We start from the raw sequence: 72089 nt of genomic DNA, 5'->3' as shown, positions 1-72089 counted from the left end.
TTAATATAATAATCTTTTCTTTGTAAAAGCAATACTTAAAAAGAAAATGCTTAATGATAAAAAAAAACACACATCTCTATTATTTCAGAAAAGTACTTATACATTGAAAATATCTCAATGCACATTGGTATCATGTTTTAATTTTTTTCCTGCAAAAACATATTGACCTCTTCTTGATTTTTAATTGTCTTTAAAGCAAATAAACACTTTTATTCATTGCATACAAACTTGTATTTTAAAATTACATGTCAATTTTCATAAAAACATTTTACATTGGGAAAATTATGAGCCACGTTAAAATTATTCAAATAATTGTAAATGAATTCATCACACCTTGAAAATGCCACAGATTTTGAAGGCAGGTGAACTGTAGGAATCTGTGCCCCTTTCATCCCTGTGGGTCCTTGGACAGACAAACTCTTAGTCTCTCTAAGATTCTAAATCACTGGGTGAATTGTGGTACCTCTCTCATAGGGCTGATGTGAGGGTGAAAATAGAAAAAGCACATAAAATGCTTAGCATAGTGCATAACACCTATAAATGCACAATAAAATTTCTTTTTAGTGTTAAAAATAGATAATTAGTTTCTACTCTGTTTCAGGCATTCCATCAGATCATGACATAAACATAAGAAAAGAGTCCTGTTCTTACTTTCTTACTCCTACTTTATTTAGAAAGGACCAAGGAAGTTGAGAGACTTAAAACTATCTTCTAACTACTGACAGACAGATAATGTGGGCACCAGAAGCAAGTAAATGTCTTAACATTTCTAAAACTCCATCTGAAAAAAACATTCTATTGATTTGGATACTCATAAGGCTAGAGATTCTAATAGCTGTGGGGGAGGAAGAAATTTTTCTCTACTCTCCTTAGGTTCTTTCGGCTGGTGTAATAATTAAATCTACATGAGACACACTAACAAGAGAAAATGCTCAAATTTAATTACACATGTATGTATGAAAATACCATATTCAGGAAAGTCAGAGACTTCACATACATGAGGGGTTCAGCGACACAAAGGAAAAGTGAATATATATGACATTCTGAACTAAAGATGTGGTAAGGCACCTTGAGCCTTCAGAGGGAAGGAAGGTTATTCGCAGGATGCTAAGAAGAGCAGATGTTTAGTAATTAGAAGTTGGTCCTACCCTCTAAATAGGTCATAAAAAGTTATTTCTGGTGATAATTCTTATTATGGGCAAGGCCCCTAATTTAACTTCTTTAAGGAAGAGGTAAAAGTTTCTTGAGAGCCCACAGGGTGTCAATTGCATTCAGTTCAAAATAATCCACATATCAAAGTAGCACGTCTAGCGAAAGCCTCCTCTGAACTCCTTCATTGCCAAAAGAAGTTTGCAGTCTTACCCTAATCACAAAACTTCCAATTTGGAACTCAGGTAGCCTGAAGTTTATCAACAAGGAAAGTAGACACCTTTTTTCTTTTAGTGTGCTATCCTGGGCCAGTGATTTGATCAAGCAGTTCTCTCATCCTCAATTAGCTTTCTTCTTTGTCCTCAAAACAACTCCTATTGATCCCTCAAAAAACAGTCCAAAAGTAACCTTCTCTTTGTTGTTTTTTTCTTTCTACTTGCCCAAGCACTCTTAGCAATATTAAATCCACTGTCTTCAGTGTTTCTGGTGCACTCTACCATATCTCTCTATTATAGTACATAATATAAAATAGATTAATGTTTTTATTACTTTTTCTCTAAATGTAAAAATTGGGCTATCATGCCTAATCATACCGAGATGTGTATCCTTATTAGAAACATTTTCTTGGAGTTCAAAAAGAACTGTCTCTTTAGGTACCAATGACCAGATTTTAGCCTGTCATTGTGTGGCCCTGAAGAAGATACTTAATTTCTAGAGCTTAGTTTCTTTAGGTTCACAATATTAAAATTTGGACCATATAACCACTAAGATCCTTTTTGGTTCCAAATTCTATGAGTTTGTAACATTGAGTAAATTTAAATGTACAGATTTATGCTCCATTTATTTTAAAAATTAGAAAACCAAAGCTTAGAGAGTTTAAGCGATGTTAATGGTATTTAGGAAACAGAAATTATTAGTGTGTTTCAAAGCATGAGCTTTAGAATAAGAATGTCTGGGTTTGAATCTTGTTTCCACTGCTTGCTTGCTCTGTCGCTCTAGGAAAGTTGCTGGAACTTTCTGTGCTTCTTTATTATCTATAAAATGGGAATGACAATAAGATATATGTGATAAGGTTGATATAAACATTTAACTAACAGATGCAAAGTGCAAAGACCAGTGCCTGATTCATAAAGGGTATTTAATGTGAGTTCTCATTCTTACCCAGTATCTCACACCAGTTAATGAGACAGAGGATTCTGGAACCAAGTCTCCCATCCACACAAACAATGCTGTTTAAACTGTACCATGTGCTCTCTAACATAGTAGTTTAATTAATTATCAACATCTACATACACTGAGAGACTGAGTCTACTATGTATTGTGTCATGCTAAGCACTGTACCTCCTTTTCTCTGTAATTCTCACAATGACCCTGTAAGTTGAGTGTTACAAGCCTATGACATCTTACCTGCAATTTCAAAATCAGAGAAGCTGAGAACAGTGAAAGTGTTTCATAATTCATTGGATGACTTGACTTGAACCCTTCTGGAGGCAAAAATAGGACTTGGAATGACATAGGCTATTTATAGGCCTTATTCCATTTAGTGTAAACATTTATATGATTCACTAGACAAATTTTATATTTTTTTATAAGAGAGTACCATCCCAAATCTCCTGAGAATGTTAATATGATGTATAGTGTTTGCACTGAGTTGTCTTTTATCATTCATAACTTCTAATTGCTATCCTTTTAAAATGATGGAAATGTTTTTCTAGCTGGATTGTGGTGATAGTTGTACAACTCTAAAAATTTACTCAAAATAATTGAATTATACACCTAAAACAGATCAATGTTGTAGTAGATAGAGTATACCTATCTTAAAAAACCTATCTTCAAAAGGACACTGAAATATATATAATTATTAGGAGTAATAAAATTAATAAAGTAACACTTATAACCTTTTAAGTTTAACATTACCACTGACTGTGGTGTTTTTGACTGAAGCTGAATTTAGCTGACAAAAATGCTATCCATACAGGGTTTAAATCCATAATGACATATTAGGAAGTACTGTAATATTTTTCACAAAAGAGAAAGAAAACCACAAACAAATAATTTAAAAGAGTATAAAGGGAGTTCACGAAAAATTAATGAAACTTAAAATGTCCAAATACCACACCTCTTTTATATTTTTTAATAACCCCATTCCATCAGAGTTTATTTTCTCCCTCTGAGCTTCCATAGAATTTTAAGACTTTATAATAAAACTTAATAATGTGCTCTCTAGTCATCTGCATCTGTTTTACAGAATAGTAAGCCTGTAGACAGCAACGATAGTTTTATTCAATTATGTATTATGGCACATTAAAAAAACTCTTAAATAGGGGTCTAATGAATATCTGATTATACTGAAACACTTCCTCAATAAAAGTTTACACTTAAAAATTTTTTTTTCTTTTAAATTCCAAAGCAACTTGAACCTGAGTTTTGATTAAGGAGTTATAGGTCATTATTATCACATCAGTTTTACAGAAACCAAAACTAAAGGTTGGAAATGTGAAGCTACTTGCTCAAGAAGACACAACTATTAAATGGTGGAGCTGATATTCTAATCCATGTCTGACAAACTTAGAATTGAAACCTTTAGCTGCTTCTCTTGAAGATATTTACAATTGTGGGTAAGATACTAACAAATAAAATTTTTTGATTATAAAAAACAACCTCTTCTCTGATATATCACTGTTACAGAAATGTAAAAGTGTCTAACAGAATTGAATTTTTTTTAACTTTTTGAGTTAGAACATTAATCAACCTTTTCTTTTTTTTCCAGAACCTACCTACTCTGTCCAAATACTCAAAACTAGTCAGTTTTTATTCCTTTCTTTGTGTACTCTTTTCAAACAGTAGTTATTACCTGAGCTAAACTCAATAGCCAGAATTAGGTAAGCTAGTAAAGAGAACAAAAATGGAAATATTTATCACCAACCATGTTTTCATTTTTTTTTCCATCAAAGTCTTTAACAAAAGAGTTATCTCCCAAAGCTCATCTCCTGATACAATTGGATCCCTTACGATGATGTGAGACCACAGAATGACCCGTCAAATTCGAAAAGCAATAAATACAGTTCAGTCCAGTTTCCTGGGAAAGATCAAATGTTTTGAGTTTGACTTCCTCTCTATCCCTAAAAAACATTTCAGAAGGAAAAGACTGATGGATTCCTCATTGGTCTTTTTCCTTTGTATGTTTTGTTAGATTTTTTTAAAGCAGGCTGTGAAAAGTTGTTTTTCATTAATGAAACTCAGAAAGTAGCCAAATCCCTTTGAAGTTTAAAACAGCATCTGTTTCACTGTCCAAAGAGAGTAGAGAAATTAACATCTCCATCACATGGTTTCAAAGTAATTCAAGTATTACCACCCAGAAGTTGCAGGTGCAAGAATATAGCTAGCTTTGTTTTATGAAGCATGTTCGTGTGTGTGTGTGTGTGTGTGTGTGTGTGTGTGTGTACACAAAATAAAGACCAGGTCTCATAAAAGGTAAGTTACAAACTCATTGATAGTAAGTTAAAACTGCTCTTCAGGTAAATTTTTGTCGGTCACCTGCCAAAGCCGTTTAGCATTCAGTCAATAATGACCTAGGTACCGTTGTGAAAAAAAAAAAAAAAATCTAAAATTTCTAAGGGACAACGTAACTTTTCCAGTTCAGCTCATTGAAAGGAATATGTTTAAAAATGAGAAATCAAACTCAAGGAGCATATAGAGGATGCTCTCTCTCCTAAACTTCTCAATTAAGATTTTAAAAGTCATTAATTTGTCAGTCTTTTGATGTACAGTTATGACATTTTGGGGAGGAGGTAGGCATAAGTGAACTAATCTGTGTCATATATCTTTTATAAGCCTTATTAGTAATACAACTTCTATAATTTTCAGTTTGGGTTTCCTTAGAGTGAGAACTCTAGAAATGCTTGGATCATAATCTCAATGCAGAAACCTTCAATATTTTTAATTGTTTCTCATCTATACATTCATATCTAACTTGATAGCAATTATTTTAAACAATATTAGTTTTTATGTCTCCATTAGTTTACTCCCACACACATTATGATTTATTAATTTATGTATAATTTAGTAAAGTAATCACAATAATAGCTGAAAAAATGGAGTAAGCTTCAACTTCTAAGAATATAGATATACTTTTCCCTATTCCTCCTACTAAATATAACTAAACAAATGAAGACTTTGAAAGGTAAAGAAGGCAGACAGGCTAGAGGACTTGGTATCTAAGTAATGACACAATGGTAAGTTTCGGACAGCCCCTTTAATGTCACATATCTCAGACATAGAGCTGAAGAAGCTGGCCACCTAAAAATTCCACAAACTCAAATAAACAAAAATCCCCATTGAAGCTTTCTCTCTTTAGCCAAAGGGAGTAGAAAAGGGTAGCCTAGTAAGATGGATAACTTTTGGATTAAAAAAAATTGCTCTACTCCAGCCAAATACCACAGAAAAAACTATGATACAACCTCCACTTATGCCATCAAATATCAAAGGGCAGCCTAGACTTCCACCTTTATCAGGTTGTAGCAAAATGCTCTAATCCCAGGCTCCTGCCGGGATGGTGTCAGAGAAGACTAAGCAGGACACGGGTAGTGCCTGCCTGGTGGTAATGAGGCCTCCCATCCTGGAGGTGTCAGTGGAGACGATGTAGGACGCCTGGGCCTCCACCCCACCTGCCAATAACCAGGCAGCCCTGGACTCCATGCTGGGCTGATGTCAATGAAAAGATCCTTCGAGAAGGTGTCGCTCAGTTGGTTGGGCATCGTCCTGGGCATGGAGAAGTCTCCGGTTCTGGCTCAATTCCCAGGAGGGGGCATGCAGGAGGCAGTTGATCGATGTTTCTCCTTCTCCCTTCCTCTGTCTCTTAAATCAATCAAAACACACACACACATACATTAAAAAAAAGAATGAAGGGGAAATCAAGATGTTTTCAAATAAAGGAAAACTAATTTGTCACCAGCAGACTTACCCCAAAAGAATGGCCAAACGATGTTCTCTAGCCAGAAAGAAATAATAAAAGAAGAAATCTTGGAACATCAGGAAGGGAATCTAAATGAAATAAACATAATGAGATACCTATTTTTAAATATTGAGGGGGTGGAGCAAGAGAAAACAGAAACAAGAGTCACGGGGCATCCCAGTAGGTTGGGAATTATCATTACTTATTATTATTTTTTAAATGGGATAAATAAAATGGACATTGATGGTGTTAAAATAAGAGTTATTATAGCACTACCAAAGGCTGAATGGGCCAAAGTAACCACCTGTTGGGCCCCCAAGCAGATCTGCCCTAATTACCCCCGTTCAGAAATTTTTTTTAAGTCAGAAGGCAAAGATTCTATTGAGAAACCTTACCACCAATTGCTTAGGGCAGCATTTGGGCCAGTTAATTAAAATAAAGGTTGACCAAAAAGGGCAGGGTCCCTAGGCTTGAACCCTCACTGGGAACCCAAAACCTTTTCACACAGTGGGTACAATGGGGTGCTGGTGCCCCATTTTGTTCTTTCCCTGGACACATTGAGGTGTTAGAGAATTTTCAACTTGAAACTTGACTTACAGATTTTTATGAAGGTATATTTGTCAAAGTAGAAAGTACTAATTTTATTAAATATTTTGGCAACTTTATTTATGAATATTAAGCAATTAGACTGCTAAAAAACAAAGTTCAACCAAGTAAATGTGAAGTCTAATGGGCTTCATTAAGGGATTCCAATTAACAACTAGAAGGGCACCCTGAAGGGATTTACAAAATGGAAGGTTTTTTATAGGAATACGGGTAGTGTAAGGAAGGCATTAAAAATGAAAATAATTATTTTTGGGTCAGGACGTGTTTGTTTCAAGGAAAAGAACAGGAAGAGTTTTTATCATGCAGATCACCTCTCCTTTCTGTGGGAAATGGAGAGGGCCCATGTAACATTTCCTTACTGGTGCTTGACCAGAAAATTCCAGACAGGCTGGTTAAAATTACATTTCTGGGAGAGGTTGAAACTGCAATTAGATTATGTATTAGAGGTAGGTTTGGTGTCCTGGGCTTTTAGCACAAGTGATATAATTTTGGGCCTGTGGTTTTTTTCTTTAACAAGACATATGACTTGTGAGCCTTTAGTAATGGTCTTGCACTGAGTACGCTAAATGTTAATGGCAAGACTATAGTGGCCCATAGTAGGTGCTCAATACAATTTTGGTGAATAAATACTTGGCAACAATGAACACAATGACTCAATATGAGGACCAATGTCAGAGGGGGGAACAAATGGGACAGAATTTCCAAGAGAAAAACTCCTCTCCTATACTTTAACTCAATGTAGTAAGTTAAACAGCATAAATGCAGTAATTTTGAAGAGAGTTGGGAAGCCATGTACAAGTTATTATATTTAGAAACTTAAATAAAGATTTGAAAAATAGCAAATGTATCCTTCTCTTTGTCCTAAAAGCAGAGGTGTAAAAATTTATTTTTAGTTAACCATTTATTTTTGGACATTCCTACCAAAGAAACTTACCAGAAGTCCTGGCTTAAAAATTCTTGATTCAATCTGGCCTGAATCACTGACTCATTGTGTGTGACCTGGGGCCAGTCACTTGTCCTCTCTGCACCCCAGAGCACTCAGCTAGAAACAAGGGTGCAAAGCAAGGGTGTGCTGAAAACCAGGTGCCCCACCTAAGTTAGTTTTCCTGGGTAAATACATCGAGGAAGAAAAAAACAGAACATTCAACCTTTTGAAAGAAGTATTTTTAAATTGTTTTTAAATTTTTCTTAAACATAGGACTTTCTAAAATTGAGGTAGATTTGGTTAATACTCATACAGCAAATTCCTTCTGAAGTACATATTTACTGCTAGTGCTCAGTTAGTACATTAAAAGGATTTTCCTTGGGAATTACAAAAACACCCCACAAGACTAGCTTTAAAGTCTTCAAGAAGACTTGAACAGGTTTTTGTTTTGTTTTGTTTTTAATTTTTGAACTCTGTCAAACAAACTCAAAAAGTGTCTAGAGGCTTTATTAGAAATAAATGATAAAGAATTCTCCCAGCCGGTGTGGCTCAGTAGTTGAGCATCGACCCCTGCACCAAGAGGTCACCGGTTCCATTCCCAGTCAGGGCACATGCCCAGGTTTTGGGCTTGATCCCTGGTGGGGGGAGTGCAAGAGGCAGCTGATCTATGTTTCTCTTTCATTGATGCTTCTATCTCTCCCTCTCCCTTCCTCTCTCCCTAAAATTAATATAAACATTTAAAAAAAGATTTATTCAAGGGTCTTAGAGTTTGAAAAGTGGAAATACAACTAGGCAATACCCACAGTGTTCTGAAAAAGAAAGAAAAGCTCTGAGTTCTTATAGTAAAAAGTACGTCTTTGAGAAGATTCAGTCCTGCCTCTCAGCCTCTGGATTGGCCTGATCCGGTGATCCTCTGGAAGACAGGTGGCCTGGATCATCGACGTCAGATGGCCCGGACACATGAATGAACATCCTTTCCTCGGTCCTGCAGTGGGTAATCAGAGGATTATCTGGAGGTTTGATGTATATTCAGTCATTGACACAGGACTGGAAAGTTAAAAAGTCTGAGTCCTCAGACTAGTTAAAAATTCTTTCCTTATGCCTCACGTTACTTGATTTCAGTAATTTAGCAGCTTGACTATAGTGAGTCCCTTTTATTTCTTTACTCTCTTCCTCATGAGCATAATCTAGACTTCTAGGAAGCCTACCACACCAGGGGAAACTGAATAGCTCCATTGCAACCAAGAGGCAAGTTCTTAGGCACTTGTTTTCCAACCTAATTGTTTTCAACATCACCCATAATGACATTAACAGATATTGTACACTTAGAGTTTTAGATAAATAATTTTACTTACTCCCCCATGAACTTCTAAGAGAAGGTTTTACTACCATTCCTGTTACTATAGAAACTTTGCTTTTCAAAGACAACGGACAAAACCCTCAAGTCATGCAACAGAAGCATGCACAGAGGAGAGAACTTCGACCTCCAGCTGCACCCAGAACCAAAGTCTCGCTCCCTCCCACTCCATGGAACCAAAGGGCAGAGACTCAACCAGACCTTGGACACCAAAATCTTTTCTGAAACAAAGGGTCTGTTGTCCAGGAAGATCCCCTTTACCATCAATGACTAAGCTTCGAGGTCCTCCAATTAAAATGCGCCCATCTAGTGCTTTCAAATACCTGTTTCCCCTATACCCTTAAAAACCCACCCCAAACCTTGAATTGGGGAGTCTGGGCTTTTGAGCTTTAGCTTCCCATTCTTCTGGGTGGCACCATTCATAATAAAATAGTCAACTTTTCTCTACTGCAATTCTTGTTAAGTGTTTGGCTCTGCTGGCTCCAGGTGGACAAATTCTTTCTGTCCTGTAACATTCCCACTTTAAATAAAGAGAAACTGAAGCTTATTGAGTTTAAGCAGTTGGCCCAAGAGCATAGATATTAAGTGTGGTGGTACCCAAAACAGTAGTTTGAGTCTAGAGCCTTCACTTTTATACTAGATGCTGCATCCTTTGTTGTAGAAATCACGGGATTAATAGGTCATCAGATAACCTATTGATGATGTAAACTTCATGTTTACAACAAACATACTGTCATTAAATAGAGAAATTCTTTGAAATTCACAATTGTATTTTGCAAAAACAAAACAAAAAAGGCATTATTACCCTTTCATGATCCAAGTAGATTTAAGTACAAAAGTCTAATTTTAAAGAGCTGTGGGTAAAAAGCCCAGGGAAGTAATTTCTTCATCTAGGGCATTTCTAAAGCAAAATCTCTTAAGCTTCAAAGTGCATAAGCATTACCCGAGGAAGCTTTCAAAACAGGTATTTCCTCAACACTTACCATTACACATTCTGATAAAAGAGGTGTGGGTTTGGACAGGGAATCTGTTTTTAAAACTGACCAGATGATTGAGATGGAGGCGGCACTCAGTCAGCACTTGGAGAGACACAGCTTTACATTTCTTTTCACCTCTAGTACTTGGAGCCAGCTGACTTTTCCAAACAAACAAAGAGACTACTGTCCAAATTGTCTAATTAGAAGTCCCACAAACTTGTTGTGAACAAACAACAGGTGATGTCTGCAAGGGGTGAGTCAGGAACAAAATCAAAATGTCCTGGTTCTTGGTTTAAGCATAATATTACATACAATGTTCTCAAATCCACTCCAGTCGGAGCTGAACCCTGAAACTTAAAAGTACTCAAAAGAAAATGCTATGGGAGAGAGCATTCCTATAATTCAGAAAAATGCAATTCCTCCAAATTGCATCACGAATGCTTGCTTTGATCCCCAAGTTACCTGGCAGCCCCTGGTAAGCAGGATGTAACTAAAGCGAAGCATGGAGTCACACTTTGGAAGGGCATTTTTAGGGCTGAGATTGGCAGCACCAGCCCTCGGGTGCCATTGAAATGGTAATTCTGCTAATTCTATCTTGAAAATAAAGCCTCTCTTGGATAAAGGTAGGAAGTCTCACTTTTTAAAATTGGTTCAGGTTTTTCCTCCCTAGGATTTCATCCATATGTCTATATTTAAAGGCAGGCTTCTTAACCTGGAATCTTGAAGTTTGGATTTTCTTGTCCTCCTAAAAATATACAATCAATGCCTAAGGAAAGGGAACTGTAACGGGTTTAAAAAAAAAAATCTTATATTCCCAGATTCCTATTTCCCTTGGATAGCTTTCTCCAAAATGCCTAAAATTCCCTTCATCTGAGATTCCTCTTCCGACAAATTGATGAATTAAAAAAAATTTTAGTGTAAATCAAGAAAAAAAAATAGGTTTGCTTAATTTTTCTCCCTTTGTCTTCTTTTTAAAGTTTTAAGTATATGATGTGGTTTCTAATTAATAGGAAGATTTAGGGTTTCATAATATTTCCCAAGACTACACAATGCTTCTCTTGGGAGGAAATTTTTAATCTGTTTAGTAAGTTTTCAGAGAAAACAATCTGTGAATCCCCTGAAATTATATGGAGATTTTTTAGTACATATTCACTTTTCTGGTGAAAAGGTTATTAAAAAATATATGTCAGCAAAGGACCCCTCTACCTAGAAAACTTTGCCAACCACCCCCTCTAATAAGAAATAAACTAGTTTCCAGAAATTAAGAATATTTCTTTTTAAGGGTTTGAGAAGCTGTAAAGTTAGTTAAACTTTTCAGGAAGCACATGAAATGCCACATAACCTCCAAGGAAGTTTATTTAAACTATGTAGTTACTTAATCTATTTCCACAGTTAAGACTATTAGCAATTGCTTGTGTACAAAGACAGACATTTCAAAATCTCCTTAGTTATTGCAACTGAGACTATTAACATATTTAAGGGCAATTAGATTACAGACTCGCACCTTGAGTATCACTTTCTGCTTTTATTGATTTGCCATGTAAACTATAAACCTTGTTGACAAAAGTTGTTGGCATTTAAATCAAGGATAATTAGTTTTGTGTTTTTCTATAATTTGGGTCAGAAAAATGCAAGAGATGAACCTGCCATTTAGGCTATGTAATATAATTTTTTCCCCTCCTTTGGAAACACACACACTGTTCTGGAGATAATTCTTAAAATTTAAACAGTACAATAATATTAAAATAAAGCTTCCACATATTTATTCAATAATTAAAGGTGAATTTCCAAAATATAGGATTTTCTTTTTCTTTTAAAACAAATCATTCCGGTGGTTGTACTTGGGGATTTCGTTGTCAATCAAATCTCAGTTATTAATCTCAATACCCACCTTTTAGGGTTTAGACTAAGTCGTAATATTTTAAAGTTACTTTTCTCACCCATGGAAAGAGATGTTGAAAGACAATTAAAGAGAGAATCTCTGATAATGTTTGAATTTCTCTCCCTTTCCTTTCATTTTGGGTAAACCTTAAACATAGCTTTAATGATATTCAGAGTCTACTTTGAAATGATCAACAATTGACAAATTACTACTCTGTCTTATATAGTAAGATCTTCAAAACCTATGATGAGAAATAAAATTATGCTCTCTACCTAAATTAATGAAATTACAAAAAACAAGTAATTCGATCTCTTCCAATCTGTTCATTCTAATTTCCTGGGTGTCTGATGCTTCAATATTTACCTCTATCCACATCTTCAAATCTAGTAATAAACATAGTAATACCCTTTTCAAAATTTTGTCTGAATTAACTCTGAAGCCTCAAGAGTTCAGCCTTGGAATTAACACTACAAGCCCAGTAATCCAGTCTCTATGGGGCACTGTAAAGCCCTTTGCATCACCCAAACTGAGGCCAGAGAACTAAATTCCAGGTCAATCTTTCCACTTTTGCACAATTCAGCCTCTTACAAAAGCCTACCTTTTTTGAAGCTGGAATATGCTGTGTTTTAATCCCCACAGGTGTATAGTCTTAGGGTCATAGAGAACATATTAAATCTCTCATGTATATGCCCAGCCCCGCGTGGCTCAGCGGTTGAGCACAGACCTAGCATCCAGGAGATCCGGGTTCGATTCCCAGTCAGGGCACGTGCCAGGGTTTCGGACTCGATCCCCAGCGGGGGGCGGGCAGGAGGCAGCCCATCAATGACTCTCTCATCATTGATGTTTCTCTCTCTCTCTCCCTCTCCCTCTCTCTGAAATCAATTAAGATATATTTAAAAAACAAACAAAAAAACCACAAACAGATATGATCATACCATTAAAAAAAAATTTCTCATATATATACAAGCCCTATAAAAGTTTCCCAATACCTGTCAGGTTCTCGGTCTTCTGTGTCTTTCTAAGCATCTTTATTTCCTATAGTCATGTTTCATAGGACAGGTTTACTATTGATATCCTTCTTCTCACTGCTAGGTCTCAATATGCAACACTTTGTCTATTTTCTTCTTAAAGTAAAACACCCAGGTTTGTACACTGCTACATTTGATTTGTTTAATATAAACCAGTATCACCCAAATTGTGGTCTGTGGACCCTTGGGGACTCCAAGACCTTTTCAGGGGATCCACAAGATCAACACTATTTGTATAATACTATTAAAAAATTATTTGCATCTTATACTTTCAGACATTTACGCCGATAGCATTATCAGTAGAAGTGGAGGATGCCTTTTCCCATTGGGTGCTGGGGGTTGGGTTCTTACGATATCTTGAGGAAAAGAATTTTCTAAGATATTGCATGGGCAAATGAGTGATTTTTATTTGTGCGGTGTTATAACCCTTGTTTTCAAAAGTCCCATTTCCCTTAAACCAACCCTGGAAAATATGCAGCTGGAGATTCAGCAGAGCTAAAAGCAAAGCCAGTGTGTCCAAAGCTTCCATTTCATGGTGGAGCTGAGTCTGATGTAACATCAGGCTGAAGTCCATTAGTCCATTGTGTGTGGGGTCCACGCGGCTATAGGCCACGTGGGTGAGTGCGGAGTGTGAGAGCGAGAGCCCCTGAAGCTAGGAGTCAGGCGTCAGGCACAAGCAGCAGGAGAGCAAGCAAGAGAGAGAGCCCCTCTCTTTTGATATTTAAGTTTAGGAGCTTAAATATCACATCTTCCCTTGCTGGCAGTGGCCACGCCTACACACCTACTGTGGCCAGTGCCCTGCTCCCAGGCATGACTGACAGACAAGCACGCTCTTTAGGTCGTTTAGGCTTTACTGGGCATGCCGATAATATCCGGCCTTCCCTCTGTTTCTTTCCAGTTAATTAATAACTGAGTTTATCACAATGGTATCAATAGTGCAAAAATAATGGGGAACAAGCTGCTAGCGCCCTAGCACGAAACCAGGCCGTGGCACCGCACTGGACCGTCATAGCGGCCTTCGTATTCTTTACCCCAGGCACTCACAGGGAAATAAAAAGTAAATTTCATTTAAGAAAGTCCTTGATAAAGCAGTAAAAAATATTAATTTTATTAAATATCAACTTTTGAGTATGTGTCTTTTTAATGTTCTAAGTGAAGAAATGGAACGTGCACAGCTTCTTGTACACCAAGCTGCCTTGGCTGTCTGGAGGAAAAGCTTTCGTGCGATTGAGTTGTGGCTGAGCTGGCCACTTTCGTCATGAAATATATACATATATATGTATACATATGTTTTATATATACAACATATATGTTTTACATAAAAACATATATACATATATATATGTTTTTTATTGATTTCAGAGAGGAAGGGAAAGGGAGAGAGAGATAGAAACATCAATGATGAGAGAGAGTCCTTGATCCACGGCCTCCTGCACACCACCTCCTGGGCATGTGCCCCGACCGGGAATTGAACCACGACCTCCAGGTTCATGGGTGGGTACTCAACCACTGAGGCACACCAGCCTGGCATGAAATATCATTTTTACTTGAAAGAACAACTAATGGACAAACTACAGTTATTCAGATTTAGATATTTGGAAGACACTTCGTTTTCTTGAAAAATGAATGAAGTGAACTTGTCACTACAGTAAAAACTGACAGTACTTGTTGCTAGTGATATTATCTGAGCTTTCTTAACTTTATGTTTATTTAAAATTTTTATTTGTTGATTGATATTTGAGAGAAAGAGAGAGAGAAGGAGAGAGAGAAACATCAATTTTGTTGTTCCACTTATTTATTGATTCTTGTATGTGCCCTGATTGGGGATCGAACCCTGCAACCTTGGAGTATAGGGATGATGCTCTAACCAACTGAAGCTACCCAGCCAGGGCCTATCTGAGCTTTCAAGAGAAAATTAGAAATTTGAAAAGCTTTATTTGCTCCCATGACCATGACAGCTTCCCAGTATTTGAAGACATTTTCGGATGAGATTGGTGGTGATTTTAATGATTGTGATTTTTTAATATGAAGTAATGAAATATATTATTATTTGGAAAATCTGCATTACTCAGTGAACAGATATTTTCCAAATGATCAATATATATTATAAATTTATGAATGATTGTAAAAGATGTGTATTTAAAGTGTAAGATAGGCCAAAAGATTTTAATGCAAGGGTACATAAAGTTCATTCCTATTGGTTTAGATTCAACATTGTAACTTACCTTTAAAAATTACTATCTGTCAAGTTTTGATGTAGTATCTAAGAAGAATATCTAAAAAAACTATTAAAATACTTCATTTCTCAATTACATATGTTTGAGGCCAGACGATTTATATATGTATGTATGTCTGTATATATATCAAAATGATTGGATGCAGCAGATAGAAAGTAAGCTAACTTCTGTTAAGTTAGCTAACAGAGATTTGGAAAAATGAGAAATGTCACATTTCTCAAACATTTATGTTATTAAGTTGACAAATCATTGCATTTATTATTATTTCAAATGGAATTAAGTATTTTAAATTTTTTTCAGTCAGCTTTTATTTTTTAATATGGTAAATATTGACATATCCCTTATAAACAAGTTTTTTGAAGTTCTCAATCATTTTTAAGGGTGTATAGGGGTCCTTTACACCAAAAAATTTGAGAACCACTTATACAGAGAAGTATGAAGGCACTATATCCTTTGTCTATCAGACATATGAACCCTTGTTTTGTGCTGTTAGGAGGAGATTAGCAACAACATACAGTGAGCACACACTGACTCAAGTAGCATTCCTACCTCTGAAGTTCTTTGCTACAGTCTCTTGTATAGTTGAAACATAACAGTTACAGGTTGGATAAGGTATGTGTTAGGATGTCAAAACCAAAAACATGTATCATCTTCTGATCCAAACAGCTCATGTTTGAAACAAGTTACAATTTAAATTGCTTATCAAATGTAATTCAACTTGGTGCCATAGTTTGTTTATGAAACTGAATTTCAAGCCTCCTAATTTGCTGCTGGATGGCAAGTAGTCATAATTCAGGCCTGGGACTCAGAAAAGCATTTTGGTTACATGTGAAGGTTTGGAGTGTATCCATGGGCACGTGGAATAATTAAATCTATATAAATCTACGAGAATGAGTAAGGAGACTGTAGGAAGCTTAAGTAGGTCAAATAAGAGCTCATAGGATGAAACCTTAGCTAATGCTTATCAAGAATAATTTAAGGAACAGGGAGCCAGGAAGAAGTTACTCAAGTTTTTTGAATATCCACAATGGTCATATTAGGAAGACCTACCTAAGTGTAGAGTTTAGGCACTGTGCTAATTTGTTAACATAATTTAATACATTCTGCTATCATAACAACTCTGTAAAGCAGGTATTTTTTCATTTATCAAGGAGGAAATAAAGGTCTAGAGAGATGAAATAAACTTCGGGGGTCACACAAACAGCCCATATCACACAATCCCACATCAAAGGTGGGATTTGAATTTCAGGCCTCCCTAAGAAAATGTGATAGATGCAGTATTTCACCTCCGGCTTTAAATTGTGCTGGCCTCTTCCCTATTGTCTTTTTTTGGCAGGGGGTGAGGGTTGGGACTAAAACTGATAGAAATGCATGGATGTGTAATTAGCTTTTAAATTCACCCAGAGCCAGAAAACATTTTACTTTGACTTTATGGGCCATGAATTACAAGTACAAGGGGGTAAACAACAAATGTGTTTTTGTTTAATAAAGAAACCCAGTTTTACTAAACATTCTCATTGCTTAACTATTAGCACAGAAACAGTTGTATGCAACCAAGTAATAACTTGCAATCCTGCATTGCATATAATATTCACGGAAGTTTAGAGCTGAGGTTAAGTCCTCATGGGGTCCCACAACTGGACTCTCAACATCCACAGCTTCCACCCTACCCCTAAATCAGTGTGATCCACATGATGTGTAAGAGTATATGTTACATAATATATTTTAAAATCATAATTTAGCATTTAAAAACGACTATAAAGCTAAAAATCAAGAAGTGAGAATCTGATTAAGTGGGATGAGCTTGTGTTCTGAAATTTAAGCCAGTTCCTTAAGAGGTGAACCACCTAAGGCAGGGTTCAAAGGCTGAATGAAGCCTTGAAGGTTTGCAGGGGGAAATTGCTAAGTGGGTTTCCCCAGAGCCCTGTGAAGTCAGCAGGCCAAGGTAATGCTTCCCAGGGGTGTAAGAGCCTTCTCGGGGTTGGGCTGGGGTGGGCCGGTGGGGGACGCAGACGGGTAGTGCTGGGGGCTGGGTTGGCTGACCACCTGGTATTGCAATACCATATTGGCCTCTAATCACATCTCCCCAGCACCACATCCTGAGCGACCTGTTTCAAAGCATCGCTCCCTGTTGACTCGACTTTTCTGTTTTGACTTGGTCATTGTTGTCCAAGATAGGTGATCAGGAGCAAGAATCCAGTTTTCAAGGTTCAATCAAGTTCGAAAGCGGGAATCCATACCTCAGAGGGACCTTGGAAAGAAAATAAAAGAAAAAAAACCCACCTCTTATACCCGGTAGTCATTTCAGAGGGATCTCCAAAGGCCACAGGAGTTATTTGTAAACGCACACTCATTTTTTCCTAAACAGTGCCACCTACTGTCCATCTTAAGTCATCAGGAGGGTTGCTGGCGAGGACCAAAGAGAAATAAAGGGGGGGAAAAGTAACCGAGAAAACGAACTCCTTTCAGCCTCGGGACAATGGGAGAGAGGTGAGAGAACGACATCTCGAAGAGAAAATAAGTATTTTACCTCTTCTTCTTAGAAGGCACTCGAGAAGCAAAAGCCACTGAAGCCGTTCTCTTAGAACTGGCTTTGTTAGGAGCGCTATTTTCGAGTCCTCTGGAGGATTATTTTTATTTTATTAAATTTTATTTATAATGCACGCTGTTCGGGTATTTCTCCAGTTAGGGGACCAGGTTAAAAAGACCCCACACAATTATTTTTCCACTTTTCCCGCCCACCCAAGGCGGAGACGACTGTGTAAGGGGGGTTTGGACACTTGATAGCAGCTCAGAGACCCCTGAGCTGGAGCGAAGAAAGAGTTAACTAGTAGCGAATGGACCGGTCGCCGACTTTTTAGAGACTCCCGGGCGCGCGCGCGCAGACACACTCACACACACACACACACACTCACACACACTCACACACACACACTCACACACACACGCACACACACTCACACACACACACGCGCGCGCACACACACACACTCACACACTCACACACACACGCACACACTCACACACACACACACACACACGCACACACACACGCGCACACACACCCTCCAGCTAGCTCTCCCCGGGCGCGGTTCCTTAGCCTAAGGGTACCATTTGGCCTTAAAGCAAATTACTTAAACCCGACGGGGAGCTGATGGCAAAGAGAGGACCCTTGGGACCAGGACCGGAATCGGGGATGCCTACGAAGCGACAGAGCGTGGCCCCCGGCTCGGCCGCTGGAGGAGGGAGGGCCTCAGGTGGTGGCCCGGCGAGCGCCCAGCATCTCTGCACACGTTAGCAATCAAGTTAATTGAATTCATTGGCGTTTAGAACCGGCCTCCAGCTCGGAGAGGGCTTTGAATGGCCAATCTCTCTCTCCCCTCCCCGCCTCCCGCCGGCCCGCCCTCCGGGCTCCCCAGTGCGCACCTCCCTCTCCACTCCCCTCACCCCTCACCCCCTCCTCCGCCCTATTAAAACACCCACCAGCTCACTAGTTAAGACCCCCTTAAGTTGGAGGAGGCAGAAAGGCAACAACTGCGAGGAAGGAGAAGTCAGGACGTCTGGAAAGAATTACCCAGCCCTGGCTTCCAGCAGCCCATTGAACCGGGGACTTGAACCAGCCCCAGCCAAAGACTCTCCTGATTCTGCGCTTCCTGGGTTCTGCTGAGGCTTCACCGGTCTTTTTATATATATATATACGGAAAAGAGAAGAGACTTTCCGATATCAGGGGAGAAAGACTGGAGCAAAAAGAATAATAATAAAAATTTAAAAATTAATTTATTTTCAAAGTACCAATTTTTCTTTTAAGAACCAGGAGACTTAAGCGCAACGGAAATATCAGAGAATAGTGGTGTTTTTACTTTTCTTTTTCTTTTAAAGTGGGGGAGAAGCAAACCTTTAAGACTCCCCCACCTTTCTTTAAATGTTGTTTTTAAATTTTTTATTTTTTTTGGCCGGCCGTCTCAAATTCATCTGATCTCTTATTACCTCAATTTTGGAAACTGCCCGCCACCGGCCCTCCGGGACCACACAGACAGGCTGAGGACAACTTTATGACCAAGAGCTGAACAAGGTACGTTCCCCTGGCGCGGCTGGGTGAAGGCGGAGGGTCCTGGAAAAGGGCAGGGGGAGGGAAGAAATGATCCACATCAGTGTTAAAAAAAAAAAAAAAAAAAAAATCTTTATAGTCAGTATTCGGCAGGAAAGTTTGAGTTCTGAAAATTTCCAACAGACCAAAAGCCGGTGGGTACTGCAGATAACTGTCAGGCTTGTGAGCAACACTGTCTTTTCCCATCCCCGCGGCGCTCCCCAGAAGCCCGCTGCCCCGGGGCACAGGTAGCCTCCGGGCCGGCGAGGACTGCGCGCCCCGGGATGTGCTTTCCATCCGCATCCTCCGGCGCCGAGGGGCTCCCGCGTTAGGAACCAGAATTTCCACTGAGCAGGGGAAGCGTACTCCACGCAGCCGCCCTCCTCTCCTTCCCATCCCGCTTCTTCTTTTTCCCACCCGCCCGATGTGGGGAGAGGGACCCTGGGACTTCACTTCCCAAAGTGGGAAGCCCGCCTCTTACTTGTAATGCAAGGGGTTAAAGCGATCGGGGCTCCTAACTGGGACCCCTGGAAGGAGGGTCCTTCCCCACCTCCTGGCTGCTACCGGCCTCCCTTGGCCACTCCCCCCTCTCCCCAGCCTCCCCTCCTTTGCACACCCCGCACCCCATTAGAGTGTCAGGCGGGGTCTGTCCAGGCTCAGCCCGCTCCGGAGGCCTGACTCAGGCCGGGGTCCGGGGCGCGAGCGGCGGCTGCCCCCGACCTTCCCCTCCGCGCCCGCCCGCCTGCCGGCCGACCGGGGCCGGGCGAGCCCGGGGACGGCGCGTGGCGCGCGGGCAGCGTTCAGGGAGCCAGTTCCGACGTGGCACCGAGCACGCTGGAGCTTCTTTCGGCAGCTGCGCGCGGGGGGCACGGCCGGGTGGGAGGCTTGGGGGGCGCAGCGCCGAGCGCCCAGCGCGGGGGTGCGGGCGGGGGTCAGCGAGCGCCGGGGGCGAAGGCGGGAGGCGAGCCAGAGGCCGGGTCGGGATGGATCATCCGCACCTCGGGCGGAATTCGTCACGCCGGTTCCCGCCCAGCGCGAACCCGGGCTCCGAAAGGGAACCTGTGAACGGGAGGCGGGTCTGAAAGGAGGGTCTGTGCGCGGGTGAGAGCGCCGAGGACGGGAGGCTCCTTCCCCCGGCCGCGGAAACGGCGCTGAAAGCGTCATTAAGGCTGGCTGGAGGGCTGGGAGCCGAGAGGCGGCGCCGGGGAGGAGGCCCGCAGGCCCGGCTCCTGTTACACAGCCGGGGTGCCAGCTCCCCCGGCCGCGCCCTGCATCCCGAGCGCCCGCGCCCCGCGCCTCCCGGCCCCCCTGCGCGCCTCCACCCCTGGGGACCGAGGCCGCGGTGTCTCCCCGGCAGCTGCCCAGAAACGCCGCACTCCTCCAACCCACGTGGCCGGCCTGGGATTGCCTTTGACGTCACGCCCCGGGGGGAGGTGTGACGCAATAGACAGGGGAGCCCTGATTGGCCGCGGAAGGGCTTCCCCGAACTCAAGGCCTAAGTGCATATAGACTCGCGGCTCAGGGCTAAAGCGAGGGAAGTGGGTAGTTTTGTTTTGCTGACGAGTGAGGCGGTTGATAAGAGGCTGAACAACCTCCCTGCCCCCTGCAGACTTGTTTCTTTTTCCCTCCCGCGGATTTCTCGGGGCAGTCAGGGCACATGATAATGTACAGTGAGAGGTATTAAACGGGATTATGACTTTTAAAGTCATTTTAACAAAACTTTAAAAGTCAACACATTCAGACGTGCCAGTGATTAAATGTTAAAAAATAAAATGTTTATTTACATAGCATTGGCTGGAACAAAAATCTACATGCCCATCAAATTATTTGTAGATGCAATTTAAAATTTTGCAAAATAGGGTCGAAAAGAACTCTAAATTCTAAACTTTTCCCTGCCAATGTGTGCAAGTTGAGGCATTCATTATGTTAGTTTTCACTGCATTTTTTAAAAGTCGAAATAAGATTGATTACTTATACAACCCAGGTATTTTAATCCCCATCATAATCCTTTAAAGGTTTTCCTAGTATTTTGGCTATTTGTTTACATTTTCAATAAAAGTTTAACTCTTTAAAGTACCCATTTTAGTAAGTATATTATGTTGTGTATGCAATTTGGAACAAATGATTTTAGAATTTTAAGCAGACATTTCTGGATTATAGGATTGCAATTAGGATATCATCACTCATTCATTTCTTTTTTAATTTCTATATTACCTGAGTGGGGTAAATAGAAAAATGTATTGTAGATATATTGATAAACATTTATTACCTGAGTTGCTTGTATTGCACTTAGAACTAAATCCTTACTTTATTATTATTATTACTTCCTTTCCCTTTTAAATGTTTTTTATTGATTTTAGAAAGAGAGGAAGGGAGAGGGAGAGAGAAAAACATCAATGTGAGAGAAACATCCGTGGGCTGCCGTACCCCCCAACCCCAGCATATGCCCCGACAGGGAATCAGCCGGGGATCCCTCAGTGCGTGGGACCACGCTCAACCAACTGAGCCGCATCGGCCAGGGCTGAACGAAATCTTTACTTTATGAGAGTTACGTGTAGCTTATAGAAATCCAAGGTGAAAATCAGTGACTAGTATCAAATTTGAGTGACACTCCACAAAGCACAGATATGTAGTCAGGTAACTTCCTGGGTAACAGGAATTGTGCAATGAATGAATAGGAAGTCAGATTGTGTAATTGTTTTTGTTAAGTCAGTCTATAGAATACCCCACACTATTGAATTTCATGAACACTTTTTCACACATGGTTTCCTTGCCAACTAAGATTACTTTCAAAATAAATTTTTTCGTGAATTTTTCACTGGTTTATTTTCTATTGACACTGTGGGGAAAGCCCTTATCTATGGATCAATGTGTAGACCCCCTTTGGCAAAAAGTTATATTACACAGTTACATTTTTAATCTAAAATAAATATTGTTACATTATTAGCTTCCTGACTTTTGCATGATATGGAGGGGAATGAGTTAATGAAATTGGAGAATAGAGCATAAACCCCACTGTCCCTTTCTGGGTCCTCTTTTTTTATCCATGCACACCCAGGCTGTGCTTCACTAAGAGGTTGCAAGGACAGAGCCAGTGGCAGCTGATATGACAGCTGAATGGGGGGACAGCTCCCTGTAGAAAAATCACTTCCATCACCCCAGCTTGGTCTTAATCCTTTACTGTCTAGCAGCAGTCTGCATAGAGTACCACCCCATTGCATGCACCTTAAGTTATTCAAGTCTATTTTGAATGTCACCTATGTGGACACTACATATACTGCCTTGCCCACAATCTAGAAGACTGTTACTCATATATGAGTCAAAATAAATATAATGAGGCCATATTATTAAATATTTTATTTAAATTAAAGAAATATTTATGAATGAATGCCTCTTAAATACACACATCTGCACTGCACGTTGATAAGATGCAGCCCACATCTTAATGGAACTCATTGTACAAAAAAATATTTAAATAACCATAGTGTAAGGCAGAATATGAGATGACCCATAAGAAATGTAAAATAATAGCTACTGTTGGCCTCATGTCTAATATTATACATCTCAGTCACTGTTAGGCACTTTACATACATTATATCTATTCCCCTGCTCCGTACCTCTCGCCTCCAAAGAAAATTTTATAAAGGAGCCTTGCCCAGAATGATTAAACAACTCACTCAAAGTCACAGTGTTAGCAAGGAGTGTGGATGAAATTTAATCCAAGGAATAGTAAATATAATGCTCTTGAAGTGGACATGCCACAGCTGGATTAGTCAAGTTTTATGGGGGCTCAAGTTGAGGACAAATCATTTTGATTGAGAGAGATCAGGAAAGAGATCATGAAGAGACTTAACATTTGTGGTACATGTGGCCACATAGGATTTTGATCTATAGAAATAGTGCCCAAGAGCCAATGGAGAAACATAGAATTAAGATTCCATCTCAAGCCTTTTTATAACTTACCCCTTTGCCATATAGGGCAGTTGGGAGTATTGGCATCCTAGGATTAATTGATCAATATTGGCAATGCAAATGAAAATAAATCTGAAACTTAAAGCTGTGGATCCAGACACAGCTGTGGAGGACAAGGCCTTTGAAAGGCTATTGCTGAACCCTGCAAGCTCGGCTCCAGGGTCTCTGCTGGGATAACTGCAGTGGGGCTGGAGAAAAAAAGGCCAACTTCAAAGCCCATAGCATGGGAATCAGAGTGCACTCTTTCCATAGGTCAGGCTTAGTTGCTTCATTTATCTTAACTGGGAATTCTGATTTCTGGACTTTTAAATCTGTACTGACTCTGATCTGGGTGAGATTTACTTGGAAGGAGGCCTGCATAACATCATTGGTTTTCTTGATCTAAGTAAGTAATCAAATATACCTTAGACTTTAGTCTCTGATTTCTCCTACATTAATCATCCCTCCCTCTCATACCCGAATTCAACCTTTAGACTTATGGACAATTTAGTATCCGACTGAAAGGTATAGATTTCAAAGTAAGGTAAGAATTTTGTTCTAAGTTTTACCTAGAACTTAAAATTGGGCATGAATGAATAAAAAATTTATAGTTTTACTTAATACTTTATTTTTCTGTTAGAAAAAATAAATCTTGTGACCAGTTATTTAAATTAGTTTACTGCAAATGTCTATAATGCATATGTGCAAGACAGTTGCTTAATAGAAAGTTATCTTGAAGGATCATGCTGAAATATTAAAAAAAAAACAAAACTTACCAAAGATGGTAAGATAGTGAAGGAGGGATGAGAAATGTCAGTTTTGAAAAATAATTGGGGAATTTATGTCTGAGGTTATATTTGTCTATTTAAAAAAAAAAATTTTTTTATTGGTTTTCAGAGAGAGAGGACGGGAGAGGGAGAGAGAGAAACATCAATGTGAGAGCGAAACATTGATCTGCTGCCTTCTACACGCCCCTTCCTGGGATTCAGCTTGAAACCCTGGCATATACCCTGACCAGGAATGGAATGGGCAACCTTTCAGCGCAGGAGACACCCAACCAACTGAGACACACTAGCCAGGGCGTATTCTTTCTTACAACCGTTCCTCTAGTTACATTACAGAGGGTTGTTAACTGCCCCAAGAAATCCCCCATCCCCACTGTGGGGAACAAGTACTCTAGCAGAACCAAATGATCTTTGAATTCTAGAACAAGAAACTGAAGTCTGCTAGATATTTACACTATCTCAAGGGAGAGTCATTAAGTTAATCTCATTTAACACTGAAGACGGGATTCAACAAGTTAAGATTTAATTCTCATTAAGTACCTATTATTTGGCACTTTGGACAATAAAAAAAATTGAAAAGATAATTTAGGATTTCTGTATTTCTGCTACCTAACAAAGCAAACTTTAGTTTCCCCATTTCCCAGAAACTTGGAGGAAATCACTTCTGTCCAGAGCTAGTAAACTGGTATCATCTTTCACATTTGTAAGCATATTTTTATTAAAAGATGTAATAAGGTGTAGCGGTCAAGATTATAGTCTCCAGGGGCAAATAATCCTTGATGTGAATATCAGTCTACCATTAAGCAGTTGTGTATTTTTATCTGAGCCTTAGTTTTCTACTCCCAGGTTTGCTGTGGAGATGAAATGAAATGTATAGAAGTGCTTACCAAGGTGCCTGGTATATAGAAACTGTTCAATAAATAGTGATTATTATTATTTCAGAATATAGATGCAAAGATAATTTTCTAATCATATCATAAGGATATTATGATTTTTTTCTTTCAATTTATTTAAGCTAAAAACAATAAAAACCAGTTCACCCATTTCTATATATACGACCTTGGTTATTTATTTATTTATTTATTTTTATTTTTTTATTTGGTTCCACATATAAAAGAGATCACACAGTATCTGTCCTTCCCTGTCTGACCCATTTCACTCAGTATAGTGCCCTCAAAGTCCATCCATGCTGCCATAATTGGCAAGATTGCATTATTTTTTAGTGGCTAAATAATATTCCATTATGTACATATGTGCACACAACAGTCTCTTTATCCCATTCATCCATCCCTGGACACTTAAGTGGTTTCCATATCTTGGCTGTTGTAAATAATGCTGCAATGAACATGAGGGTGCATATGTCTTTTCAAGTTTTTTGTTTCCTTCCACTTGCCTTTTCTAACTTTGTTTTCCAAAGGTATCCTAGAACAGGTCTGGTATCCTTCCCCTCTTCCCCCCTTCCACACAGATAACAATTATCTTTAGATAGCTGAGAGAGAAATAAATAACTGCTGGATGCTGAAGGGTACCTTTTAGCGGTTCAGCATATATACACTGCCCCAAAGATTGGGGAGGAACCTGTGCTCTGTCAGTCTGCATTGGCTGCCTGAGTCCCAATGGACTTACTCATTTATTCAGAATGTATTATTGAGTACCTACTATGTGCCAGAACCTGTGTTGTATTTTTTTTTTTTTCTGTACAGGAGTGCACAGTTGATTGAGACACACACATCCGTATAACCATAGAGTGCACATGGTGCCATTTAGAAAATCAAAGAGTGTCAGGGGAGAGGCAGTGACAGGGAGTGAAGAGAGGGCAGATTGGAGAAGTTAGTTGAGAGTGGTAAGCTAGGACCTCTCAGAAGAGGTATCTTTTGGACTAAAGTCTACAGCCTTTCCCGGATGATGATTCCACTAATCTGAATCACTTCAACTTCTCCCAGATCCAAAACAAAAGGACCACTTTATGAAAGCTATGGGAACTCAGTTCTTACCACTCCACTAGGGCAGGGAGAGCAGCTGTTACTCTCAGGCAGCATTTGCCCTCTGCTTAACACACGGAGGTCAAGGGGCAGAAAAAGGCTCTGATGCCCAATGACCTATAGACATCCACTTGAGGTGTATAAGCTAACATCAAGGCTTATATCCTGTTTCCATGAAACAGGAGTGCCTTTCTTATCCTAAAACAGGGTTTTGGCAACACTGCTATTACATAGATGGAACCATCAGCTTCCTTTGTGCCAGCCTCATTTCATGTCCTTTTGGCTGTACATAGGGACGTATGTGAGCCCAGATATCTGATGATTGGCTAGTTTTGTGTCTGTGCCTGAGTTCATGTCAATTCCTCATTTTCCTAACAGCAGGAAAATAGTTTTCAAAGTTCTTTTCTAATCTTTTCTTATATAACATGTTTTATTAGCCAGAAAAAAAAGGGTGCTGCCTGTTTTGTCATGAGGGTTCAAATCTTATAACCTGGCATTATGCCACTGGGGGGGAATCCTACTCCTGGTTTTGTGAGTTTGAGCAAGTTACTTAAATACTCAGTCTTGATTTCCTTGTCATATGTATATGTCATTTGTAACACAAGATTAACTATACATTTACCACTTAAAGTTCTTAAGATTTAAATAGGATCATGCTATTCAACAAAACAAAAGCTGCCCTACAGCCTAGAACTTAATAAATGATGAATGAATATTAGCTTACATAACAGTGATGCCAATATGACATTGATGAATTTACATCTATTCATTTAGCACATATTTACTGAATAGCAATCATAAGCCAGGTTGGTATTCAGTAAATATATATAAAAAATATAACCCAGGTTTATGACCTTGGAATACATTAGTGAAAACAAATATAAAAAAATACTGGCTTTATGGAGTTTAAATTATGGTGCATTAAGCCATTCTTGAACACTTGGTTTGGCTTAGAATTCTGAAAGAATAGTACTTAGTAAATAATCGTTATTAAATCCAATAGCAACTTAAAAATTAATGAATAGGCGCCTGGCCAGTGTGGCTTAGTTGGCTGAGCATCGTCCCATGCACCAATTCCTGTATTTAAAAAGTTATTAATGAATAGGCTAAAGTCTGATACTGGGCAAAACAATCCAACTTTTATGTTTTAAATATTTATGGAAGGTGGATTTCTAAATCATCTTTTTATCTAGCAGTCAGCTCTTATGATCTAGGGTGAAACTAACCAGATTTTCCAATTTAACAATAAAGCCATATGTCTGACAAGGAAAGTTTGCTTATGAAATGGAGTATTTGAATTGGGGATTGTCTCAGAAAGTCTCACACATATGGTGCCCATATCTATGAAATCACCCAGGGGAAATTATAAAGAAACACATCCTGTATGTCACTCCCTGAGATCAACCTATTCCCTCAGTCAAGCTGCCTCTGAAATGTGCCTGTTGCCCTTTGGCCTGGACTGAGATGCTGCGTGTGTCACTCAAGGCAACAATGAGGCACCTCGCGGAAACAGAAAGGTTCAGTTCTAGCCACATTGCTGCAAGTCACCCGCAACTTTTCCCAGGCTTCAAAAGGACATTCTGTGGACTCCTGTAATGTCAGACGGTGTTCCCACTTCAGCTGTGGCCAGCAGATGCTTTGCCAACACTCTCCCCATCCACGTGTGCTGATAAAAGCAAGGAAAATGTGAATAATGGAAAAAGAATAGCAGGCAGTTCTTTTGCTGGCTATGGTGATTTTAAACACAAGTGAAACACACTTCAGCTTCTCCCTGGCAGAGGGCTTTAGTCCCCTTGAAATGTTTCACTCTTGTGCGAATGACTCACGTCTTGGAAACGGACAGGTTCCAAGTCTGGTGCTCCCAGCACCTTTCCACATTGGCTAATGCACCCTTTGGGAGTTTTAAGCATCCCAACAGCTGTTTTAATTAGCAAGGGATGCTGTGCTCTCTTGCCTTTCCCTGAAAACTGGGCAGTTCACCATTCCCCAGCAGCTTGAACTCTCCATTTGTGTTGTGATTACCTCTATCAGGCTCACATGTTACACATTATGGTGTCCATAGAAGTGCTAGAAGTAGAACACACATTCGTTCGTTTATTTTAGCTTCCTTGTTAGCCGAGTACTTTAAAATGCATTGCATTTTTAAAAACCACTCATACAAACACTTTGATTTTGCTCCTCAGTGCAGCCTGGTGCAGGGTCATGGACAAGTACAAGTACCATCACCTGTATTTAACAAAGGAAAGTAATGTCCACAGGCTCGAATCCTGGTATCCAGGCAGCATTGCATGGCCTTGGTTATATTCTTAGGGTGAGCTAAACCCCAAATTCAAAGTGGGTAAACAAACAAAAACTCAAATTATTTCTTGATATCATAAGGCCCCAAGGCAGTTATTCCTGATTGGTGTCTGGCTTCTTCCATTTGGCAGTTCAAGGACCATGTTCTCTCTCTCTTTGGGCTGTGCAGTTCCCTAGGACCTTGCTGGTATGAGTATCAGCCGGTGGAAGGAAAAGAGATTATAGGATGCCCACTGTCTCTTAAAAGTCCCTAGCGGAAGGGACCCATCTCCAATTTCCAAAGGCTGGAACACCATGGCCGCATCAAGCAGTCTGTGCTCCAAAGGAGGAAACACAATTGGTGAGCAGCCACACTGAAGTTTTCCAAAAGTATAAGGCAGGTCCACTCAGGACCACGTCGGGGTATGACCACAGGGACTAGAATGTGAATGGTGCCTCTTGGAGCTGAGAGCAATGTGGTGGCCACACAACTAGGGACAACCAAGATAATAATACAAGATAATTGAATGTTATGTGGACATGCAATTTTAAGTCTTAATGTGGAATTGGAAAGTATAGATAACATATCCAACAAGAGGCTTTGCAGAGGTAATTGCTTAGCCTAAGTTTCCATTTATAATAAATTTACTTAGCTTTCAAAGACTAGTTGAATTAAAGAAAAAGATTAAGCAGTAATTATATGTAAACAAAACAAAAACCTTGAAGTTGGTGTGAATGACTGAAGATGGAGACAGTACATTTATATCAGTTCCTCATTATAGTTCATTCTTGGAAGAGTTTCTGAGTTACATCCTTCTGTGATAAACTGGTAATGTGGTGAGTAAATGGATTCTTTGAGCTCTGTGAGCTGCTCTAGCAAATTAATCAAACTCAAGGAGGGGGTCTAGGGAACCTCTGATTAATAGAAGTACAAATTACTACCTGAGCTTGGGACTGGGATCTGAAGGTTGGGGGATGGAGGGCAGTCGTGTGGGACTGAACCTTTAACCTGTGGTCAGAATTGAGTTAAATTATAGGACACCCAGCTGGTGGTGACCAGAGTATTGTTCATTGGGTATGTGGGCAACCTCCTCCCCCACACACATTGGAATTGGTTCCAGAAACTCAACAAGAGAAAAGAAATGAAAAGGTCTATGAAGCACGTCTTCTGTGCTCAGGCTTGAAGCTGCCGTGGGAAACACAGAAAATGGCCCACCTATACTCTAATTGTTCCAGCCTTAACCAGGAGATACACAAACTCTAGGGAGGAGTACAAAATTGGCTATTAAAAGATGAAATGTGTTTCAGGTCTATTGTGTTATAGCTTTTAAGGGGATCTGAAACTTAACTGTTGAAATTAAGCGTGATGCTATTTCTTTAATTTATGATTTATTTCTACAAATATTTATTGTGTGCTTACTGTGTTCCAGTCAGGTTCCTGATCCCCATCTGGTGTTAGTGATGACAGGTGGAGGAGATAGCCATCTGAACAAAGGAATGCGATGCAGAATTACAAGGGCTTTGATAGGTATCTGCAAGACACCTAGGGATGAAGCTTTTTTTTTCTTCTTGACCACAAAGCATTTTTAATGTCAATAGAGAGTTTGGAAAGAATTGAGTCCAAACCCCCTCACTTAACAGATTTAAAAACCACTGGGTCCCAGAGAGGTAAAGTGACTCTCTAAAGGTTATACAGCTAGTTGATGGAAGAACCAATACTAGAATCCAGGGAGATATCCTGCTCACCAACCTCAGCTGGCTGCATGGAGAGGGTGTGAGCTGAGGGATTTGTACTCGAGATGGGATGAAATAACACATGAGCAATTTAGCAAAACCTCTTTTGGATTTTTCACTGGACAGTATTGGGGATAAGATGAGAACATGGTGTAGGAAGAAATATGACCTCGCTCGCTAGGAAATTTAGGTTCCACACCTAGCTCTGATGACATACATAGAGTGCAACCTTAGACAAATGATCTAACTAACACACTAAAAATAATGCTTCCATGTATTTGTTTCACACATGTTTTTCAATATTGTGATGTGCCTTCATGTCACCTGATTCTTGAAACAGCCCTCTAAGGCATCATAGAAGGACATCCTCATATTCCCACTCTGCAGATGGGCAAACTGAGATGCAGAAAGTCACATAGCTAGTTAGTGAGAAACTCCAGGTTAGAACTCCTGAATGCTCCTAGTCCAATGCTCAACCAATGATAACTGTATACAACAGGTTTGGAACCAGAGTCATTAACCAAGAGTATCTTTGATTATATTACAGATGCATTGTGAGAGGTTTCTATGTATCCTGAGAATAATTGGAACCACACTTTTTGGAGTCTCTCTCCTCCTTGGAATCACAGCTGCTTATATTGTTGGCTACCAGTTTATCCAAACAGATAATTACTATTTCTCTTTTGGACTGTATGGTGCCTTTTTAGCATCACACCTCATCATCCAAAGCCTGTTTGCCTTTTTGGAGCACCGAAAAATGAAAAAATCCCTAGAAACCCCCATTAAATTGAACAAAACTGTTGCTCTTTGCATCGCTGCGTATCAAGAAGATCCAGACTACTTACGGAAATGTTTGCAATCTGTGAAAAGGCTCACCTACCCTGGGATTAAAGTCGTCATGGTCATAGATGGGAACTCGGAAGATGACCTTTACATGATGGACATCTTCAGTGAAGTCATGGGCAGGGACAAATCAGCCACTTATATTTGGAAGAACAACTTTCACGAGAAGGGTCCCGGTGAGACAGAGGAGTCACATAAAGAAAGCTCCCAGCATGTCACCCAGTTGGTTTTGTCCAACAAAAGTATTTGCATCATGCAAAAATGGGGTGGAAAAAGAGAAGTCATGTACACGGCCTTCAGAGCACTGGGACGAAGCGTGGATTATGTGCAGGTAGGTTTCCGAATTCCTGCCAGGGCAAACATACATTCAAATAAAGCAGCTTTTGTATCTCTCCAGTCATATGCTTATAGCCCATCCTTGTCACTTCTGAACACAGTGCCCCTTTCAGTTCATTTGAAAACAGCAAGACTGTTGAAAGCACATTTTGAAAGAGAGAGGGGGGAGGAAAGCCTTGTAAAACTGTTAAGACTATCTATGAAAATGCTTAGCTTGTGCAATGCTGTTGGTTGGAAATCAAGATTAGTTTGAACAGGAGACCCTTCCTTCTTTTCTCTCCCCTTCCCTTCTCTGACCCCCTTGGTTCTGCCAAGTCAAATCCAACGTCATTTTCCACACTCTTAAAATCTCCAGCCTTGTAAGAAAATAGTGTCTGCAGAGCAGAGGGTCTTGAGGAAAAAAAAAATCTGCAGGCCCAAAGGAAGGCTATAAAATGGTGTTCACAGAGACCCGGCAAAATGGGGGTGATGAGAACAATTTTGATTGAAAAGAGACAGAAAGAAAAGAAATATGAAAAAGGGAGAAAAAATAAAAACCTTCCCTGAGAAAAACCGAAGCAATGTTTATTTCACTCCCCAAACAGCATTACCTCACTCACTGCAACTTGACCTTTGAAAGCATTTGTGATGGTGTTTGCTCGCATGAAAATTAGACGGGCTGTGTCTCGTTAATTTCCTGACTGCTCACTTGGGGGGTTTCTCCTCTCCTAGTTCTTACCGAAGTTTTTTTCTTTAGGATCTTCAGAGAGTCCCTGTGAATGTTTTAGGTGTAATTTCTGTGGATGCTCTAGATTTGGGCTATGGTGAGAAGGGAGGCATGTCTAGGGTTTAAGAAATCTACTGGGACTGTCTTCCTTTTTTCTTAAAAGTACAACCCTAGGTTTCAGAAGATCTATCATATACCTTGTGGCCTTTATATGTGTAATAGGATAGGAAAGGACACTGGCTTTAAATTAGTTTTGTTTGTTTTTTTTCTTAATGGGAGAGAGAGTGAAAAAGAGAAACATCGATTTGTTCCACTTATTTATGCATTCATTGGTTGATTCTTGTATGTTCCTTGACCTGGGATAGAACCCACAACCTTAGTGTATTGGAACAGTGCTCTGATCAACTGAGCTACCTGGCCAGGGCTTAGGGCACTGGATTTAGTCAGTTGACTAAGATTTGAATCTACATATTGACCAGGGCCATTTCCCTGAGACTCAGCTTTCTGGGTAGAATATACCAATCTCACAAGGGGCACAAGGAGTTTGAGGTAATGATTTCAAAAAATACAACTAAAGTGTACAAAAGTTACAAAGGTAGCAAAAGTTGTTAATATTATATAATCATGTAGCTCTTGCTTAAAAATTATAGTACGTGACAATTGCTACGAGTGTTAATTTTGGTTAATATCTGAAGAGCTTGGGGGTGTTTCTTTAGTTTATACCAATCTGCATATTGATCTCTCTTTTTAGGGAGTTTAGATAGAGTTTCACCCTCAAGTTTCTCCTAATTTCTAGAACTTTCACAATTAAGGTCATTTCAGCTAACTAAGGATATTTTATACCTACTGACATACTGCAACTTCAGGCCCAGATGAGGGATGAAATGACCCATTTAAAGGAAGGGATGACTGGGGAACTTGCATAGCATTTGAAAAATGATGCTTTCTGCCTAAAATGAGAAAACATCTGTTGATATTTTGCTTTTAATTGTAGTTAAAACAATCACTATACTTGTCATTCCTAATCAAGACATGATTGTGTGAATTTTCTTCCTTTTTAAAAACCTGCTCCTCCCAAACCCCCTTTTCCCATCATTCTTGTTTTGAATTTGTTTGTATCCTTGACAACCTGGCATTGTGTCTGTCCAGGAAAAAATAATACACAATGTAAAATGTTGGAGTAGGCTTGCTGCTAGGGCCCTAATCAGCCCAGAGAACTTGCCTTAACTTCAGGCTGAAGCTTCTGGAGAGACTGACCAAGCAGCAGCTGGTACCTGGGCCCTGAATCCTCCTGGGATTCTTGGTCCATTCCAAGTGCTCAAATAGGAAGGAGTGGGGGGCACCTTGTGGCATTCTGAAGCCAGGGAATTCCATCCTGCCATCCCTCATCAAATTCCCCAACAGATAACCATGTATGCCCTCTAACAATGGGAATGTCACAGGGTTCAAACTAATACTATCAGTCTAACATTCCGACTGACCCAGGGTCTGAGCGTTGCAGAAGAGAAGCCACAGAAAGGCAAAAGGAGCAGGATGGTGGCTACTAAGCATTACAAGTGATTAACACCCAAACTTGGAGTTCAGGTTGATGAGGGAAGGAAGGAAGCAAGCAAAGTTCAGGTGCTAATACACCAGAGAAAATGGGGCTTGGGGAAGGAGTTGACCATCTGTTCACATACTTGCTAACCCGGCTGGAGAACACTGCTTCACTGTGCAGAGAAATGGCCAGAATGGTTGGTTTCCAGCTGCAGCTGGGTCTTTGGCACTGGTCAGCTCTCTTCACTTGATCTTGAATGGATAGATGTCTTTCTTATTGCTCTCATGACGTGTTACTGCATACCTTCACCACTCTCCCAGCTCCCTACCCAAACTCCTCCCTGCTTAACTACTAACAGATGACCTTGCCTCCTACAAAAGAGAAAAGCAAAAGTACTGGTTCTGAAGGCCATCAAGATGGTTTTTAAAAAAATATGTTTTAATTGATTTTAGAGAGAGGGGAAGGGACAGGGATAGAGATACACCCCACAACCCCGGCACGGGGACACCGGCCCAGCAGCTATCATAATCTTTTTTACCCTCTCCTACTTACAGGTTCAAGGATACCTGGCCTCACTTCTATCTCCAGATTAACCTTTTTACCTATACTCCTGGGATCTCTGGGTCAGCTCCCTCTGGTCTCCTCCAGAACAGGCTTTATTTACATCAATTACCGCCTTTCCATCTCTCTCAGCGTTTATCTCTGTGCCTCTCTGACTACCGTCTCAGCCCTAAAGCCATTCAAAGAATTAACTCTTACGTGGAGTATAGAGGAAAGCTTCAGTCTAGTAGAAAGCCAGTGTGGCAGCAAATTCATCTGAGATGCCAGCGGCTGCTTTCAGAGCTGGAGAGAAACAGAGTAAGGCAAATAATAAAGTGAGAAAAGAAGATGAAGGAAATGAGAAAGGCAATGAGGAAGATTTTCTTCACTTTTTAATCTAAGTATTTTCTGGGGAAACTTTCTTTTTCCAGTGTAGGATATATTCTGACCTGTCTGGATATGGCTTAAGGTAGAGCAAAAGTCTTTGACTTTTCAAAATAGTATTTATATTAGCTTTTTATTTACCAAAGTAGCACGTTTATGGTAGTGTATTTAAAAAATATAGAAAAGCAAAAATTAAATCATCAGTAACAAATACATGACTCATAGATGATCAAATTTAGTATTTTCCAGTGTATACCTTTCTATTTTTCCCTTATTTTAAGAACAATTTTGGGATTATATTATATTTACTTTTTTGGCTTTTTATACTTAATATCAGAAGACTTTAAGTATCCTCTGATATCTAGATTATATAATTGCTTTACTCATTCACCAAACATGGATAAGTGGCCAACATAAGTGGCCCCCCACCTATGCAACAAAGGAAAAATCAATATTCCCTGATGTGTGCATTAGGGATTTAGCAGGTAGAAAATGTACAATAAGTATGGACATTTTCTAAAGGGGGAAATATAGGAGGCAATTTTATTATTATTATTTTAAAATATGTTTATTGATTTGAGAGAGAGAGAAAGGAAGAGGGAGAGATAGAAACACCCATGAGAGAGAACATTGATTGTCTGCCTCCTGCATGCCCCCTACTGGGGACTGGGCCTGAAACCCAGGCATGTGCCCTCACAGGGAATCGAACTGGCATCCTTTTGATGCCTGGGTTGACACTCAACCACTGATCCATACCAGCCGGACAGCAATTTTGTTATTAATTTAATTTGGCAGCATTGTAAGTATCCAAGATCCTTTGAGCAGGAGAAAAGACTAAATCATTCATAAGAGCTGATCTTCATTATTCATGGTTTCTGTATTTGTAAATTATGCTACTCACTGAAACCTATTTGCCATCCCCAAATTAATGTTTGCAAGTACTTTTGAGATCATTTGCAGGCATGCAGAGTGGCAAAAAGTTTGATTCACTCTATCAAGACCATGCTTTGCCTTCTTGTTTTAGCTTTTATGCTGTAAACAAGTAACTTCCTTATAGTCTGTGTAATATCATGTTTTTCACATTTTTGTGCTTTTTTTTCTGTGGTGATGTAGCTTTTTAAAATAGCCCCAAGCGTAGTGCTGAAGGACACTCTAGCCTTCGTAAGAGCAAGAAGGCTGCAATTGTTACAGGGACTTTGTTTAGACTTGCCTTATAGGGCTGTTGTCCTTGAATTTGATGTTAATGACTCATATAGTGTATTTAAACATGAATAAAACAAGGTTAGGTATTGATCAGCAGGCAAAAATGTAGTGACCAGAGGCTTGGAGGAACCTAACCCTATTGTACTGCTAGAAGCAATTTTTCTGTATTTGCTAATTTAGTGTTTGCAGAAAGTGTAGAACAGTAGCTACTGTGAGTAATGAGAGTCCACTGTGTACAATATGATTAGTTCTGTTCTGAACAGGAAACTTAAACAACCAAAATATTCTGAGGGCTGATGCTGAGAGTGTTATCTGTCTCGTAGTATCCTTCGTTTTAGAGGATAAGGTTAGTAGCACACCGAACTAGAAATGGGGAAATGTGAATTCTAGACTCAACTCTGTTTACTTGCTATGGGCCTCAGTTTAAAAAAAAAAAAGCGAAACTGCCCTGACAGGTGTCACTCAGTTGGTTAGTGGCTTCATCACCTACACCAAAAGGTCGCTGGTTTGATTCCACCAAAAGGCTGCTGGTTCTTTCCCGGTCAGGGCAAATGCCCCGGGTTGCAGGCTCGATCCCTGGTAGGGAGCGTGTAGGAGGCAGCTGATCAATGTTTTGCTTCCACATTGATGTTTCTCTCTCTCATTCCCTCCCCCTTCTCTCTCTCTCTGAAAATCAATAAAAAGTATAGCAAACACGGAGGCTAGGTGATTTAGACTTAGGTCTTAGAATTTCAAAAGCATTTGGTAGAATATTTCTAGAGGAGATTTTTATTTATAGATTTTAGAGAGAGAGAAAGGAAGAGGGAGGGATAGAAACACCCATGAGAGAGAACATTGATGGGCTGCCTCCTACATGCCCCCGACTGGGGATTGGGTCAGAAACCCAAATTACAGTGAGACAAGTTGGAATGGACTTACAGTCTAATCACTTATAGACTCTAATTATTATTATAGATCCAGGCACATAAAAGATTCTCTATATGTAATCAATTCCCATGTTCCTGTTAGAAATTCTCTTTACTGAGCCAAGTATTTGTGGTAAGGATTGTCATGATTCTTTAGGTGTGTATTTACCTAGGGAGTAAAAATACTGAAAGATCATTACTTAATGCTAATGGCATACTTCTCTACAGTCCTTTGTAATTTACAAAGTACTTTTATAGCCTGTGCCTCACCTGGTATCAAGATGATGGTAAATGGCTTGTTCAGGGTGATAGAAGTAATCAGACACAGGACTCAAGACTTAATTGAGGCTTCTTGATTCTATGGGCATTTGTTCTTTAAGCAAATCTTGGCTAAAGAAAAAAAAAAATCTAATTTATTAATGTTTTACGTTTTTTATACAGTTACTGTTATTTATAACATGGAGATAAAGGCAACCTTTAAAAAATCTATTAGAATTAAAATTGGGGCTTAGAACATATTTAATCTTAACTTATTATTATTATTTTTTTAATTTTAGGAAAGTGAACCCTCCTGCTGCAACCAATTATTTTAGTCCCAAGGCAAACTTTGCTTGTAAAGGCCTGGTAGTAAATATTAGGCTTTGTAGGCCATGTGGGCTCTATTGCAACTATTCAGCTTTGCTGTTTTAGTGTGAAAGCAGCCATAGATAATATAAAAATGAATGAGTGTGCCTGGGTTCCAATAAAACTTTATTTATGGACATGGAAATTTGACTTTCATATAATTTCCATGTGTTACAAAATATTCTTTTTTTTTTATTTTTCAACTATTTAAAAAGGTAAAGAACATTTTTAGCCCAGAGGCCCTATCAAAACAGGTGGCAGGCTGGACTTGGCCTACAGACCTTAGTTTGCCACCTCCTGGTCTAGATAGGAAAGAGGCGGGTTTAACTCTTGGCAAGGATAGTGAAGGAAGAAGAGAGATGGTCTCATAAACTTTATTTTTATTATTATTTTTAAATATATCTTTTTTTATTTCATTGAGAGGAAGGGAGAGGGAGAGAGATAGAAGCATTCACTGATGAGAGTCACTGACTGGCTGCCTCCCCCCATCCCCCGGGATCAAGCCCGCAACCCGGGCACGTGCCCTGACCAGGAATTGAACTGTGATCTCCTGGATTATAGGCTGCTGCTCAACCCCTAAGCCACACTGGCCTGGCCTCGTGCACTTTAGTTGATGATTTTGTGGTTATAAATGAGATGGCTGGATCCTCTCAATAATGTCTTTTTTGTCTTTATTTACATTTTCCACTCGTTTTAGTCAAAATTTGGTCACTTTGTTCCATTTTCACATCTCCTAGTTAGAAATCTTATGACTAGTGATCATGTGGTTGAAACAAATCACAGTGATACATTCAGGGTGGACAGAAAGTCGTTTTGATTTGTGCTTTAACAGTTTCCGGTGTGCATATCATACCCAGTAGTTTTTATCCAGGTGGTGTTAAGGTCACTGGCCTGTGTTCCTCCCCCACAGCTTCTGGCCTTGAGCTAAATAGGCAACCAACATTCATGAAATTATATACTTTTTATTAATTAGTGAGGAGACAACTGGAAATCCTGTTCCTACTATCCTAATTACACTCTTATACGCTAAAAAAAATAATATTAGGTCCATGAACATACATGGTTTTACAGACTGTCATAGATGGTGGCTCTTTAGTTGGCATTCTATCATCAAATAACATCCAGAAATGGAACTTCTTAAGGCTCTTTAACCCACCATAACAAACTCCTATCCAAGGGATTTCTGAGGGCCTTCCCTCCCAGCACAGTTAAACTCACGGTGCAAACAGTCTTTCTCTGAGAGCTCCTGGCACTTTGCTCTTGCAAACTGGGAGGGGCAGGGCCAACTGAAATATGCAGAACCTCATAAGTTGGATTTAAGTTTAGTCATTTCAAAGAGGCAGTTGCCTTGGTCTGCTTATGCTCACAAGCAGGCGGAGTTACTTGAACATTAATTCTAGATTGCCCCCTTCCTGTTGTTTTTAGTCTTATTTTAGCTTTCTGGTTTTACCTTTCCCAGCTTGAGTCAATAGAGGTGGGTGTAGCCCTAAGCTCTCAGGATGCTGGATTCTAAAGGTGGACTGGACTTCTGCCTTCCTTTCTCTACCCTCCCTACAGGCCTGCCCTCCTCATAGCCAATACAAACCAGTGATAGACAAGGCATGGCAGAGGGGAAACATTGCCTCGGAGGAGTTTGTTTAGGCTTCTGAGGCATGATGATTGGGTACAAATCCAAGTATTAGCAAAATCCTATTTTCTGCAATAAAAAATTGAAACTGCTACCTAATTTTTTTTCCCCCTAAAGTAAGTGAGACTATATTGGACCAAAGTGTGGAATGTAATAAATGAATGAATAAGTGAATGAATGATTTTTATTAGAAAATGGGTTCTTCTAAATGTTAAATAAAATTTAAAAAATCAGAAGTTAACCCTAAAATTGCTATACTTATGTTCAGTGAGGTGACAAGTTTGCTTTTTATAACTGCTGGATAGCCCCATATATCCCCTTAAGTCATAAATTCCAATAGTAATTTAAATTGTTGTATTCAACAACATTCTTCATGTTTATTTTATTTTCAGAAAAAAATAGCTGTTAGTAAAATTGACACATTTTTAAAGCTGTTGCGATTCCTTAGCTAAATTATTTTCCACGTGTTTTTGTTGTTGTTGTTCAAAACTGGTACATCACATCCCTACTATTTTTATGAAGCAGTTTAGAGAACTGCAAAGATAGATCCTGTTGATACGAATAAATTAATCTTGATTAAATCCATTCAGTATAGCCAGATTTGATGGCAAAATAATGGAAATTGCAGATTATACCCCAGTCTCTGCCAATCATGTCGTTTATTGTTTGGATGGGCTGTGAAACTGGTGCATTTTATCACATGTCCACACTGATCGCTTGCTATCTATTTGGACCATGCTGCATTTCCCAGAAAAGAGTACTGTGTTTACTAGCATCATTCAGGGATAGAGAGGCGGCAGCACTTTTCCTACTTCTGATTTCCTTTGATCATGTGGAAGAAGCTCCATCCGCAAAGATAGTGGCCTTTCCCAGCTGTCTCACCCTTCCTCTCTAAGACAAGTGATTGAGGGTGGAAGAAGTCCGGGGCAGCCCAGCTTCTCCTTTCTTTTTCCTGGCAGTGGGATATTGCCAAGGAGCAGGCATCTGTCATACCTTTTAAATGAGCATGCACTGGATCTGCATGAGGAGGCTGCGCCCTTCGATGCTATTGCCTGTAATAGATAGCTGGTGTACTGGGGAGCATCATTACGAAGCCTGCCATTCCACAGGCATCAGGCCTATTCTCTATACCAGCTTTATGGGTATACAGGTGATATTTTGGTTTCTCATCTCCCTTACTCTTTTTTTCCCCAATTGGTTCAGAAATCAGACTGCAAGAAAAGTACTGTTTATGACCCTGTCCACTTGGGCCTCCCCTTGGGCCTCATGGCAAATTGGGACAAGCTGGCCACCTACCTATAAGATACCTAAAACATCACTTCAGCTGTTCTGTCCAGCAGTGTCAATAACTTAAATATCGAACTTGATGGAAAACAAGCTCTTTGTATTGGCCATGATATAACAAACTGTCATCACTATGATGTTTGCTTATTGAGGCCTTGTGACAATAAGGCTGAAGACGTATATGCTAAATTTTGGCAGTATGAATCATACTTATAGTTCTTTATTTCCTTTAATTCGTTTTCTCCTTTCTTCTTTGCAGGTCTGTGATTCAGACACCATGCTTGACCCAGCCTCATCTGTGGAGATGGTAAAAGTTTTAGAAGAAGACCCCATGGTTGGAGGTGTCGGGGGAGATGTCCAGGTGTGTAGCATGGCTTCACTCTTGCCTCAGTCACTTTAGTAGCACTTTGACTCATTGATTCACTGAATGTATGTTTACTACACACCAAACGTTGTGCCAGGTATTACACATAGAATGTGTCTTGAAACCAGGATACTGCCTCTTTTGTACAAGTGAAAAAATTTAGGTGTTCTTTGATTAATCTTGGGGTATAATCCATGTCTGTAGTGGTTGATGAATTCTGTTCTTGAGCCATAACTTAATGTTCTGGTGTAATCTGTTGTTGGAGTTCACTTACTTGCAAATAAACTAAAGTATGGCAGGAGATGGATTCTCTATTATATACCTATGTCTTTAGAAGCTGACCAATATGTGATTGATCAAAAAATCCAAATGGGAAAACAAAGAAAAGAGAAACAGCAACTCAGATTTATACCAGTGAGAAAGACAAAGGAGCAGTTAATTAATAAGTAGGTTTTCCAATTACTTATTTTTTACTAATTATTATTTATCTAACATTATTTGCTAGCAGTGGAGAAACCATTAGTGAAACAAATATTGGAATGGGAAAATGAATATGCGAAAGTCTGGGGAAGTTAAAACGAGTTCTTTGGAAACATGAGATTAGATTTTAGCAAAATGTGAAAAGCACATTGAATTTTTAAAGTTTAGGCATTGTGTTACTGTATAACTCATTTTGTATATTTGTGGTGGTAGTGAAGGTAATGAAAATGTGCTACAATGGACAAAAAATAACCTGGTGGTAAAAAGGAAGCATGTGAAATCTAGATGAACACAGAACAAAATTGAGAGGCAGAGGATTCAGAAATATTGCCAAGAAAAAGCTGATAATTTTGAATAGCCTTTACATAGAGCATTATTTCAGGATTCAGATTTTGGAGGGAAGCCAAAGCAAACCCTTTTATCACTGGCATTGCAAAATAGTAAGGAAGAGAAGGAAAATTTATAGCCAAAGATTAGATGAGTTGGAAATTAACCAGAACAGGAGGCAATAGGGCTTTAAAAACCTTCAAATCATAGATGGCAGGAAAGAGTATCTGGAAGAAGAAATTAGGGACTAAGAACTAACGCCTTAAAAAAAAAATCTCACTATGAGAACAGAACAAGAACAAAAAGCATAGCAAAAAGAGGACAGGGTGAAGTAGGAAAAAAAAATTATCATCACAAAGTCCTCATGCATGCACACAACTTACCAAATTAACCTCGTAATACAGAAGCAGAGCTAATAAAATATAATCATGTCAAAAAGAGGAAGGAAGCCAACATAGGATGCCAAAATAACATACCTTACTCTACCTGGTAACCTCAGGATGTACGGATTCTGTTGGCATTTTTAAGTAAGGCTTACCTTTTACTCTTTTCTTCTTTTCTGCAGATTTTAAACAAGTATGATTCCTGGATCTCCTTCCTCAGCAGTGTGAGATACTGGATGGCTTTTAACATAGAGAGGGCCTGCCAGTCTTACTTTGGGTGTGTCCAGTGCATCAGTGGACCTCTGGGGATGTACAGAAACTCACTGCTACACGAATTTGTGGAAGACTGGTACAATCAAGAGTTCATGGGCAGCCAGTGCAGTTTTGGTGATGACCGGCACCTAACGAACCGAGTGCTGAGCCTGGGCTATGCAACAAAATACACGGCTCGATCCAAGTGCCTTACAGAAACGCCTGTCGAGTATCTCAGGTGGTTAAACCAGCAGACCCGCTGGAGCAAGTCCTACTTCCGAGAGTGGCTGTACAATGCCATGTGGTTTCATAAACATCATTTGTGGATGACCTACGAAGCGGTTATCACTGGATTCTTCCCTTTCTTTCTCATTGCCACAGTAATCCAGCTCTTCTACCGGGGTAAAATTTGGAACATCCTGCTCTTCTTGTTAACTGTGCAGTTAGTAGGTCTCATAAAGTCATCCTTTGCCAGCTGCCTTAGAGGAAATATCGTCATGGTCTTCATGTCCCTCTACTCGGTGTTGTACATGTCAAGTTTACTCCCCGCCAAGATGTTTGCGATCGCAACGATAAACAAAGCTGGGTGGGGCACCTCTGGAAGGAAAACCATTGTTGTTAATTTCATAGGACTCATTCCAGTCTCGGTTTGGTTTACAATCCTCCTGGGTGGTGTGATTTTCACCATTTATAAGGAATCTAAAAAGCCATTCTCAGAATCCAAACAGACAGTTCTAATTGTTGGAACGTTGCTCTATGTATGCTATTGGGTTATGCTTTTGACTCTGTATGTGGTTCTCATCAGTAAGTGTGGCAGGCGGAAGAAGGGACAACAATATGACATGGTGCTTGACGTATGATCCTACATTGTTTGACGTCCGCAGTCACACGCGCAGGCACGGACAAAACCTGAGCTCCCGTAGGGACCGTACAGTATTGTGGCGTCGGATAGTGCCACCACAGGAGACATATCACTGCTGCTGGGACTTGAACAAAGACATTTCTATGGGTTTATTTTGATCCTGCCAAAGTAAAAACGATGCATCAACAAGAAGAAACTCAGATGTAACCTGTTATTTCTATGAAAATGGGAAGAAATCTTTGTTTATGCACTTTTTCCTTACTGTACATCTGCCTAACAGTGTTTTGCCCTATATACCTCACTAGCCATGCTTTATGTGGGTTATCATGGAAGAAAAGGATTTTGGAAACTCAAGGAAAAGTTCTTACAACATATAGAACCTAACTTATGGACTGTGTTGGATAGCTAATTTTTTTTTTAGAAAGGTTTTCTGTTTAATTCTACCAAATGAAATGCCAAAGGAAATTTTAAAGGCTGTTGGCTGTGCTGTATTTTTATATAATTGTACTGTGTTTTAAAATTTTGTATGCCAATTTTTAAAACAAATTTTGCATATTCTATATTTTACTTCTCTGCCAAAATACACCTGTTCTTCCTTTTTTAAAAAAAAATAAAATAGGTTCTGAAAAAAATTCAAACTTAGAAAACCTACTCAAAATGTGAAGCTTGGTTGACTGATGTTGTTCACGATAGAAAGAATAAAATGTTTCTCTCTTTACCTTTTCAAATTGAATAGTTTATTTCTGTGAAAAACTATTTAAACATCCAATATTTTAGCTTTTTAAAATTTCTTTTAGGAAAGGCCAATATACCTGTCACACTTTGGGAGTAAAAATACATACTTGTGTGTGAAAGAAAAAGTAAATAATTGAAAATCAAGGCCAAAGGGGTAGAAAAGTGCAATTTTTTCATAAGATTAAAAAAAGGGAATGCTAGTCCTCAAAAGAAAACACTGGGCAGCCAGCACTGGACATAACATGCATATCACAGGCAGTGTTTTCCCAGGCTGAGTAATATGGAAAGTGGAAAAAATTATCTGTATAATTTGGACAAACACAATACAGTTCATTTTGTTCTGTGGTCTGAATCACCACATCCTGTCTGTATATTGAACATACTTTACTTACAGCTTGCCAGTTCCCTTTACGTGCTACTATGAGGTTTCCATGATTTAGTTGGATAAATTACAATAAATGTAAAGCATACAGATTCAAAATGGCAAGCTCAAGCTCCAATTATCAGCCTCTTTTACTTTCTAGTGAGGCTTTTATTCTGAATTATACAGATAATTTCTTCATTTTTTCTGTTGGCCAACATAAATATGTTTACATAGTAGAAATGATATCAAGGTTTAATAAGTGTATTAAGAATTGGCACATAAAGTTAATGAACCAGGTACCTGTAGTCTAGCTAATTTTGCTTCTCCAGAGCCTTGGTTATCCAGTTTGACTTTTGACATGACCCATCTTGCTTTGTAGCTGGTGCTGTGTAGACCTGTGTTAAAAACACAACTGAACCCACGAACAGTTGCATAGAAAATATTGTGATGAAGCAGAGTCATGGGAGAAATGTTAGGTCATGTGCTTCCTGCCTTTCTGCTTCTTCATGCAGACGTCTATGTTCCATCTCTTCTAAGAAAAAGATGCACATTCTACCTTCGGAAGACAACAAGGTACATGACATTCTGCCACTCCAACTCTCACTAATAGGAGAGCTTGTGGGAAACAAACACCATGCCGATAAATGAGACTAAAACTTGAGTTTGCCTTTTTAACTATTTATGTTCTAAGTTAAGCTTTGATAACATTCAAATGTCAAATTCTCTCATTCTTATAGAAGATTGAATTAATTGCCTGTATTTATTTTAGCAATTATTCAATGTATTTCCAGTATAGGATGTATAGTATAATTAATTTTTTTGTAAATAAAATATTTTTGATAAGATTATTGTGTTTTATTCTAAGGGAAGGGGGAATTTCAAACACAACATTGCCTGATTGTAATGGTATGGATATAAGAATGGGTTATATAGGAAAACTCGAACAAATGTGGTGGGTCAAAGATAATAGAAGTCATTTAATTTTACTACCCATAAGGTAGAAATTCCCCAAATAGGTGTGGTTCTGAAATCTAGAACATGAATAAGACTGGCACACCCCTTATCCCTATTCCTATACGTCCCTTTAATCTGTACTCTCGGCCACGCAGTCTTGTGTTATGACTATTGGACACGGTATCCTGTGAGACAAAAAGGTTTTTTAGCCTGTGGCTATGCTTTCATCATTTTTTAAATTCTCTGTGGTGACTAGCTCAATCAGGTGCTGAAAATTTGGTGAGTAAGCAAAAGACTACACAAAAGAACCAGGAAGGAAAATAGACTCAAGTAGTGACTCTTTTCTTAGGAACGTTTATGGCATTTTTGGAGCTTTGCTATAGGAAATGCTTTTCGTTGGAAGAAAGAACTGTTAGCATAGTGTTTGCTATGTCATTGCTTCAGGATATTGAAAGATTGTCCATGATATAAACTACTATCCTTATGCATGTTTAAGAAACATTGAGCAAATCAGGTTCTTTGCTGCAGAAATTCTCAGAAACCTTCAATGTTCTGATGGGCTTTATGAATCTGCAAGAGGCTCATTACATATAGAAATCCACACATTTTGATGACTATGGTACCCTTTCCAGAGGGAGGTTGGTTAACATTGGGATTAACATCACCATCCTGCAGTGCATAGTTTAGGTAATGCTGGTATATAATACCTGATGCCACAGATGGAATTTGTTTTCACTCAAGATTTAGAAGCAACACTCATAGCTAATTAACCTCCTTAAATAGAGTAATCGGCCTCAGGTGTGGAGACCTCAGGGCAAAAGGGAGGAGCCTCCATTTGGCTCAGCCTCTGAGCTACGGAAACAGGTTCTTCTCAAAAGAGTTCAACTTACCCATTTGCTATCAGAAAGTCTCTACACTGGAGCTTAGGAAAACATAAGTGACATGTTTTAGCTCTGCTGTTCAGGGCTACAAGGAGTTTAACCCTGATATGTTGGGGAAATGGACAATGAGTGGGTAAGCCTAATCTTTGAAACAACTTCGGCAATGTTATGATAGTACTTACTGAAAAGAAGCACAATTGCTTTATAAACTAAAGGAAAGGTTATTTTATTGTCTATTTTGGACTAAGTTGATTGTTGAGTCACAAAATCAAATGCTATCGTTTTTGTAATCAGGTCAGGATAGAATCACAGTATACATGTTCACTCTCAGAACACAGGCATGAGTATGTCATAGAAGTTACATATCCCCACCTCTCCAGATAATATATGAGGTACTTATTCAATTAAAAAAATAGATGAAAGTTTTAAGGGAATAAAAATCCTGGAAGAAGGATCTTTGAGAATCAAAGTTGAATACCCATTTTCATGAAGCTATTAGAATCATAGCAAAAAAGAAAACAATTCATTTAGATGAATTAAAATGCCTCGAATCTTTGTTGGAATGAGGCAAGTTATAAAACGAGAGGGAGAGCAGAGAAAGTTCAGGTTCCTTATCTCAAAGGAATAAACTACAATCTAACTGATTTTAGCACCTTGCTCAAGGCTTCACAGCTGACTACAAACCCCGAGGTCTCTTCTACCCAGGTGTTTTGGGCTTGTTATTTTTAAATCTCCATTTCCTAGTTTAAAGATGAAGAGTAAAGTATTGCACTTTATTAGTCAACAAAAGAATAATGTAGCCAACACTAACATACAGGTACACAATTTAATATTTGTTATATGCATTTTTTATACATTATTTTTCAACAGTTGTACATTTGCTATGTGGTACAATCTTAAAAATTTGCTGACTCATGGTTTGTAAAACAAAAGCCTTACAAAACTCATCCAAGCTCACAACCTGCTCAGAAAAGTTTTTTGGAAGACTAGAAAACAATATTTTGTCTTAATAATGCATTACACAAACAAAATCTTTAGTTACACCATAAAATTAAGCACATCTGAAAAAATAAAACAGGGATAAGTAGTCCAAACACAACAAATTTCTATAGCCTGATTCAACTATTTTTGAATCCCATTTATAATGCAGAAACCTCAAATTTGCAATTTCTGGGTAACTACTCTTAAACCTGACATTAAGACTATGTGCAAATCTATTCCCCCTCAAAAGGAATTGTAAATTATAAGCTCTCAAGCTTATAGGTCTTTGATATTTAGATTTTAAATAAAAAGCCACCATGGGTAGTCTACCACAGTACCTGAAGTTGTCAGCACCATGAAGAAATATTATACCATATCAAAAATGGAGTTTCTGAAGTTCTTGCCCTAAAACAAATTATTGCCATATTACCCCACTTTGGATGTTCACAAGGCCAGAACAAGTTTGGAGCTCTGACTCACTGTGAATTGGGGTTTAGTTGCAGAATGACTTGTATTCAAACACTGGCTCCTCTACTTAGCTGTGAAAACTTGAGAGAATTACTCTTCTTTGAGCCTTATTTTTCTCATCTGAAGAACAATGAGAATGACAGTCACCTCTCAGAGTTATTGTGTAATCAAGAGAGCATGAGAGTGCCTTGGAAAAATGCATGCGACATAAGAGGAGATTAATAAAATTTTCTTTTTTCTCTCCTTTCTAAACAACAGGCTTCCTTAGTGTTCCTTTCTCCTTTTGTTCTTTCCTTCTTTTTTTTTTTTTTACTCAACAAATCACTGGACCAAGGGCTGGGATACAACTCAAATGCCAAGGAATTTTACTTCTTAAAGATACATTTTAATCCACCCATTTGTTGACTTCTACGTGACCTTAAGATTTTCTCTAAGAATAGGTGGCTTTCTTCTCCTTTAGACATAAAGCAGGTGAACTTTTATAATTATCTAGTATGTTTTGGCTTCAGTTTTGTGCCTGACAAAATAAGTGCTTTGGAATATCTAAAATGAGGTAGATGGGCCAATAGGAAGAACATGGCTTTGTCATCAGATGGATTTGAGTCCTGGCTGACTCAACCGTACCTGGTTGACTCTTAGTAGACACCCCAATCTTTTCATTTGTGAAAGTATAAAGAACTCCCCTGCTACAATTAAGAAAGCATCTCCATGAGAGTGATACTACCTGGCCAGAGACAAACTTAAAAATGCCATAGGTATTACCTACCTATCTTTCCTTTCCATACTCAAGTCATTTCTTTTATAGACCAGATATGGGCAATCTACAGAACTGGGACTGGTTGAGAATCTGTGTATCGACATTGAAATATTTCTTCAGAGCTCATCGAACCCAGCTGAACTTCTGGAGTCAGATAAATGAGACCTTACAGCTAGAGCCTCATCCTCTCTTTTCGTCTGCCACTGGGAATGACAACATAAGGATCATTTATTTATTTTTTTTTACCCTAAACCCACTGATAAAATTCTTTTTTTTCTTGTTTAAACTAAGTTGATGTGTGAATGATACAGCATATGGAGGCTTAAGTTTAGAGTAAAAATTAGTAGATAATCACTTTAACTCAGCTAGTTCCTATCCATGTACTTGATTAATTTATTTAGGTTTCACTACACTGGCCACACCATCCTGTGCAGGGCCCAGGGGAAATAATGACCTCCTCTGGAAAGCCTTTGCAGCAGTCACTAAATAAGAGTCAGTGACTCTCTCCTTTAGTTCCAAATGACACTTGTACTTTCCAGTAATAATGCCCTTAATGTACTATATTTAATTATTTAAAAGTTTCTTTTTCTCTAATAGGCTGTGATCTGCACCAGGAGGAAGACTACATGTTACTCATCTTTGTGAACATATCTTACCAACATGGAATGTTTATTGACACCTAAGGACTACGTATTTGTTTATAAGTGAATAAATAATTGATCTTCTTATTTATTATAACTTAGCAAAAAAACTAACCAAACAAAAAAACAAAGCCCATAGGTCAATAACAAGTAAATATTGGCTGAGTGCTTACCAAATGAGACGCAGTTTTAAATACAAGATTTTATTTAACACTAAGCAAGCCTATAAATTAAGAATTAATAGCCCCATTTTATAGATGAGGAAACTGGGACTCAGAAGTATAAGGAGTTTTTCTAAAATTCATTAACACAATTAAGCAGAATTCAAAACGTATTTATTCTTTCCAGTCTCTCATAACCTCCTTATAATTGTTTTATTCTATAAATTCTAATGGAATTATGTTAAATCATATATCAATAAATGCATTTTTGCAGGGTGTTAAAATAACAGAGTCCTTTTATGTTACTCTGGGGATCATGCCACAACCAGGAAGCAAATTGCTCTCCTCCTGAAATGGCCCCAGTCACAGCGCCCTCTCCCCACAAAGCTTAAACATCATCCAACCAGCCAAAGGAAAAATATTTGAAGGTCCTGGGTTCATACTCACAAAAGCGGGAAGACGTGTGAATTTGAAGCTAATAGCCAATAAATCAGTAGCTAGTACGGTATGTTATTCAGGTCCAGTTCCGAGCACACCAATATTTAGTGTTGATACTGTTTAAAACTAACATTAAAAGATAGGAAAAAAGAGGAGGGGGGGAGTAGGAGAAAAGGGAAAAACAGCATTGAAAGGGAGGAAATTGGAAAGAGCGTAAGATCCTCGGTCTATGAGCCATAGATTGTTTACTGCTAATGAGGAGGGTTTCATGATAAAATCACCAATGTTCTTCTTTCCTCTTCTTAAGCATTGGTGTTATTGCTTCCTTACAGTCGTATTTCTAAGTAGTTGCCCTGACATTTTAGATTTTAAGAGTCCTATGAGATTGATCATTAGGTGAGAATTAAGAAAAACTGTAAGGGCTTTGCTTCATCTGCCGTTTCCTTATTTACAATACTCTTCCATGAGGTTAAGAAAGCTCCTCTTCAGGAAGGAGGCACTAAAATATCAATCATAGAAACATAATACATTCAGAGTAAGAAACTGGGCATAATTGAGTCTAATACCTACATTCGAGACAAAAAAACAACTGAAGCACAGAACGGGGGCTTGCAAAGGAGAGTTTGTAATCATAGGTCTTTATCATTTATATGAAAAATTTGGAATTAAAGGCCAAAGGAATGAGGTAACCTATAAAATCCTTCTCTCATACATGAGATTCTTCAAGTCAACGTAGCTTTTTGTGGGCTTGAGTTATAGCTTGCGCATCCTGAAGATGAGCTGAGCGTCAGGGGTCAGAACTCTTAAGAGCAGTGTACAAAAATCAACATTAAGCCTGTTCTTTGAATAAAAAACTAAATGGTCTGGTCTATGAGTTGTGGAAAGGGAGCCAGTGAAAGCAATGGAGATGTGGTCTGAGGGACAGACAGGAGTTTTAGTTGTTCAGAGCTCACTACTTAGGCAAATGGGTTTCTTAAAGACACCTAACCCTTTGTTTTCATTTTTTGAAAAAACAGAAAAAGAGTCAAATTTTTAAAAAATTCAAGGAGCGACAGGCTATGTACACAGTTTTCTGGAAGCTTAGCAGAGAACATGGCATTCTGGAACACCTAATTGGGTGCCCTGAGCTCCTTACAACACAGAGGAGGGTCCCTGGCAACCTGCCCCCCTTACAAAGCTTGTGCTCAAACTTTAGGCTTCCCCAGGGCTGGCCATGATGGTTTTCATTTAGGCCTGGTTGGGCCCCCCAAGTTGAAGTCTTGGAGATTCCTTCTGAATCAACTCTGTCTTGCATTACTCAAGGTGCCAGATTTGAGAGGGGAAAAAAAAAAGCAAAACAGGAAGAACTCTTGAAGTCCAGAAAAGCTTGGCTCAAGCCTATGCACGTAATAAAAAATAACAAAGAGGAAAAAAGTGTGTGTGTTCTTATAAATTAGGGAGTCAGTGCTTTAATTCATTATTAAACTTCAGTGTCAAACCTCAGTCACAGCTGTTGCTAAATGCATCTGAGAAAGAGCCAGCAGGTAGGTGCCTACGTTGGGATTATGTAAATCAAACTGCTGTAGGACAAAGCTGTGGATTTCAAAACCCAGACTAACTACCCAAGCAGGGCAGCCTGACCACTGGCTTTCTTCAAGAGAAAGACTGGATTCCACAAGCTGTTTAGTAATTTAAACCACCCTGGGTGTCCAACCTCTATGGACAACCCACACTTAGAACAAGCTGTCCTCAGGCTTAGTCTATGGAACTCAGGAGGAAAGGGAAGGCAACGTGAAACTGTTGCCCTCCCTTTAAAACTCCAGCTGAGCTCAGTCCTCAAAAGGCAAGTGAGAGATTCCCATATTCTTGCTCTTGACCTTTTCTGCAATTCAATCTCCAGGACTTAAAGGGTTTTAAATCAGAGTGTCTCCATCCTGTTTGGAGAGTGTCATGGAAATCTCCAAACAAAGTTGCATTTTAATTTGACTCCAGCCTGTGAGGATGTGATGAGCCTCTGTCATCTGTGCCTCTCCCTGGCCCTTAGGTTTAGATGGCATTGCGCCAGCTCTTTGATGGTTGCCAGCTTTAGTGATTAACCTCTGTTTAGATGTGGGTGCGGAGGTTTTGAATGCAAGCTGTAGAATCGGATTGCCTAAGGCCCAATCTCAGTGCCACTGTTAAAAATTGCACAAGCTCAGTCTAGCCTGAATTTGTCCCTCTGTATGAAAGATAGAGATAAAAATAGCAAACATTTGTGGAATTCTTACTCTATAAAATACGTTGAAAGCACTATATGCTAGCATTTTTATTTCTATGAAGCAGGTATTCTTTATTTTGTAATTTTCATATTTCTCTGAAGCAGATAATCTTTTTAAAAAAATATGTCTTTATTGATTTCAGAGAGAGGAAGGGAGAGGGAGAGAAAGAGATAGAAACATCAATGATGGGAGAGTCATTGATCGGCTGCCTCCTGCACGCCCCCTACTGGGGATCAAGCCCACAACCCGGGCATGTGCCCTAACTGGGAATTAAACTGAGATCTCCTGGATCCTAGGTTAATGCTCAACCGCTGAGCCACGCCAACGGGGCTGAAGTAGATATTCTTATCATAATCCTCACTTCCATTTCTTTGAGAAGAGAGCAGAGAGATTAAGTAACATGCTTCAGTAGACAATGATTTCAGTCCAGCAAGTCTAACTCCAGTGATGAAGTGCCTAAGTACTAGGACATGTTGCTTCTCCAGCTTCGATAGGAAAGTATAGTACTTGTCTCAAAAGATGAGGCTGAATGAGCTCTGCATAGGCAGGTTTCAGCACAGTGCCCGGACTATAATTAACAATAAATGCTAGCTATAATTATTATTCATGAGAGTGATGAGATATGACAGTTATGAGAATGAGATGATGGTGATCACGATAAAATCTGAGAGAATATACATCCATCCTTCTTAAGCATATGTCACTTTTTGAGGGTAGGAATCCAGGAAAGTGGAGGTTTTCAATTTTTTCAATTTCTTAATTTCTATTTATCATCTTGAGCTGATGGAAATGGAATGAGGCTCCCACCTCTTTAAAATTAAAGCTACACTTAAGGTCTCACCATTGCTGGGTTACAGAAAAAAAGAAGGGAAGGGAAAAAAAAACAGGAAAAGAGTCAAAGCAAGAATTTCTCTACCTTCTTTCCCCCAAAATGACTTATACACCAGGCCCTGAATTCCCACAACACATTTGTTGGATGGGTCTTATTTTACAATTTGATAATTATGAAATTTGAGCATTAAAGAGGCTAAGAAACCTGCTGAACTACCACAAGCAGAAGCCCCTGAACCAGGATTTAATCCAGGCCCATGGCGCCATGCTACTCTGGTAATCAGTAATTGTTTGTGGAAAAGAATTGGAAAAAAAACTGCATAGTATCTCAAGGTAAGAATCCTCCCTGCCTCTTCACAGCATTCCCTCATTTGACCAACATTTATTGAGCATCTTCTAGATATGAGGCCTGGGCTGCCTGACTGGTGGGCCCTGTACGGCAGGTGTTCAGAAAGTGTCTGCTCAGTTGGAAGCAGGGCTTCTGAGCTGGGATAGTAGGAGGCAGCTGTTCAGGAAGATGTTAAGCAAGGACCTGAATTCATAACTCCAAACAGTTGGCAATCTGTTGTTTTAAATACCCTTCGGCTCCTTCTTAGTTCTCTGTAGGTAAAAATAGCTCAGTTGCCAAGAAACCTAGGAGGGGGTGATACGTTCTCACTAAACAGATCCACAAATTTGTTGGGAAATCAAACCGTAAAAGACTGCTCCTTAAAACTTCAACTTATGTTTGCACAATATAAGATGGGTCCATCAACACCCTAACAATGTGTGTTCATGTTTAAGTAATATAAATTAAGAGAAAAACACACAAATTTAGGGACTAAATATTGTTCTTATCATTTTCTTTCTTTCTTTTTTTTAATCCTCACAGAAGGATAGGTTTTGCATTGCTTTTCAGAAAGAGTGGAAGGGAAAGAGAGAGAGAAAGAGAGAGAGAGACATCAATTGGTTGCTTCCCTCACACAGGGGCGGGGGTTGAACCTGCAACCGAGGTACGTGCCCTTGGCCAGAATCAAACTCGGGACCCTGCAGTCCGTGGGCCGACGTTCTAACCCCTGAGCCAAACCAGCCAGGGCTGTCATCATTTTCATCTCATGCTTCCCATGTCACCCCAGAGACTGTGTAATTTAACATAGGTTGAGAAAATTGTTTTTGAGGCAAAGCTGTCATCTTTCTAAGTGCGTTAAACCCCAGGCACATGCTTTATAGAAGAAGCTGATTTTGGGATCACAGGTTTCGATGGGTTGAATTGTCCTCCCCCCAAAATATGTTGAAGTCCTTACTCTCAGCACCTCAGACTGTGACCTTACTTGGAAATAAAGTTGTTGAAGATATAATAAGTTAGGATGAGGTCATTCTGGAGCAGAGCGGGCCTTTGATTCAATATAACTTGTGTCCTTATAAGAAGAGGAGAGAGACACGGAGAAAATAGCCATGTGACAAGAGACAGAGATTATAGTCCTCCAGCCAACGAGTGCCAAGGATTGCCAGCAATCATGAGAAGCTTAAAAGAGGCATGGGGCAGTCTTCCCCCAGAGCCATTAGAAAGAGGCCGGTCCTGCCAACACCTTGATTTCAGACTTCTAGTTTCCAGAACTATGAGAAAATAAATTTCTGTTGTTTTAAGCCACTTAGTTTTTGTTATCTTGTTACATATAGGAGCCCTAGGAAAATGAATGCATAGGTCATTCTGAAAAAAAGAGCTTCAATGTAAGATAGAAGAAGATATGCCCTGGGTTAGGGATGACACAACACCTTAGTCATCTTATTAATTAGCCTTATTAATTTATCTTGCATCTCCATACTTACCAAGTACTCATAAATGAATGAATGAATGAATGAATGCATTTACTTAAGGTGATCTCTCCATCTGGATGCCCTCTCACCCTCCCCAGCCTCCCGACTCAAAAGACCTTTCCTGACCCTTCCTACCACACATTGTAACTTTTTCAGGAACCTCATTCTTGCTCCTTGAAAGAAGGAACTGCTTTATAAACCTTTGAATTCTCCAAAATAATTAACAGCATTTTGTATGAAGTAAGTGCTCAATTGTTAAGTAAATATCCATGAGATGAACTGAACTAGTCAAACTTTCACTGTTACCTTCATTTTCACATTCTCAGAAAAGTCTGCCTCAGGCTCTGTTTCATAATTTCCCTGGCTACTGACCCTTTATCTCATACTTTCAAGACTAAGATGTTCAGGACAACTCCCCCAGTGCCACCAGCAAGCCACTGAACAATTGGTATATTTACTTCAACTTTTTTTTCTTCTGAATTTTGAAAAAGCAATATCAGAAATCATGATATTTTACCACTAAATACCTTAGTATGTATTTTCTTTTCTTTTTTTAAAATTTTTTAAAAATATATATCTTTATTGACTTTAGAGAGAGGAAGGGAGAAGGAGAGAGAGAGAAACATCAATGATGAGAGAGTCATTGATCGGCTGCCTCCTGCACGCCCCCGACTGGGGATCGAGGCCGCAGCCCAGGCATGTGCCCTGACCGGGAATCGAACCTCGATCTCCTGGCTGGTAGTTCGATGCTCAACCGCTGAGCCATGCCTTGCGGGGGACATCTTTTAATTTTTTTAATTAAATTTATTGGGATGACTTTTCTCCTGGAGGCGGCTGCTTTCTATGCATTGCTAAAGATAGCTGTATGGTTGGTTGAATAGACAAGGCTTTAAATCCAGATACTTTGAGGGTGAAACCCTGGCTCCTCTGTTTGCTTTCTGTGCAACTTGGGACACTATTCTTATTTCCCCTGTCCTTCTAGTTCTACTATAAAGCAGAGAGAGTCTTGTATAACTTAGAGTTGTCATGACAATGAAATAAATAACACATGTAAATACGGTGCCTAAATCTAACTAAATATGGCAGATGCTCAGAAAATGTTAGTCCGATTTACTGGGGCCCAGTCATTGAGGAGAAGTGAGCACCATTCCCAGGGGAACATATAGACGTTTGGAATTATGTTCGAGGTGGAGTAGTAGGTGACCGGCCTTTAGGGCCGAGAGTACCTCTCTGCCTTGCGTTTAGAAGTTCCCCAAAGTTACTCAGCTGGGACCTTCACAGAGGAAATGTGGATGCAGAGAACTTGTTTAATATTTTTATTCAGGAGGAGAATAGAGAAAACTGTTGATGTATTAGATGTGAGAGGTTGGGGGTAAATGGACATAATTTCTAATTTTTTGCATCTCTTTCTAACTGACTTAGTCCTTCAGCCTTAAAGGGCAAATTAATAACAGTTTAAGTTTGTTTCAGCTCTCTGTCATACTGATTATGCAGTGTGTGAAATTTCTATACTTGTAAATGAGACGATTTTAGGGAGTATGAAAACAGAGCATTCAGGCTCTGAGGAGCCCTGCACCAGGCCAGGATGGGGGAGATGTAACCAGACAGCTGCACGTGTGAGAGGGATTAGCGACTTCAGTTGACTGCCAGCCCAACATGAGTCACCAGTGCATCGAGGCTGCCAAGAGAATAATTTGATCCTGGGATGAATTAACAGGACTACAGTGTCCAGACCAAAGGGAGTGATCCTCCTGCTGTCTCGACATGAATCAGACCACACCTAATCTACTGCAACTCTTGGTCACCCCAAGTACCCCATTTCTTTATGGTGTATGAAGAGGGGTTTGCTGTATTACAGAAATGGATTGTCTAATGTTTGTATTAAAAAACTTAATTCTTTACCTTATCTCTATTCTAGAATTAACCACACATATTGTACTGTTATTTTATATGTGGATGTCTGTATCTTTGAAGGCTAAGAACATGTCTTTGTATTTTGTATCTGGTTCTATCTTTTCAAGAAAATAGATAAGCTTCTAGAAGCAGTGCCTACTGTATTGAGCTTAAACATTGTAGCCAAACAGACCTGAATTCAAATCCCTTTTAAATTATTATTAATTAAAAAAATTAGGCAGCCTCTCTGCTCTTCTAATGCCCAGCTCTGTATTTGGAGGTGAGAGTGTTTTTCTTCATAAGGCTCTGCACCCCCAACCTAACGGACACAAACCCATAGACATATACCATTTCTATATTTTTCACACACAAAACAGTAAGCATGGCCCAACTGGTGTGGTTCAGCAGTTGAGCATTGACCTGGGATCCAGGAGATCATAGTTCGATTCCCAGTCAGGGCACAAGCCTGGTTTTCAGGCTCGATTCCCAGCAGGGGGCACGCAGGGGGCAGCAGATCAATGACTCTCTTTCTTCATTGATGTTTCTCTATTTCCCTCTGAAATCAATAAAAATATATTTTTAAAAAACAGTAAGCATGGAATCCTGGGAGTTATGTCTCCATAATAAAGGAATTTTGGAAGCTAGCTAGGTAAGGAACAGGGTGATGCAGAGGTGAAGGTCCCTGATGTCTAGTAAGATAACACAGGCAGAGTGGTAATCGGGTACTAAAGATAAGAGGAAATCCCTTTTCAAATCAGCTGACTTAGAGCAGATGAATTTATGCCTAGAAATGGGTTCAACTATAAAACTTTCAAATTATCCCCCCAACCGTCCCTTTCTACGCCAGCTATTAATCTGAACCCAAGACTGAACTAACAGCCAGATGAGCAGTGCAAGAAGCCAAGGGCAATTCACACGGAGATTTGCTGGCAAATGCCATGTCTGGATAGATCTCTCCTCCTTTCAAAATCAATAAAAAACAAAAAACCAGTCTCAACACCAGAAACCATGGGGCCAATAAATATAGGAAAGATTATGTTATTCTGAACACTCAAAAGAAGGGTCTACCTCTAAAATGTATTTTATATAGGAAGCAAAGGAAATTTTAAAATAAAATCTGAAAACAAGATGTGACAGATTCTGTAAAGAAATTGGAGCAAAAATTCTAGAGCAATAACATCTGAGAGAAAGAAATAACAGAATGAGAAAAAAAAAAACCCCACTTAGATAATAAAGGAAACAAAGTGAAATATGCAAAGAAAATAAGGACAATTATATTAAAACACAATATAAACAGTAGAGAGTAAAAGAAATATTCAGGAATTTTGTTTGATCAGAGCGGTTCTGACCAGGGTAAATCAGTGATGAGGGAGACAAATGTAAGAAAACCTCATTAAAGGAAGAAAAAATAATTTTTAAAAAAGGAGAAAAATGATAAAAGTGAAGATGATGGCCATGGAGGACACTGGAGACTCAGAATTACAGATATTCACACAGAAGGTAACAGAATGATCTTAAGTGAGTTGAAATAATTATAATACAATTAAAGAAAATTTTATTTTACTGATAAAGTTTTTCCAAAACACCTCCATAAGCCTGCATTAGATGTATAAGAAAATTAGATGTACCTATTTCCTTGGGATGTAGATTTATTGCAGCAGCAAGTGAACAAAAATGCTATGGTAGCTTTACTTTGTATGGTAGATGATTTATAATATTTCAAATTTCTGTGTTTATTTCCATTTTTTATACTTTAATCTTCACTATAATTTTTTTTTGTTTGGAAAGTCAACCCTCAGCAACTCCCCAACCTTACTGGTATATACATCCTCATATATTTTGCCAAAGAAAAACTTGGCACTAAAAAATACCAACAATAACAAAGTATGCAAAAAAAAAAAAATCAGTCTTTCTGTGTTAGGTGCTTTAGAAGAAATGAACATAATTCCAATGATGACTTTCCACATGAGAAAATGTATAAGAAAAGAAGAAAATACCTATAAAAAGTAACATGTGTCACTCTGAGTCTGGGCTCTTCTTCTGTTATTTCTTTGCTCTACCAATCATTGCACAAATACTACTCTGTTTATTTTTTTATTTCTATAATTTTTTTGCTGATTATATATACATATATATGTATATATGTATGTACATATGACTTCATAACCAGTAATATCTCTAAACTCTCATGAATTATATTTTGTAGATTACTTTGTGTGTTCTAAATAGATTATTATATTACCTGTGACAACTGCACTTTTGTATCCTTCCAATTCTTATAATTTTATTTATTTTTCTTCTTTTGTGAAATGGGTAGGACCTGAAGTAGAAGATTAAATTAAAAGTGATAGTATGCTTCTAATGTATCATCATTAAATAAAACATTTGCTCTAAAATGGTGCTACTCTGAAAAAATAAAGTAACATCCAAAAATCAGTGATGCAGCCAGACGGTGTTTTGAGAGGCCGGTGAAGGGGCAGGTTGAAAGGAGGTTTGGATCGGGGCAGAGCTTGGTTTCCTGCTCAGGCTGGGCAGGCAGTGGTGGGATTGCTCACGCAGGCCCGCCAGGGCTGAGAGATAAGCTAAGCGACATAAAGTGGGACCAGGCCTGCGTGGGTCCCACTGGTTCCTAGACAGGATGTTTCTCTTTCTAGGAAAGGTCTGGAGATAAATGTTAAGACTGAGCCCTTACAGTTCACAAAGAGATTTCAGAATATTATCTAAGTTTATACTACTAACTAAAAATTAGTAAGGACGTACTGACACAGTGGTTAAAAGAAGAAATCCACTTGGAAGGTCAAGGCCAACCCAGTAGAACAGCTAATGTTTATGCAAGGTTTGCGGCACGCCAAATGCTGTTCCGAGAACATCGCATGTACTGACTCATTCATTTCACCTTCTCAACAATTTTATGTGTGTACTATTAGCATTCCTAATGTAGGGGAGAGGAAGTTGAAGTAAGGAACTTGTCCAAACTTTCCAGCTTTTACGTAACAGACAGGAGATTGCGCCCCGGAACGGAGGCACTCCATGCAGGGGAAAGTAGGAAAAAACCTTGAACCTTGAAATTGTTCTCTAAGAGAACCTTGAAATTGTTCTTTAAGAGAACCTTGAAATTGTTCTTTAAGAGAACCTTGAAATTGTTCTCTTTAAAGAGAAGTCACGTTCTCAGCCTCAAAGGGAGACAGCTCTAGGCAATAGGTAGGAGATGGTGCCTCCTCCAGGGCTGGGAGAAATCAGAGGACTCTCGAGTGCTACCAGGGACAGAGCAGTGAGGGGTCTAGTATTTCTCAGGGAGGAGTCTAGACTAGCCAGGTTCAAAGAAACTTGAAGGCAAGAAAGTCTCTCTGTTATTTTTTATCAAGTCTGGTTTGTCTGCTATAATTTTTACAGCTTTGTCTGGTTTTCTATAAAAATAATTTTATAACTACTTACATGTGGGTTGTGGAGGCATAGCTTTTATTGTCCTTGGTGTGTTTCTGCATTCTCTTTAATACTACAGTGACAATGTAGTGCTTCTGTAAATAGAAAGAAAAACATCTTTTTAAAAATAAGCAGTTGAATTATGTGAAGCAAATGAGAAAACAAAAAATTATGCATAGGAAAAACAAAATATGCATTTATAAAACTTTTTTTCTACTTTTCCTATATGATGTAAGTTTCCATAAAGAGCGTATATTACACTTATAATAGCAAAAAAGTAGATGTTTTTACATCAAATATTTTTATTTAAGTTTCAGATGAATCACTATTTCCAAAATGCCCCCCCCCCATTTAGACATGAACTTCCTGCACTCTGCATAGATAGGTAGACTATAAGTGAGACACATGCACTTTAATCTATGTCAATATGTCCTTTGAACCTAGTCAGCATTAATGGGTTTTGTCAGCTGGTGCGCCTTCCTTTTTTAATATTCACAGCACTCTTGTGCGCGCGCACACACACACACACACACACACACACACACACACTCACCTGCATGGGCTTTATTGATCACAGTCTCAACACCGAATATAAATATCTTTAAACATACTGGAAAGCTAAAAGATTTTTACAGTGAATATCCATAGACCCGCCTCTTAGTGTTAATAATTAGCACTGTGCTATTCCTGCTGTATCACACAGCTGTCCATCTATCCATCCAACAATCGATCATATTTATTTGATGCATGTCAAAGTTAGTTACAGACATCAGTACATTTTCCCCTAAATACTTCAGCAGGCATATCAACGTAACTAATTTTTAGGTTTTTTGTGCCTTTCTTTTTTAAATTGAGACTTCTTAAAAAATAAGTTAGAGGGAAAGGTAGAGATTTTCCATATACAGTGGTTTCTCGGTTTTTCAACGTCTCCGTTGACGAAAATTTGGGGTTACGAACGCCCTAAACCCGGAGGAAATGTTTCGGTTTTCGAACCTGCCTCTGAGGTCGAACATGCCCCACGGCCTCTGCTGAGGGCAACATCCTGAGGCCCAGCTGTCGGCTGTGGATCCCTCGTTTTTCGAATGGTTCAGAACTCGAATGGTCTTCCAGAACGGGTTACGTTAGAAAACCGAGGGACCACTGTACCCCCTGACACCCCCCTTCCCCCCCCACATCGCCATATGCCAGCCTTCCCCGTATGGACACCCCCTGCCTGAGTGGCACATTTGTTACAACTGATGAACCTACGTTGACACATCGTAATACAACGTCTGTAGCTTAGGTTACAGTTCACTCTTGCTGTTGTACATTTTATGGGTTTGGAGAAATGTACGGGGACATGTACCCAACATTATAGCATCACAGAGAGTATTTTCTCTGCCCTAAAATCTTCTGTGCTCTGTCTACTCATCCCTCCCTTCCCCAAGCCCTGGAAACACTAATCTTTTTACTATCTCCATAGTTTTGCCTTTTCTGGAATCACACTATGTAGTATGTGGCCTTGTGGGATGGCTTCTTTCACTTAGTAATTATGTATAAGGTCTCTGCATTTTTGTCTGGCTTAATAGCTCATTTTTTTAGGCACGAACAATATTCCATTGTGTGGCTGTGTTACAGCTTGTTTATCTGTTCACCTACTGAAGGATATCGTGGTTGACACCAAGTTTTTAGCAATTATGAATAAAGCTGTTATAAATATCCATGTGCAGGTTTTCAGGTTTTTGTGCAGATATGTTTTCAACTTCCATGGCTGAATACTAAGGAATTGCCTCTGGACCACATGGCCGGAATATTTTGAGATTTGTGAGAAACCACCAGTCTTTAAAAGTGGCTGTACCATTTTGCATTTTTGCTAACAATGAATGGGGGCCTATTGCTCCACATCCTTGCCAACATTGGCTTTGTCAGTGTTCCAGATTTTGTTCATTCTAATAAATGAACTTTTAGAAAAAGATAATGCATGCTTTCTCTAAAGCACAAATTTAAAAATTAGAGGAAAAGGTCTATTTCCTGGCCATTGGTATTCCAATTTAGACTCATTAAATATTGTAATTTTAAATAAATTTTTGCTTCCTAGTTTTGATTGACATCCATATACCTGTATAATAGTAACTCTTTGCCCTTGCGGTAAAAGAAATTCCTGAATTATTCCAGAATTCCAGACAAAGCACTCCTGGTCATAGACAGCTTTCTACACGACGGGGTGAGGGATGCAAGGGGAAACCAGCCTATAAATGCAGGTCCCACACCTCTGAGACACATCCAGGATGCCCTACGCCTCTTACTGCAACTCCCAGACCTTTCCTTCCAGACCCTGGAGTCAGTATGTTACCAGGATGTACTGAGTTGTATTAAACTGTTTGGAAAAAACCCCCACAAAAAAACAAGTGGAAGGCACAGAGGTTTTTAATAAATTGGGGGAACATGATGCAAAATTTTTTTGAAACAAAAGATTTTTAGCAAAATCAAACCACTGACTAAGATTAAAATTAAGGAGAAAAAATTATGGGCCAAGATGCTCAGAAGAAGCTTCATGAGGCAGGATATATATAACCTGGAAGGGAAGCAGGATTCAGACAATAGAAGGGAAGAAAGGGAAGGACATTTTTGGCAGCATCCACAATGTAAACAATGATGCTATTTGGGGGAAAGCAGGTGTACTTTGTGGCTAGAGTGGAGTCCTTTCTCTTTTTTTTTAGGTACCATAGTTCCTTAAGCTCCCATTAAGCTCTTTCCCATCAGAAAGTCTCAGGTCACCATCATTCTAGTATTTCCTTGGCCCTCTGATTAATCTCATGCTTGTTTTCCCATTGATCTGAGATTGCATTTATACCTTTACCTTTTAGTCAGCTCTGGGCACAGCTCATGTTATTTAAGTTGGTAGCATTTTATTTTATTGAACAACATGGTGGGCATTTATAACATTAGAAAAATCACTGTACAACATGATAATTGTTGACATTGCCGCATCCTTTTGGTCTATGAAAATGTTAGGTCTCCTGGATAAAAGACTTCAGCTGGGTGTAGTTAAAAGTACACTGAACTGGGAGTCAGAAAACCTGTATCCTCTACTTATTTTTGCAACTAATTCATATGAGACCATGGTCAAATCACTTAAATTTTCTCCGTGGTTGTAATGTAAAAGTGGTCAGAAAGGGCTTTCTATAAAATAGCTTCAAGCCCCAGACTGAAATGTCATCATTAAAGACTTGTTGGGAGTGAGACTGGAAGCCTAGAAATGTTTTCAGCTTTTAAGACTTGCCTTAGGAAGCAAATTTTCCTTTGTGGGGAATGTGGTAGATGATAAAAGCAAATGATTGAATTTCTGAAGATGATTGAGGTCATGAAAGAACTCCCTAATAGGAGCCTCAGATCTGTGTATGTCTATGTTTGTGTGTGTGAGTGCACGCATTGGCATTGGAGGGAGATTTATATCAGGATGTGGCAATTAAGAAAATACATCTAGTGTGTTTTTCCATGCTAGTTTTTTGAAAAATCATACAGATAACACAAAACAAATAAAACAGAACAACCACCATAAAGAACTGCAAAAGACAACTAGTAGGATTTAGCAAAAAAATAAAAATAAAAATGCAAGGCCTCTTTGACTTAGTACCCACACAACACTCTCCCGCATCTGTAGCAAGAATCTTGAATAATGAGAACCAATAATGAGAAAAAAAAGCTAGGAGTATCTGTGAGAAAAACATCAGTACCGATCAGCTGACATCAACTGAGCACTTACATGCCAGGACATTTGCTAGGTGTTGAGGTGGACCTATGAAAAAGGACACTGATCTTGAGGCTCTCTAAAATTTGCTTTTGGCTCTGAAATTCTATGAAAACAAAGACCTCTCTTTAGAATTTCACTTCTGGGCTGAGTTTTCTCAGATGTTAAATGAAATACAAATAGGCCACTACCTGAAGGCCTCCTCCAGAAAATCTCAGTTGGGCTGTTTCCCTGGTGGAGGAGAGGAGACGACAAAGTTGGCTTTGGAAGATGTATTGGGAGTGTTAGTAATGGAAAAGTAAACGTCCTCAAGAATTCAGGCCTTGGGAGGCTTTGTGAGGTGGTTACCGACTGCTTGTGGAAAAAAATCAAGGCCTCTCCTAAGTTCTACATCACACATGAAAAATAGAGACATTGCTTTATTATTAGCAGGAGCAGTTCTTGTCACCACTCAAAGCTAATATGATAAATAGGACTTTTTTGGCTTTCTTTTCCTTTTTCATTGCTTCTTTTGAAGCAAATTCTAACTTTGTGGGGTTTTTTAAAATATATTTTTATTGATTTTTTTGGAGAGAAAGGAAGAAAGAGGGAAAGAGAGAAACATCGATGAGAGAAACATGTGTCAGCTGCTTCCTGTATACCCCCTACTGGGAATCGAGCCCCCAAACCTGGCATGTGCCGTGACTGGGAATCAAACCGGTGACCTCTCGGTGCACAGGACTATGCTCACCCAATTGAGCCACACCAGCCAGGGCACAACTTTTAACTTTGAATACAATGTCCTGTCTTATCACACAAACATACTTTATGGTTGAAAGACAAAGTGTGCTGACCACCAAAACAGTTCCAAATGAGATCCAGTTAAAAAGTCTTTGTGTCAGTTAAGAAGCTTCCAGAGTAGGAGGGCTCTGTAAAAGACCCTTGACAATAATATACCTTGGGTTTAAAATAATCAACTGTGGCATGCTGTATCTGTTGCTTCCCAATAGAAATAGCTCATACCAGCTGTTTCTTTCCACTCCCATCAGCCCTAAATGAGTAAATATGAGACAAACGGCTGGCTGTTTGGTCATCTTGTTGGCATCTAGATTCTACATTGGTCTCTCTCAGTTAGAAAAATATTTGGTGTATCCTGGTTCAACCTGCCGCACTCGTATTTACAGTCCGAAAACACAGTCCTCTTTCTTAAAATATCCTGAAATGAGTAGTGCAAAAAGGCCAGAAATACCATGGGCCAAGGGTTAACACAGACTCCAGCTTTTGTTCACTGTGCACTCAGCTTTCTTCCTTGGCAGTTCTTAACCCTCTCCCTAAGCCATGGCCTTACCAGCACCTACCTGCCAGCAGATCCGTGACCTACGGTGTGTGTGTTTCATTTCACAGACACCGGGGAAGTTTAGGTGAACTTGGAGGGGCTTTGCTTAATGGGGAAGAGAAGATTCCAGACTCTTCTCCACAGGCCTCTGCTTTGAAGTTGACAGCCTGTCCGGAATAGAGTGTATGGCATTTACAGTCTCTCCTGACAGTTGCAGCCTCTGAGAAAATAAATAAACCTCATGTGGGCACTTTCTTCCCTCCTTATCTGCTGCCAGCAAGGGCTGTTTAGTGGGGCTCACATTTGTGGTCGCATGAGTCTGTGGAAAACCCTGCCGTCTGGCTAGAGAGCGGGATGGTTGTTTACGTTACGATGGAAGACAGGATAGGATCATTCAAATAAACTCCCTGATTTCCTGTCACTTCCTTTCTTTATCTAGTGTGGCTTACACGTCTCCACAAAAAGGACCCTTCGGGCTGGCTGCTCTGTCTGGTTCTGTCATCTGGATCAATTCTTTCCTCTAAAACAAATAATTAGAGTGTAGCGAGCCCTCCTCTTCTAATTTTAAACTTCTTTGGTGGACTCTGTAAATTCATGCGCTTAAGGAGGAAATAGCTCCTTGTTACTGAGGCTATTACAATCATTTAGGAGCCCAGGCCTTATTTGCCACTGGAATAATTTTTTGAAATAAAAAAAGTATAACTCCAATGATACTTTAAGCCTCATGAATCCCAAGTATCTTATGACAATGGATAGAACGGTTATAATGACAAAATAAAACACTATTTTTCTAGCAGAGAAATGAAGTAACACCTCTTTCCTTCTACTCCAAACCGGGAGCCATTCTTAGGTTTTTTACAGGTTGCATTGTGTGTGTCCATTAGTATACTTACTTATGTGTGCTTGTGTATGCATGTGCTGTGTCTCAGCACTCTATCTGCATGTCTCTCATCAGGGCCCTTCCCTAAGGAGCTCAATGCTGTTCCCAGCCTACCCCCACCTGGCGTGATTCTTCTATGATGGGAATGACAGCTGGAACCCATAGTACACAGGCGCAAGTAGAATAACCTCTCTCTTCTAGATGTGTTCTGCTCTTCCTACTTACTTTCCTGGATGGTGGCATCCTGTCTACCCAAGGCTAAGATCACCATACTCACCAGCAGAGTGTACTTTTCACTGCTGGCTGCATCCTTTGTTGGTTTTCATAGTTTCCCATTCTGGCTTATTTTAGCATCTTTCTCCTTCTCAACAGTGCTTTTCTTGAGAGTCTATCTTGCTCTTATCTGATCCTGGGAGAGTTCAAACTATAATTGTTAGAGGAGTTTAGAGAAGGCAGTGGTCAGGGAGGAGAAGGTGTCAGGGAGGCCTGGAACTTGAGTCGAACCTTGAAGTATGAGTGGGATTTTTTGTATTCTTCCAAATCCCCAGGTTTTTCAAAACCCGTCAGATTACAGCCCTGTAGAATGTTAGAGCTAAAGGAAACTATGTGGTCCTGATAAAAATCACCCTCGATGTCAGATGGCACGATTTTAAAAAGTATCTAGTTTAGAATAAATCTATGAAAGAAGAGATGCTCTCCCCATGCTGGCGGCGGTGAGCTGCTGGAACATATCTTTGGGCAGAGCTGACACATTGCACAGCTCAGGTATCATTGTCACGTGCCCAGGTAAGGGGACCTGCCTAGAGTTGGGCCATGCCAACTCTTCAAGACCACACACAGAGGTCCTCCTGCAGGGGCACCTGGTGCCTCTCCAGTTTATGACAAGGAAGCGGGCCTGTGTGTCAGAGAATCCCTGCTTCTCCTGGGCAATGAACAGATATAAAACTGTGACATTTGTAGACGGATCTGTTTGGCTTCTGTTTCCTGTATCCTTGTTTTGTCCGCTTTCTTGACTCCAAATCTTCCTTTTCTCCCCCATATCCTAGCTGGTATATCTTCAGCAACCACCTAAGATATCTATTTTTTCCCCACATCTTTTTATCTCCAGACTAATCTTGAGTGTTCTAAATATTCTTAGCCATGCAGAGATTGTTCTGTTTTGTTTTGTTCAACATTGTAATCCTAGGATGAAGAACTGGGTGCTATCTAGTAAATATTAAATATTTATTTAATAAATGACTGATGTTAACTTCCTTTCTCTCTGGTTCTCCAGTTTCTTGGTTAGAAATAGATGTAATAATGGTGAACCAGGTCTTACTTTCTATGACATCCTAGACTGAGGATTGTTTTTTCTCCACTCTAACAAGAATTCCCACATTTCTAGCTTCTTTTAACTGGTTCCACTTTCTAAAGAAGAATCTCTGGAAGTGAAATCTTGAAATTTGAATATATATATATATATATTTCCTAGGTGAACTTTATATAAAAATTTATAAAAATTTTATAATGATTGAATAGAAAGATGGCAGAAATAGAAACTGGAATTAAAGCATAGTAATTAACATAGAATATATGGTAAACCATAAAATATGTTGAAAAAATATGCAACGGAGAGGTGTCTTTATAGTTTAGTAGAGCTTACTTTAACTAAAGATAAAATATGATAAAATATGAGCACTTTGAAAATATTAAAAAGGCCATATCTCTTCAAGGTACAAATAATAACCAATTCACTGCCAGAGACTTTCTTATCTGAGGGGGTATGTTTGCAGTATTAAGTGGGAGAAACCCTGTAGAACTGCTGATTTTAATATCTAAATAATATTTTCACAGCACCCCCTAGACCAAAAGAAATACCTAAAAGTTCCCTTTATCAGTTAGTCAGATCCAAGCAACTTAAGTATTTCTGTCTTAACAACTTAGCAGCCACTTGAAAGAAAAATAATGCCTACATTGAATTAAAAAATATTTTTATTTCATTCTTAAATGGTCACAATGGCATACTAATGAGGTATGTGCACTTGTCAGGCGTGGCACAACTTCTCAAAGCTGGGATTCAGATTGGACACCCTAACCCGCATCTCCTGTCCCACACTGAGTTTTTGCTCAGTGTTTGCTCTTTATATATATAGCAACCATGGGAAACCCAGCTTTGCAAATTTATGAAGTCATTGAAATGAATATAGTATAATCTAATGGAAAAGCTGAACTTTCTGGAGCTAGAGTTTTGGTTGGTTATTTTTTTAGTGTCTGACAGATATACAGTATCACTGTGTTTCCCTTGAAGTTTTAAAATACATCATTGGACTCCTATAAGCTTGTTGGGACACCTCAGGACACCTCCATGCATACTTTAGAAGCTCCAGGTCTAAATCATGATTGCAATTTAATCAATCTAGACAAAGCTAAATAAATTAAAACTTTTTTCCTGCAGTGCAATAGTTCTAGGACTTACACAAGTTCCTTAACATCTCCAAGTCTCACTTTTCACATTCCTATAATGAGAACAATAATACAACGCTCCGGCTATTTGTCCGGTGTCCAATAAGTCAAATGTCAGCTGGTTTTATTATTATTCTTCCGAATGACAGAACTAAGAAAAGGTATACGTGTAGTGCATAAGAGGGAGTGATTCATTCTCCCTGAGGTAGTCTGGGCAACTACAAAAGTAGTGACGTCCAGTAGAATTTCAAAGGACAAAGAAAAAAATGTTTAGCTGAACAGATTCTGGAAGGACATTGTAAGCAGAGGTGATGTATTCAGAGAAGTGGCTGGAAAGCAAGTCCAAGAACGGAGTGTGGGAAGGCTTGTTTTTTGTTTGTTCTAAACTTTGTGTTGAAATATGCTGTTTCATATATATATATGAAAGTAAAAAAATAAATTGTAAATATACCAATGTATGAGTTTTCATAAGTTGAACACACTTGTGTAGCCAGACCCAAGGTCAAGAAAAAAATGATTAGAACCACAGAAGCTCCCCCTCCAAGTGGTTCTCCTGAGGGAGGGCAGTAGATTCATTTTATACGAATTAAATGACACCATAGATTTAGTTTGCTCGTTTTTGAACTTTGTATAAGTGAAATCACAATATCTGTGACTTTCTCGGTCAGGTTTATTTTCTACATCACTTTGAGAGTTTTCCTATATCGTTAAATTGAGTTGTAATTTGTTTGCTTTCATGCTGGATCCTATTATTCCGTTGGGTAATTGCACGGAATTTTCCCCATTCTACCGTTGATGGCGTTTGGGTAGTTCAAATTCAGGACGATTACAAATAGTGGGATTAACATGGTATAAATCTTTTTAGTGAACATAGACCTGCATTTCATTTGTGTCTGCATACCCTGGAATGGAATTAGTGCTATACTTACGTTCATCTTTAGTAAGTAAACTATATTTGCTTTTTTTTTGTGTGTGTGGGGGGGTGACTATATGCCTTGGAGTGGGATTACTTGTATACCTTTTTTCTTTTTTTAAATTTTTATTGATTTCGGAGAGAGGAAGGGAGAGTGGGAGAGAGAGAGAGAAACATCAGTGATGGGAGTCATTGCTCGGCTGCCTCCTGCACGCCCCCTACTGGGGATCCAGCCCGAAACCCGGGCCTGTGCCCTGACAGGGAATCGAACCTCGATGTCCTGGATCTTAGGTGAATGCTCAACCCCTGAGCCACGCCGGCCAGGCATTTGTATACCTATTTTCAACCCCAGTAAATGCTAGCAAATGGTTTTCCAATGTGGTTCTACCAATTTACACCCCTACCAGCAATGTATGAGAGTTTCCCTTATCACATTTGTGTGCTTTGCAGTTTTCATCTTAGCCTAAATTTTTTTTCCCCAGTCACATTTTTCTGCTTTATTAGATATGAATCATTATATGCCTGTGACTTAGGAAGTTGAGGGGACATGTCACTGGACAGTGATTAAAACACATGAATCTAACCTAAATTTTTAGTGGATGTGTGGTGCAGTGTTCTGCACTTACAGTGCTTGCCATCTGTCCTGGGCAGCACAGCCTCTGTGCCTGAGTTTGGTTGCTTGTGAAACAGGGATAATATGAGCACTGTATTTTTGAGAAATAAATGCAATAATCCACGCAAAGTTTTTGGTGCAGTGCTGGGCACAGCGTACACCATCACAAATGTTACAATCCACTCATCATCATCATCACCCTCATCATCATCATCGCCATCATCGTTATCAGGAAGGATTGTTGAGCATTCAGCAGAGAGAAAGCAGTTTTCTAGGCAAAGGCAGCAGGGCAGAGAGCCCTCTGTGTTGGAAAAACAGTGAGAACGTTCCTCTCTCACTCCAGGGATGTTTAGTCAGGCGGGGGGAGGGGGGAGACAGAAATGTTTGACTAGCAACTCACTCAATTGTTCCATTTCAAAAAGAGGGTGATTAAGTGCCCATTTCATTGAGTAGATTATGCATCCCGACTGGGAAGCAAATAGTCAGTTATTTAAAACAGTCTGCGTCATGGGTGCCTCTTTCATAAGAATGAAGTCTGAACAGTGGCTCACTGTGCAGAGGACAGGCCTGCTTTCTGTCTGACCAGCGGGCCTTTTTCTTCCTTTCCTTTCCAGATAAATAAGCATTATTGGGAAAGCCATGGAGAGCACCGTTTCTTTGTAGATTAGAATATTCCCGCGTCCCTTAGCATCGAGAGTGGCCGGGGCTGCTTCCGACGGCAACCTCGTGTCTCCCTGGATTTCGCCGGAGCGGCGCGCAGAGGCTTCCAGGGCGAAGCCGGATTCGGCCCAGCTGTGCTGAGCCGCCCAGCAGCAAGCTCGTGTTCTCCAGAGCAGTTTCCCCAAATTGTGGTTGGGTGGGCTTAGCATTTTCAAACTCGCTGTTTTGTTTCATGTGTTGGCCCTGTGCTTTTAGGAGGAATGGACTCTCGAGCTCACTTCTCCCGCCTCCCTTCTGGTCTCTGGCTTGTGAGCCCTGAGAGTGAATGGTGGCTCTGGCTGGAAGGGCGGCTTCGTGTAGGAAGCTTGGGGGCCAGTGTTGCAGCAAACATCTGCACAGATCTTTCCTTGCTTCAGGATATTGTGACCAATCATCTGGCCCCCTACCAACTGGCTGGCCTCTTATTCTGTGCATAGTGTAACACAGCTGTTGAAGGTTGTTTCCACTGAAGCCAGAAAGAAATCCTCATCTGTGGGAAGACAGGAAAGTGATGATGAGCTTGGGGAAAGGACTTTTTTTCTTTTCCTATTAGCCTAGGACCTTGGTATCCCCAGTGTGGCCTCCAAAGAAAGAGAGTGGGTACATTACAGTGCAGTGTCTCAAAGTAAAAAGTTTGGGCTCCAACCACCGCTCTTCTGCCAATCAACTGTGTGGCCTTGGGCAAGTTACATAACAAGTCGTAGCTTATTTCGTCATCTGCAAAATTGGAACAGTCCTGGCTTCAGATGGCTGATGGAAAGGCTTCAGTGAGGTAATGCAAGTAAAGCACACAGTGGCTGGCATAGAGCTAGAGTTCAATAACCAATGTCTATTATATTTTATGTTATCTTTCCCCACCTTCCCCCTGTCTGGCCAACTATCTTCCATTTTTGGCCACAGCTGTTTCTTTTCCACCAAGTCTTACTAGGTACTTCTTCTGACCTATCCAGTAGCAACTTCCACTGTCTTTATTGTAGCCTTTTTTATGCCATATTATAAATGTAATTGTATATTTGGTGTGTTTTTTTCTCTAAACGAGCCCAAGAGTACCTCGTTTGTCATTGTATCTCTGTGTATTGTTTATCACAATGGGTGTCAAATTGTAAACAGTCAATAAATATTAAATTTTATTATTATTAGACACAACATTATCTGCCAATAAAAAGATAAAAAGAAAGCAGACTTTCCTAGATCTTTTCCAGTACCAGCAGACCCCGCATTGCACCCATTTAACCTGCACAGCAGGGTATATTAGGACGATATTTGCACCTGATGTTCCTGGACTTCTGCACTCCCTCGAGTCTACTGGTGGGTACTTCATCCTGGCCATCTCAGTATTTGACTGCCCAAAGTTATGGCCTATTGACTCAATCAACTATTGCTGTATAACTCTACCAAATATTCTGTGGCTTAAAAAGTCATAGATTATTATAGCTCACACAAGTCTAAGTTGGCTGTCCTAATCACTAGTGCTTAGCAGTTGTCTGGCATAGAGTAAAAAATAAATGTTTATTGAAATGAATGAATGATACTTGAAATGTGTTTATGAAGCTAGGCTCCCCCCAAACAGTGAGTTCACCAAGAGGGTGAATAACTTATCCTGGTTTGCTAAAGCCTTCCCGGGTTTTGGCGCCAAAATCCTGTGTTCTGAGAACTTTCTTCCTCTCAGTCCTGGGCAAGCTGAGATGGCTGGTCACCCTAATTTCTAAGAGCTCTGTTAGTCCAAGCTCACAAACCCAAATGCGTTCAGAGACTGTCAGGTAATGACAATGAGAAGTAGGTAACCTGGCTGAAGGTAAACTGGAAACCCTCCAGAAAGTATTCAAACGTGAACAAAACCTGTCAAGGACCGAATTAGCTTGATGGCCAGCATTGCAGCCTGTGACATGGCAGTGCCTGGCCAAAGATAACAGAAGAAGGACCAGGGACAATTCCACTTTATATTCAGCCATTTAAAAAAAAATCACAACCATTAATTTTGAGATTACTAAGAGTTTGTTTAACATCTCTGAGCTTCTGTTCTCATATATATGAAATTAATATTTTAAAGTAGCTGCTGGATATACAGAATTGTGGGAATTAAATTAGATCTAAAACACAGAGTATTAATATTTCTTATGTTTTCAAAAAATAATATATGTAGCAGAAGGTACGTTGAACTGGGAATTTAAAATCTGGTTTTCCCTCTAGCTGTGTAGTCTTGAGGAATTCCTTTAAAAATCTTCAGGTCTCAGTTTTCTCATCAGGTTGACAACTAATTGCAAGGGTGCATTTTATTATTAGGATCTGATTGCCTGGGTGGTGCTTTTTGGAAGGAAAGTTGGTGCTAAGGATTAAGAACTCAAGT

At 39.5% G+C, this 72089-nt stretch overlaps 1 protein-coding gene across 1 annotated transcript; it reads left to right on the top strand.

Annotated features, from left to right (window-relative positions):
- The first annotated feature begins 18620 nt into the window (after positions 1-18620).
- Positions 18621-43307, top strand: HAS2 (hyaluronan synthase 2). Its single transcript, XM_016207750.2, has 4 exons — positions 18621-19188; positions 30480-31106; positions 40181-40282; positions 41658-43307. Exons 2-4 carry the CDS (start codon positions 30480-30482, stop codon positions 42585-42587), a joined length of 1659 nt encoding a protein of 552 aa, XP_016063236.1. The 5' UTR covers positions 18621-19188; the 3' UTR covers positions 42588-43307.
- The last annotated feature ends 28782 nt before the right edge of the window (positions 43308-72089 follow it).

The sequence above is a fragment of the Miniopterus natalensis genome, chromosome 16, assembly GCF_054644295.1.
Source record: "Miniopterus natalensis isolate mMinNat1 chromosome 16, mMinNat1.hap1, whole genome shotgun sequence".
Classification (NCBI taxonomy): Eukaryota; Metazoa; Chordata; class Mammalia; order Chiroptera; family Miniopteridae; genus Miniopterus; species Miniopterus natalensis.
The sequence above is the reverse complement of the archived record's forward strand: the minus strand, read 5'-3'. Positions and strand labels throughout refer to the sequence as shown.

Excerpts from the sequence above, each read along its gene's own strand:
- HAS2 (XM_016207750.2), top strand. The coding sequence starts at position 30,480 with ATGCATTGTGAGAGGTTTCTATGTATCCTGAGAATAATTGGAACCACA. Across the intron at positions 31,107-40,180 it reads GAAGCGTGGATTATGTGCAG|GTCTGTGATTCAGACACCAT; the intron begins GTAGGTTTCCGA and ends TCTTCTTTGCAG. Across the intron at positions 40,283-41,657 it reads GTGTCGGGGGAGATGTCCAG|ATTTTAAACAAGTATGATTC; the intron begins GTGTGTAGCATG and ends TCTTTTCTGCAG.